Genomic DNA, 70,211 nt, shown 5'->3' with positions numbered 1-70,211 from the left:
GTGAATATGTTTCCAACCAGCAATCATATAGGGAAAAATACAAAAATGGCCAATATATCAATGATGTATAGGAGACGTATCTTTGAAGTATCTAATATGTTTCTGCGATGTACCTATTGTGGGTCAAGATAAAAGCGTAAAAAAATGAAAAGATATTTGTTTTTTACTTTTTTTAAGGTAAAGATGAAATTTTAGGGCTTAATGCATATTTTTGAAAATTAAAGAGTTTACCGGGTAGTTGTGGTTTTCTTAATCATATATCGCACTATTTGTAACCTTAAGAGAATTATGAACATAATGAAAGGATATTTGTGGGTTTTCTATTCTCTTTATTCCAAGGAGTTGCTATTTCGTAAACCAAAGAAAGGAACATGTATTCTATATGGAATAGCTATTTATTCCAACCTATTCCATGAATGAACCAAACATAGCCTAGATGGTATTTAAATGCCAACCTTGGATACACAAAGTGAGACTGATCTGTTCCCTGAAGGTACTCTTTCAGCATCTCTGGATGGTACTCCAAAATCTGTTTTCCTTAAATAAGATAAACCGCGTAAGATACCAATAAAACTACCAGAAAGCAACACTTATGAGACAAATATATCTAACTATCGCCATACCTCTCTGTAAATTAGGTCTCGTACGTCATCTTTTGTCAGTTTCTTCCTTTCAAAGTCAAACTCAAGTTTTGAAATGGGCTGTCTTGATGGTTCATTCTCCAAATTTGCCAGACCTTCAAAATATGGATCTGCCAGTGCCTGTAAGGAGAACGAAAACTAACATCAGGACAAGATCTCTAATTTCATTAACTAAAAACTGTTACCACTTTACTTTTTGCCTCTGGGTTTAAAGTAAAGGTTCCAAATAAGTCATATGAAGTACAATGATAATTTTTTTACTTTACTAAATCTTACCTCTTCAGCAGATGGTCGATCTTTAGGATCAAATGCCAGCAAACGTTCAAGTAACCGCAGAGCCTTTGGATCTGCATTCGGAATTTTTTTGCACAAAGGAACTGGCAGCTTCTTCCTCATGCTATTCACATATTTTCTAGCCTTTTCATTCCCAATCTGCATAATAAAAAATAAACGGAAACTTTTGAGCAAACAATAGCAAATGCATTATTCCATCCTATGAAATTAAGAAAAGTTGAGCATTTAACAAATATGAAGGAAAAAAATTCTTTCAATTGTAGAACAATACAGGAAAAGGAAACATACCCGTGCAATGGCTTCTTCTGAAGGAGTGCCAAGCACATCAGTTATAATGTCCAATTCATGAACCACATTTTTTCCAGGAAACAAGGGTTTCCCAGTTAGCAACTCGGAGAATATACACCCAATGCTCCAGATATCAATAGCAGGCGTATACTGCAGAAATAAAGTCCAGGAAATACATCACGATCAAATCTCAAGTATATTATGGTCAAGTCTAATCAGTGTAATGACGATTAGTCAGTTTAACAATACAGAACACAGCATCAATCTCTTTGCTACACAAACATATTTAAGTGTCAGGTAATGCTGATGGAAACAAAAAAATATAAATCGCTGCAATTGAAGAATTGCAAAATTTGCTCTTCCAAAGTAACATACTAATTACTAATAGACAATTTGACAGAATATTCTGAGCATAATTCCAAGTTTTTCAATCAGATCCAGAAGTATTTTGTACTTATTTCCTGAATTAGGATCCATTCTACTACTCGGGCACACGAATTATGATAGATAAACGGTAACATGTTTTAGACATTTATTCAATTAACACGTTTAGGCAATAGGTGTACGAGATACAGGTGAGAAAACTTCAAGTGAAAAGCCAGTGATAACCTAAGACAACAGAATTAGCAGGCTCAAGGAAGGTAACTACTAGATCTTCGTACCCTTTCTCAGAAAAGCAAAGATCTATAGTTACTGCAGGAATATATGCAGTATGGCATGTCTAACGAAAACCGCCCATTTGCAGGCATATTCTTCTTTGTTTACAGGTAATTGCGCAAAGTGCAGAAAAGCAAATGGCCAGTATTATTCTTTGGCTTTTCTTACAATATGCTCCTTAAAGTTAAGCAATTATGATAAGTCTAAAAGCACACAAATAATATTCTTCAACTAAACAAATATACAATCAACCCTCGACAAGTTAAATTGAAGCACCCAAAGAAAGTAAAGAGGAAAGCAAAACAATCTATAGAGACATACATACCTTAGAGGAAAAAGAACCACAAAGCTCAGGAGCACGGTACCACCGAGTTGCGACATAATCCTTGAGAAATAATGTATGAATCAGTAAGTGCACAAGGGTAATATTGCTTCAAGGAGACACTTACTGTCCAAAAAATCGCAGAAGGAGCATTAGTAAATGAAACACGAGCAAGCCCAAAATCACAAAGCTTTAGCTTGCAGTCTGCATTTGCTAGAATATTTTTTGGCTTCAGATCTCTATGAAATACATGAGCTACAACAACCAAAAAACAAGGATCAAGTTCCAACAAAAAGAAGAATAACCATATTATATAACCATTCAAATTCAAATTCATACCAGAGTGAATATACTTAAGTGCACGAAGAAGCTGATACAAGAAAAACTGATGATGGTCAGGAGTCAAATCATCATTCAACTTAATAACTTGATGAAGATCAGATTCCATCAACTCAAACACAACGTAAATATCCTTAAACTCTCTCGGCGAGGGAGGAAGCATTATATGCTTGATTTCAACGATATCTGGGTGCTTAAGAAGCCGAAGAAGCTTAATTTCTCGAAGAATACGAGTTGCATCAGAAACATGTTCAAAAATATTAGTCATTTTCTTAATAGCAACTTTTTCACCAGTATGTGTATCAATTGCAGATGCTACCACTCCATAACTCCCTTTTCCTATTACCTCCTGTATCTCGTACTGGCTTGCTTCTCCATACTCCGTGAAGAATTCTTTTTCAAGCATTGTCTGTTATTAAATCCAAAACAAAAACAACCCATTAAAAATTAACATGTCAAAGACGCAAACTTCATCAAAAAAAAATTCAAGAAATGTTTAGTTTTTCTTTATATATTCGGAGGAATTGAACCCACGACCTAGCAAATTTCTGACCAACGTTTATACCATTTGAACTATAATCGTTAGTAAATGTTTAGTTATTAACCCAAAAATCACATAAGCTTCAAACTTTATAGGTTAACATAATAAAAGCATAGAACTTTTTTTTCAAGCATTGTCTAATAATTAAACATATCAAACCTTTCAAACTGTTAGATGAGGCTCCAAAAATATTTAATCTAACAAAAACCAAAACAAACAACCCATTAAAATTCTGAAGATTTAAATCTGACCCAAAAAAACTGGAGCAGGTAATAATTCATAAAGCTTAAACTTTACAAAAAGTAAATGAAATTAAAAAAAAAATGGAGAATTTGAAAATGGGGAACTTACCTTATTGTGAGTTGGTTAACAATAAGAGCAAGCTGCTTGAAGAAGGGATTGAAAGTGAAGATTCTGTAGCTGAAGAACATATATATATATATATAGTTTTTAAAGAGATAAAAAGATTTTTTATTTTGGGTATGGAGAAAGACAAAAGAGAAAGATGAGTTTTTTAATTTTTGTATTAATTTTTGTTGAGATTTAGAAGTCGTCAATTAAAGTGGTGGTCAGAAATGAGGGGATGCGGGACCGTCTTTTATTAAAAAATTAAAACAAATTGTGATAATCTTTTGAAATATCGAATTACCAAAACAGCCTTGACTTTTTACATATATTGCAATTGTGGCGAATAGAATAAAATAGTAAGTATCAATTGGGATTACTATATTTTTGGTGTATGAACTTTTTAAAAGATAACAAGTTAGATTTTGAACAAAACTTTATCACAAATTGGTGTGTGAACTTATTGGGTAATTAATCCTGAAGATCACTGAACTTTCAAGTATTTTCATTTCAGTCACTAAACTATTTTTTTTCATTTTAATCACTGAACTTTCATTTTTTTTTCATTTTGGTATTTTCCGGCCAAAAATGCTTAGGTGGCAGCCGGAATTATTATTTTTTAGTCTGAAAAGTTGCTATATATGCATTATTTGATCCAAAAAGTCATTTTTAAAGTGAAATTATGTATGTGTGATAAATTTTCAAAGTAAAACTTGTAAAATCCGGATGTCACATGTCAACTTCCGGCTGCCACCTAAGCATTTTTGGCCTGAAATACCAGAATGAAAAGAAATGAAAGTTCAGTGATCGAAATGAAAAAAATAGTTTAGTGACTGAAATGAAAAAATTCGAAAGTTCAGTGATCTTCAGGATCAATTACCCGAACTTATTAGAAAATTATAAATTGGTGTTTTTAACAGGTCACCAACAAATTACAGGTTACTCTAATATATTGAATTGATATTTTTTTATTTGGAAAAAAGTTCAAATAATCCTTTATTTTTATCATATATACAAATTAGATATTTATGTTATTAATTGTACGAAAGAACCATTTTCATCAAAAAATTAAACAATTAAATATTTTTTTATCTAATTTATATTAATTACTGAAATTAAAATTATTCAACACGACCCAACATCGTTTACCGTTTCACGGATCCACCATTATCTGATTTACGGATACACCGTAAAAATAAATAAAAAATTAATTTTTTTAATTTATAATAAAAATATTAGAAGCCGAATTACGAATGAGTCCAAAATTTAAACCCACTAGATCCAACGGAGAAGGAACTCTCAGTAGAGCTCCTTTTCCGGTGGTGAGAAGGAGAAGCTCATTCTCATGAAGGAGCTGCTTGCTCCTCAGATCTGAGCAGGAGCGGCGCTCTTGCTCCTTCTCCGGCGGGTTTTTGGGATCCGAAACCGTAACTCTGTATTTTAATTTTTTTATTTAAAAAATATTTAAAAATTTAAAAAATAATTAATTAATTTTTTATTTAAGGTTTATTTGAATGTTTTTAAAAGATGAAGGACTAAAACTAAAATAATTAAAAAATTTGAAAACTGGTTAAAGTCAGAAACTGGCAAAGACACTGGTTTAGCCATTTTAATATAATATTTTAATCATTTAACTATTTTATTATCCATCTCTAAAAACAAATTTTATATAATCATTTTGAAATAATACATGTACTTCTAGTGATTTTGATACCGATTATATTGAACCGTTACAAGCGAATATCTAAACCGAATTGTATCAAAAATTATAAATCCCAAACCAAACTAAGTGATTTATGGTTCAGTTTTGAAGATTTAATTTTAAAAATCTATAATATTTGGTATGGTTTTGGAGATTGTTTAATTCTCAGCTTCCTCCAAACTGTGCACACCCTGATATAAACAGTACACACACAAAATATTTATTTAATGTTATAAAAAATTATAAAAATTACCTCCTAATATTACAAATGATTTTTAAATTGATTTCTTTTAAATAAAAAAAATTATTGATATTAAAATTAAAGAATATAATAATTGAAAATAATATAAATAAATTATAATTTAATAAATAATAATAAACTAATTTTTTAAAATTTATTGGCTTATGTGAATTTATAAATTTTTATGAAAATAAATAAATTTATAAATTAAATTATAGATCAAATGTAATTTGATTTTTGATTATTTGATCATTTAACTAAGTTAATTCACATAAAAAATATTTTCAAAATTAATCAAACTTCAAAAACAAAAAAATTGTGGATAGAATAAGAAGGTGGTTGTTAATTGTTATTGTCATTTTAACAAGGAATAAGTTGCTGTGCTGTTATTTTTCTATTGATAAAAATTATTTAATTAATGTTATCTTGTTGTCATTAATATAAAAGGAATTAGTATAATTTACAGTTGACAAAAATGGTGTCTATAAGTGAATCAAAAGGTCACAGTTCATATAAAATTGTTTTAAATGATGGCTAATCATTCGAGGACGGTACGGAGTATTTAATTTTAATCACTAAAAAAATAATAGTATTATGTAGTATTTTAAAGGATAAATATTGCCACGTGTCTATTATTTATTAGATGGGAGTATGCAAATTAAATTTAAAGATAAATTCAATTTTAAGTATCCCTAAAATTATAATTTGGCAATGAGATTTCAAATTTAAATTTTGAAAATTTAATTTTAGATGTTATATAGTCAACGGTGATAATATAAACGTATGAATTAGATACAGAATAATTCATAAGTCCTGTGCGAATATTTTGATGCCAATATTTGCGAAATACTTTAAAAAGATTATCGTGAAAAATTAATAAAATTTGAAAGTATAAATTTTATCAAGCGCGGTCAATATAGGTCTAATAAATCGAAAATAATTTATTAAAAAAAAATATAAATTGGATAAAAATAAAAATTATACTTTTTTCTTTTATATTTTATTAGATATTTAAAAAAAAAATTAATGGAATTCGAAAATCGTTTTCGTTTGAGATACAAACGACAAATTAAAAAATTAGTTTAAAGTATATGATTAAACTAATACTAAATGGCACTTTAATCAAATAGTATATATATGTTGATTGGGCATTAAAATGAGTACAGATCACTCATTCGTTCATTTGCAAAGCAAATGAATGTGCTTCCTCTCAACAAAGGACGCGAGTTAGGCTTTTGTGCGATTCTGATCTGTTTCGTCCGTTTTTTGATTCTAAGTCTGTTTTTCGACGATTATTCAAGTAATTGAGATATTAAACCCACATTAAATGTTTATTTTGATATATTTCGAATATATATTCGTTTATAAATGGTCACAGAATCAAACATTTATTTATACGTCCGAATTGCGTTTAAATTGTGTGTACGCGTAGTGTGACGTCAAAATAGGACGTTTTTGAAGTTTCGGGCTAAACGAGCATGTCAGAACGTCCCAGGAATTGAATTTCTTGGGGCTGCGTGTCACGACCCGATTCTCGGCATCGAGACCGGCGCTAGGGAATGGGAGTGGTTGCTCCGAAACCCGTAGCAAGCCTTAAAATACATTAAAATTCACTTAAAATTTTTCGCGGAATTCAAATCATTTTCGAACATTTTAAAATCGCAGTTTAAAACGTTCTGATGAAAATTACCATTTAAAAACATGCACATAATTTTCTCTTTAATTATTGCATTTTAGTTTCAAAACCATTTCTCTATGGTTTATCATGCATCTCATGTGCATACCATCTTACTATGGTAATTACTGCATTTCGCTATGCAGGCCATTTCTCTATGGACTTAACTGCATTTCACTATGCAGATGCGTTCGCCGCATTTTATTCAAGTGCAGTCGCTCGGACTTTCGCACAGCATTCACACATTACATATTATATCAGAGTTTAAGCGTTATAATAAAATATAAAGCATAGATAAGTCCAACGACTACTAAGGTATCACCGTTCATTATTCTAGCTACTGCAACTCTAGACTCATAAAGGAAAGTCATTCTCACTTTATTCAAGTCAGGGATTTCCGGAACAAGAAATTGGAAATCCACACGTCAAACTACTCGCCTGTAAAAATATTAAATTCAACGGGGTCAGTTATAAAAACTGGTGAATGCGTACAACATGTACTAATAAACATTAATATGAAAGCAATGCATTACAGATTACCGATTCATATAAAACCCTAGACCATGATTCATGTTCCTATATGCTTTCAACACAGGAAACATAAATATTCCACATTTTCCATTCCATTCGGGTTAACCTTTTATTTTCCTTTGGCCATATTTATTTTCTCTTTTTGTACTTTTAGCCAGTCAAATCCGATTACTCTTATTTTGCGTATTTGAAAGTCCCAGACTCTTCTTACAATACAACGGATTTCGGCAGTACATAAATACTGTCGCCAATTTCACTTTTTTTTAATAAAAGGTTCAACCTCTCAGATCTCGGCAGTTTGCTGACTGCCTTTGGTCGTCTATATTTCGTTGCCTCTGAAGATCTGCCATATGTCTAGGCCGTCGCCTGACTTCCAGACCGTCGTCCAAATTTCCACATACCATTTTCACATGCAACACATTCTAAATGCAATACCGGTGATCACACAGCACTATTGCCGCCCAATAGTAAGCATGTTTCAATGAATCTAAATCGGTTTCAAAACTATGTATAATAGTTCATGCGATTTAAATTCAAAATAAAATAAAGCATTTGCAAATCATGTAAAGCAGTTCGCAATATTTTTAATACTAATATTTAGCAGTATAAGTTGTAAACACACTCACTGTACTCGCTTATTCCAAATATAAAAATACCACCCGTCGAATATCAAAACCTTTGCTCGCCGGTTTCCGCGACAAAACTCACTGGATCTAATTTAGAGATTAAACATTAATAAATGTAATAACTCTAAATTCTAGAATATACTCTAGACCGACTCAACCATAAAAACCACATAATCACAAACCAAATTTGATTCCGACTATCTATTTCCGTGTCATCGTATTTCTATACGATACACCACGTAGTTTATTTAATTCATTAAATAAACATAGAATTATAATTCCATATAATTCTATCACACATCAAAACACATAATTTTCTAAAAATACACTTTTAGAAAATATCAACAAACATATCACAATTCAAAAATAACCAAAAATATTTTTCCGTAAAATATTTTTGACCCGGGGCTCGGCCCCCCTTATTTTCTGCCAAAAACATTTCGGCACTAACTGCTGCCAACTGAGTTTAGGACTGAGCCAACATGCTCATTCCCCTCTACTCACATTTCGGTCACCGTATTCCGGTGGTTTTGGCCGGAAAACTCAAAAACGCTAAAAACGCTTAAAAATTCATTTTAAGCCATTTTAACACCGAAATTCACCAAAATCATTTTCAAATACATTTTTAATTTTTATCTTGTAAAAACAGCAGCCCAAAATTTTAAATAATATGTTTCATTATTTTAGCCATTAAAACCGAAATAATGATTAATAATCAAAATCGATTATTAATCCGTCAAAACACTTCACAAAAATCATTTAAACTCCACAAATAATTATCAAACACATTTCATAAATTTTTCATAAATAATTTCTGCCCAGAAATTAAAATGACAGTTTTACCCTTTTAAACAATTTTAACCGAATAAACAATTATCAAAATTTAAACCCGATTACTAAATCACTAAAAATTAACCAACAACCATTTAATTAACATCAACCACAAATATAACTCATCCATAAATAAAATTATTTCCAGAAATTTAAAATCCACTTATTTTCCATTTTTAAGCGATTTTTAAGCTTTAAAACAATTAAAAACCGAAACCCAACTAATTAAATTAACACCCGAGAAGTTTAACATTTTTAATCCACAAAAATCTCACTTTAAAGCATATATAAATCTCAACATATAGATCAGCCCAGAAATTTAAATAAATAATTTAATTTTCACGGAAAAATTATTTAAAACCGAAACCCATCAAACTAGCAACTAAAACCAACTAATCAACCATCAAACATCACATATAAACCATCCTAAGCATGTTTCTAGGACTCATCAACATCAGCAAATAAAAACTAAGATTTGAGTTTGAAATTATACCTCAAACGAACATGCAAATACACCTTAACGATCTACGCAATATTCCCGACAATTTTCGTGAAGAAAGTTTTGAGAGAAAATGAAAGAATAAAGTTTTGTGTTGTGAGCTATGGTGTATTCGGCACCCACAAAATGGAGAAGACAATGAATTGCTTGGGCACCAAGCTTGTCTTAAGAAAATATCTAGATATTATTTGGTTGTTCAATTATTTACAAGTTTGCCATTATGGCATTCTTGTAAATAATTCGAACTCTAGGGGCAAAATAAATTCAATTTTTCTTAAATATCCAAAAACATTAAAACATAACATATGGGATGGATTAAAATATTTTTGAGCCTTTAAAAATATTAAAAATAATTATTTTTACGGTTTTTAGTGAAAAATCACAAAATTCACTTTTAACACGTAAAATTGCCAAAAATCACATTTAAGGCGAACACATAACAAATCACATTTTCACACTTATAAATTCATCACGTGAATTTATTCACTATTTTCGAGGTCCTAATTAATTAAAATTGGACACTAACGAAAATAAACACTAATAATTCTACGGGGTATTACACTGCGCGTGCCGTGCGCCCGCACAACATGCTGTGCGAACGCACAGCTAGCCAACTGGTGCGACCGCACAACTGGTTCTGTGCAGACGCATAGTGGCTCTTGTGAAGAGGCACGTCGGTGGATTTTTGAGGTTTGACGGTGTACTTTCGTGGGGCGATTCCAAGGGCTTTCGTCTAGTAATCCGAGTAGTTATCTGACTGAACGTAAAATATTTTAAATAAATATTTTTTAAATATAATTCTTAGGACTTTTAAAATGAAATTTTAAAAGTAAAGTTAAACGTTTAAAAAAAGACTTTAAAAGAGTTAAAGTCGACGTTTAACCAATTTAAAAGATTTAGCAAACGATGTTGCTAAATAATTAGTATACGACTTTTAATTGTTTTGGCAATCAAATCTATACTATTAAATGATTTTTATTAAGTATTGATATATCTAAAAGGACTTTTAGAGCAAAGTCTAAATGTGTTTTTGAGATGAAAATAGTTTCAAATGGTTTTTTAGAGGTTTAATGCTCACGATATTTTAGAGGTTTAATTAAGCGCCTCACTTAAACACACCCAATACCATACAAGTATTTTATCAAAAGTTAAAAAGTGTATTGTTTTATTATTTAATCAAAAAAATTGAATTAGGAAGGATTAATAAGAAAATAAAATAATAATAATAATAATTCATTGTTTAAATCGACTATAAAAGTTAGATAAGTCCCTAAAAATTGCAAGAACACAAAAAGAGTTCCTAAAAATGCGAACCTTATCTTATCATATAGTCCCCATATTCACGGAGCTTAACACAAAGAGACAAAATCTGATATTGACTGTTCCTTTGGACTCTCAAACACACCCCCCCCCCCCCCCCCCCCCCCCCCCCCCCCACCCCCCCACAAAATTGAATCAAACTAAATTTAAATTGATTTATTTTTTAATTAATTTAATTCAGTTTAATTTTAAAATTTAAATTTAAATAAAAAAAGAATATATTTAATTATATGTGTTACTTAGATGGTGAAATTAATACAATATCTATTCTATTTGCTTTTACATACAGATTAAGTAAAATATTTATTATCTTTATTTTTTATATAGTTTTTTATTTTGTCCTTATTAATGATAGTATAATTTTTCATATTGGTTCTAATCAAAGTAATTTAAAAAAAACGACAAAAATGCATGTTAAAATCTTCTAAATATAAAACTGAAACTTTTAAAATGAGACATCTCATTATAGAATATAATTTTTTTAAAATAGGACAGAGAAACTATATATTTTATTCTTAAATATATTAAAACAAAGAATAACATAGAAAAATTTATTTTTAAAAAGATTAATCTCGTATCATATTGTACGACTTCATTTTATCTTTTTTTTCCAAATACTTCATTTTATCGAAGTTTCAAATTAATTACTTGAAATTCATCATTATAGATGGTCTATTTGCTCGCAGATATATTACTCATGACAATTTTTTAAAATAAATTCAGTTCGCTATATTTATAAAAAGAGTTGATCATATTATAACAAAATTTTAAATGTGTTGACATTTTATATAATTTTTTATTATTATAATGATATATCACATTAAGTATTTTCGTTTACAGTCCAATCACTGACGTGGTGGATAAAGATTATTGTAATATTTTATGGTCAAGTAGAAGAATGCTAATGTATTAAACTTATTTTTACAATAACTTTTTGGCTAAACCTATCTAGAGGCCCTTGTATTATATCATTTTTGTTCAAAAAGCCCTATACTATTTTTTTGTTCTTCAGGTCCCTGTACTTGGCAAAATTTCGATTTTCAGGTCCTTTTGAGGGACTGGAGGAATAAAAAAAATTATAAGTAGAGGGACTAGAAAAAACTAAAAAAGGACCTGAAAATAAAAAATTATGTAAGTAAAGGGACCTGAAGAATTAAAAAAATAGTACAAGGGCTTTTTAAATAAAAATAATATAGTATAAAGGCCTCTAGATGGATTTAGCTTAACTTTTTCAAACTTTTTCTTACACATATCTCTACATATATATATATATATGTTCGCATTTTAATATATTGAATTTTTGTTGAAAATTAATATTTTCAGGTAGAATAGTTAAAAATATACATTTTAAGTATAAAATTATTGCAATTAATCAACCCTTAAACATTCTAAAAATTAATTAACTCTTATTGATCCATCAGCATGTGTTAATCACCTTAAGTTGACTTTCGATTTTTATTATATTAATGTTTCAATATGCAAAATAACTCCATGGAATTAGTATAAAACTTTTATTTGATAAATGATGAATTAGTATAAAACTTAGTCAAACTAAAGTTTGCAATTGTTTCTTATATGCAAATGAAATAAAAAGCGAAAAAAGAAAAGCTGTTATTGTCACAAAAATGTTCAACGAGGACCATGGAGAAAACTAATCATTTTTATGGCTGTAAATAAAGGATTTTTTTTTTGGGTTAAAATAGGACATCAAATCGGCTTTCTTAAATATACATTTTATTAATTAAATTGAAAAATTATAAAAATATTTAAAATCGGAAACATTTTTAAAATATTTTTTGTACCAAATTAAAGATTTATATACTCAAGTATTTTTATTTCATATGTTCTATATTAGAGATGTATATAAGATATATTAGTGATATATTTTTTAGTTATTTAATATATATCCGCATTATATCTTTTATAAGTAAAGTAGTTGCTACAAGGTTAAAGAAAATATTTATTAGGCAAAAATAAAAAAATAGATTAAAATGTATTTCTAAAAATTAAAGAGTTTTTTAAACAGTTTTGTGATTTTTCTTAGTTTAATCTTCTAAAAATGCCATTTTTTTAATTCTAACTAAATTTTAAAAATTTCTCAAAAAAAACTAAATTTTAAAATTTATAGATTTTATTCTAATTGTAATAAATATACTTTAATTATAGCAAATTATTTAATTTATATGTCTATATATTTTATTTTTTTAATTCTAACCCAATCTTTGAATTTTTTTCAATTGAAGTCTAATTTTGATAAATGCATCCTGTTTAAAAAGGTTTAATTTGGTTAAAATTTTAAAAAATACAAAAACAAATTAATATTTTTGGACAAATTACCATAAAATTTGACAATTGGATAAATTAAAAAATATTTATTAAAATTAGACTGCAATATTTTCAAATGAATTGCAGATAGATTAGTAGGCTCATATTAGAAATATAATTTTTGATTAATTGGTAGGAGTAATTAATTATTAATTGATGAAAAATCTGACAATCCACATATTTAAAGGAGGTGCTTCGGTTCAACCATGACCTAATAACCAGAACTAGTTAATAGGTGGTTGAACCTTCATATTTATAAATTCATTTATATTTGTTCTCCTAAGTAATATGTAATTATCTTTAACAATACCCATCAAATGCAGCCGGGACTGGACATCCGGTTGTCACTTAAAATTGAAACTCCCCCTGAAACTGTAAATGTGATTTAATACGCAGCGGCAACACCGGACTGGACCGCTGGGACTGGACATCCAGACGGACAACCGGATAAGTAAGATTTCAGGCCAAACCCGCTCTGATACCATATTAGAAATATAATTTTTAATTAATTGATAGTAGTAATTAATTATAAATTGGTGAGTATCCGACAACCCACATATTTAAAGGAGGTATTGAGACTCAACCATAACCTAATAAGTAGAACTAGTTTATAGCTGGTTGAACCTTCACACTTATAAATTCATTTATATTTATTTTTCTAAGCAATGTGGGATTATTTTTAACAGCTCATCCACTAAATTTTGTTAGACAATCAATAAAATGGTTAGTCAGATTAACCAATCAAGATTAGCTTCAGTTTGCAAGGAACATGATTAAGAATTGTTTGATGTCTTTCTTTTCGAAGCAAAGGCTTTTCTTTTGACTTTACTACAACAATTTTACTTTACTCTTTAAACTTCGATTTGTATTTTTCATATAAAAAATCCTTATATCTCTTATTAAATTAGAATAAATTTGGAAGTGGTTCATTAAATTTTGGTGATCTTCAAGGGACGGAGCCAGGACCGAGTTTTAGGGAGGGTTAAAAATATTAAGTTAATAACTATATTTGAAAGAAAAAAGGTAGAGGAGTAGCTTTGAAGAAATATTTTCTGAGAGATAATTGCATAAAAGTGTGAACTTAACGACTTAACTTTTTTTGTAAAAACAAAGTTAGAGCACTTTAAAAAAAAAGGGGAGGGGGGCACGGCCCCTTTGAGATAACCTGGCTTCGCTCCTGCTTCTACTCTTCAATGCATTTCGGAAATAACAGTCTGATTTTGGAATAAATTTGATCGCATTCTCCTTTTCACTTACTTTTTCTTAAAAAAACTCAAAAAAACAATCATTCATATTTAAGTTTTATTTATTTAATATATATTTTTGCGTCATTGACATATATTCCATATATATGATATGAAATGTAATAATAAAGTTTAAAACTCTAATGTTTTTATAAAATTAAAAGATTTATTTAGAATCGATTTTTTTGGCTTCTTTGAATAAATTAACCATTAAAATTTAAAATTTAGACTTATGATATAAATAAGCAAATATCTTCGGGTGCAGTCAATTATAACTAAATTTTTTTGAAACACCTATTTAAGTCTATTTCGCATTTTAACTTTCGATTATAACTTTTTTGAAAATCAATTAAATTTCTACCCCTTTCTAGGTGAAAAAAAAAACCACATTATTTTTATTCAATATTTAAAAATGGCTGTAACTAAATTTAAAAATACAAAATAAATTAAAATTGATGTTTTTAAAAGATTTGGTTAGAATTAATTATATCAAAAAGTGTCTTTTCCGAGACGTACATTAGGCCTAAAATTTATTCATATTATTTTATAAAATGAATCAAATAAAAGTTTCTATAAATAAATATTGCATTTTCTTGATGTTATTAATATTATAAAAGAATTAAAGAGGCACCATTTTCATATTTATTGTTATCTTATCTAACTATAGGTTAAGAAACATACTGTAAATGAACTCAACCAACTCATTTAAATACCATTCTGTATATATTTATATTATGGTATAATTTTGAATGTCAGTGTAAAATAAAATATTCTGTAATGTTGACAAGTTGTTCCACAAGATAAGGAATGGATATGGAGAGTTGCCAGGTTTACATCAACTCAGCAACCATTCACTTGCACTTTGCTTTACTAAATTGACCAAACCACACAATTTGCTTATTGGTGGCTTAGGTTTTAAAAGCCATTATCACATAATCTATTTGTAGAAGGAAAATGCTATTACTGTATTTATGTGGTCTCCATAAATATAATTTAATAAAATGAATGTATAAAAAAGTATGTTAATTGAGCTCTTTAAAATAATCTAACTATTTAATTTACCAAATTTTGATTTTATCATTCTGAGCAATCGCTTGTTCGGATTCTTAACAAGTACTTACTTCTGTTTTGTGAGGTTTTATTGATTTTTTCAAAATTTATATGTTCATTCCATTTGTTGCAAATTTATGTTGATTTTCATAATTTTTTATGACGTTCCAAGTTTCCAGCTGTAGAATTCTTCGAAGATACAAACCTGTATTCAACTCTAAGACAGTTATTTAATTCATCTTTTTAAAGGTTTGTAATATATATATGTGTTCGCGAGATTTTCACCTTACTCAAACTTTTGAATTTATTAATAGATAACTTTAGGTACTGATGCTTTAAGCGGGGTGATTCTAAATAAGGTAAACAAGGTTTGAATGACGTTGCCGCCGTTCGATAAAACTAATAGTATTAATCTAGGAATCCGGAGATTCAAGCGAGATTAATTTCAATTCTACTCCTAAACTATGATTCAATCCGGAGATTGAGGATAAAAAGCCTGAGCTTTGATTTTGATTAATGATGTGTCGATAAAAATAATAATACAATGATCATACCTATTTATAGAGAATAAACACTAATCAAGAGTTCTAATTCTAGTGAGATTCAATTTTTTATTCAAAAAATAAATAAATAAAAGACTAAAATAAATACAATTTTTATTAGGCTAAGATTCCAGATGAGACCATTCAGCTTTTTTTCCAAAGTCATGGCCACATTACTCTCTTCCGGGCCACACCATTTTGGACCCTTGAATCAGCCTTCTGGGGCGGTGCAAACAATGCCCACGACAAGTTTAAATTTAAATTTTGGGCTTGTTATTTCTGGCCTGGAGCTAAAATGGGCTTCTCTTTTCAACTTATGGCCCACGCGGTAAAAATACTCTTGACTCTTAGTTTTCAGTAACTGTCAATATCCAAGTATAAAATATTCACTCTTTTCCTTTTTTGGATTTACCTGAATCTTTGACTTCCGAAATTCTCTCAAATTTGTTGACTTCTAACCGATTTCCTTAATTCCAATTGCCCGTTCTTCAACATAAATCACCATATTATCATGTCTCAACAAGAACAAGCCGCCCAACAAGCTTCCGAGAAGATCGCCGAAATTTGCTCCATCGTTCCATCAACCGCTTTTGAGGTAATTTCAGAATTAGATGACAGCCGATTCTCCGTAGGACCGATTCTCACCACTCCTTCGGAACTCTGCGAAACCGCAGTCCCTTTTCCGGATCACGCTCCTCCTCGCTTCTCAGAACTCTATTATTCTTCCGTCTGGACTGGAGAAACTTTCAGAAACTGGTCGAGCACTATTGTCGATTACAAAAATCTCCATGGATATTATGGCGATGTTTGGAAGGCCATCGGCTTGTACGATCTCATTGGAATTAGTCAAAATGTCTTCCCAATCGCCAATCATTATTGCTTTGGAGCTTCACTATTCTGGTCAGACACTACCAATACATTTTGCTTCCGTAAAGGGCCGATGTCAATCACCCTTCTAGACCTGGCTTGCATGTTCAACGTTAACATAATTGGTATCCGCATATCGCCTTTAAATTGTCAAACATCGCCTAATTTGCACCTTAGTCCCGAAAAATCAGCAAAAAGTTTCAAACACTTCTTATCTAAAAACATCGGCCAAAACAACCTTCCACCAACCGCCGATGAACATATTGCCTTCTTGGTTTACTTCCTTGCAAAATTTATCGTATTCCCTGCTTCCTTCAGAGTTACACAAAAATGTCTGCGAATCGCCAGATGAGCCCATTCAACTCTTTTTCCCCAAGTCATGGCCATATTACTCTCTTTTGGGCCACACCATTTTGGACCCTTGAATCAGCCTTCTGGGCCGGTGCAAATAATATGCAATCAAATCGCTTATCCAAAATATCCCAAAAAATCAATTAAAAAAATAAAAACATTCAACCTAATCAAACTCAATCTAATTAAATCTAGCCCAAGCATTCCACCGCTAATCGCTGCCATCGGTCTCTGGCCACCATGCCGCCAATCTTCGGCCACCACCGCCTTGACGATGCAAATTTTTTCCGGCCATTTTTTTCTTGGATATGTTCTTCATCAAGAAAAACATACTTGTCTGGATCTGTTCTTCTTGATAAACAACGGATCCAGATGAGTTTGTTCGTCTTGATGAAGAACATATTCAAGAAGATGGACAAAAAAAAATTCCGGCCGTTGAGACGGTGGATGTGTTTATTAATTATCATTTTATTTCTTTGTAAAATTTATTTGTTGTAGCTCATATTTTGATTTCAAAAACATGTAGATTGAATAAGAGATTCATCATTTAACCTTAACAAAATAACCGTCTCACTTTTATTAATTGATCAAAGAATTACAAGAGGAGATGAGCTATTTATACTTGAATCAACTAACATTCCTAACTGATTCAGTAGCAAGCTCATTGACAGCTGTATCCAGCTCACTAACTGCTAACAACAGAAACGAAGTACGTATGCATGCTGACATGCATAGAGCATGTGTTTACAGAAGACCAAATCAGCTATAAGCAGATGTAGAATACTAAACTGAGTTTGATAGTTCTGTTATCCCCCCGCAAGCTGGAGCATAAATGTTGAACATGCTCAGCTTGGAAATGGACATCTGAAAGGAATGAGGAGCTAGAGGTTTTGTAAAGCAATCTGCTACCTGATTAGCAGAAGAAACAGGAAGCAGATGAAGTATTCCAGCTTTGAGTTTATCCCTTATCAAGTGACAATCTATTTCAATGTGCTTAGTACGCTCATGAAATACTGGATTGTGAGTAAGTTGAATTGCTGATTGATTGTCACAAAAGATAGTAGCAGGAGTTGGAAGGGATTGATGAAAATCTTGCAATAGGAAGATTAACCACTGTAACTCACATGTTAAAGTGGCCAATGCACGATATTCAGCCTCAGAGCTTGACCTGGATATGGTTGTTTGCTTTTTGGATTTCCAGGAGATTAAGGAATCCCCCAGAAAAACACAATATCCAGATACTGATCTTCTAGTGTCTACACAGGATGCCCAATCAGAATCACAGAAACTTCTGAGTGTAATGGCTGAGGTGGATGAAAAGAAAATACCAGATCCTGGAGAACCCTTAATGTATCTCAATACTCTATGAGCAGCAACCAAATGATCAGCAGTAGGTGAATCCAGATACTGAGAAAGCTGTTGAACAGCAAAAGTAATGTCTGGCCTGGTTGTGCAGAGGTAGAGAAGCTTGCCAATCAATTGTCTATATGAGGTATTATCAGATAATGGTGAACTACCTGTAGAACTCAGCTTGGTAGAGACAATGATAGGGGTTGGAACAGGTTTGGCTGAAAGAAAACCAGTGTCTGTCAATAAGTCCAATGCATACTTTCTTTGACTGAGGTTAATTCCTTTAGAGGAACGAGCAATTTCAAGCCCAAGGAAGTACTTCAATAAACCTAAGTCCTTAATCTTGAAAGCATCATTGAGATAGGCCTTGATTTTGAGTATTTCAGAAACTGAATTACTTGCCAAAATCATGTCATCAACATAAATTAAGAGAGCAATGAATGTGTTACCAGAATTCTTGATGAATAAGGAAGGGTCAGAAGGAGCAGCAATGAACCCTTGTGCAAGTAATGCAGTGGTGAGTTTAGCATTCCATTGGCGACTGGCTTGTTTGAGGCCATAAAGAGACTTCTGCAGTCTGCAGACTGTCTGTTTATCAGAAGCATGAAAACCAGGAGGCAATGTCATGTAAACCTCTTCATCAAGTTCTCCATGGAGAAAGGCATTGTTAATGTCTAGTTGGTGTAGATGCCAACCATTAATTGCTGCCAATGCTAACATAGCTCTTATGGTTGTCATTTTTGCTACAGGACTGAAAGTGTCCATATAGTCAATGCCAAGTTGTTGTGTAAACCCCTTTGCCACTAATCTGGCTTTACATCTTTCAACAGTCCCATCAGATTTATATTTCACTTTATAAACCCATTTACAACCTATTGGTTGCTTGCCAGATGGTAGAGTTGTTAGAGTCCATGTCTTATTATCCTGTAAAGCAGTAATCTCAGCTTCCATAGCTTGTTGCCAACAACTGTGCTTAATTGCTTCATTATAACTTTTAGGTTCAGTGACAGTGTCAAGGTTTGTGGTAAAAGCATAATGGTTAGGAGATAGATGTTTGTAAGACATGACAGTTTGAAGACTATGTGGTGAGGTTTGAAGAGAAGAAGGTAAAGAGCATTGATAGTCTTTGAGGTGTACTGGCATATGGTGAGTTCTGGTGGATTTTCTGAGCTGAGGAAAGTCAGACTCTGGAAAAAGAGGTTCTGAAATAGGAGTGATTGGTAAGTGAAGAGGAGGTGAATTCCATGTGCCAGGACTAGTATTAGATTGTGGAGGTAAAGAAGGAGTGGGAATGAACAAATCACAATCTAATTCATGAGAGTCTGGTATAGAAGGTGAAGATGTGGTTAAACTTGGTTGATGAAGAGGGAATATATGTTCATAAAATTGAACATGTCTGGAGGTGAATAGAGCATGTGTTTGTATATCATACAAAATGAATCCTTTTGTGCCTAAAGGATATCAAAGGAACATACTCTTTATGGCTCGAGCATCAAATTTGCTTCTGTGAATAGGTGGAGTTGAAGCATAGCACAGACAACCAAAGACTTTGAGAAAAGAAAAATCTGGTTGTTTTTTATTTAGAACAAAATAGGGAGTTTTCTGATTCAACAGAGGAGTAGGGATTCTATTGATCAGAAAGGCTGCATGAAGAACACAGTATTCCCAGAGTTCAAGAGGCAAATTTCCTTGAAACTTTAATGATCTAGCCACATTCATTATATGTTGATGTTTCCTCTCAACAACACTGTTCTGCTCAGGGGTATAAACACAACTCTTCTGGTGTAAAATACCATGTGATTGATAGAATTTAACATAATCAAACTCAACACCATTGTCAGATCTAATCACTTTTATTGCTTTAGAAAAATGAGTTTTAACAAAAGCAACAAATGACTCTATATAGTTTCTGACTTCAGACTTCTGCTTTAACAAGTAAATCCAAGTAAATCTGGAATGATCATCTACTACAGTAAGGAAATACCTATATCCATTGATTGAAGTTTGTTGAGTTGGTCCCCAAATATCCATATGAACCAGATCAAAGATCTCTTTGCTGCTTGATTTACTAATTGGAAAGGGCAGTTTCTTCTGTTTTGATAGATGACAAATCTCACAGTGATCAGCAGGACTTGAGACAATGGATTCATCAATATCTTTCAAAGTTTGCAACCTTTTGTGGGACAGATGTCCTAATCTGTAATGCCATATATCAAACTTTGGCTTATTGCTATCAGAACTAACAATGGCACTGTGACATATTGAATCACTTTTTGTTGGAACTAGCTGAAAAAGGCCATCTTTTTTACTAGCTAAACCAATCGTCTTCCATGTGCATAGATCCTGAATGAAACATGATGAATCATGTAATATTAAGCATATTGATATGTTTTTGGTTAACTTTCCAGCTGATATTAGGTTGAAGCTAAAAGCTGGAACACATAGGACATTTTGTAAAACTAAGGCTGCAGATAATTTAATAGTTCCCATATGACTGACTGGTATCTGTTCTCCATTTGGCAATTTGACATTTACTTTATGAACAGTATGATAGTCATCAAATAAACTCAGATCACAAGCAATATGATCAGTTGCCCCAGTGTCAAGAATCCAGCTGTATTTAGTTGCTTTAACAGTAAAACAACAAGAATGGGAAATCATACCTGAATCAGTAACTTCAGATTTGAAGTTTGAGCTCAAAGAATTAACTTTTGCTACATCAGAAGATGGAGCTCCAGCATGCTGAGGTTGAATTAGTGCCATGATTTTAGAGTACTGGTCAGGAGTAAAAGGAAACATGGATCCTGGATTGTTGTTATTAGCAGAAACAAATCCAGAATTCTTGTATTTATCATTCATCACTGACTGAGCATCTTCTTGAAAGTAATTTGAACTTTCAACTTGATTGGCATGACTTGACTGGTTTGATTCAGGTGGTTTAAATCTGGACTGATAAGCAGATTGATATCCAGGTGGATATCCATGTTTTTTGTAACAAATTTCAATGGTATGACCCTCAAAGCCACAGTATGTACAAACAGGTTTCTTGTTGCCAGGTTGAGCATAATAGTTGTTCCTTCTAAAGCCTCCTCTGAAATTTCTATTATCTCTTCCTTTAGCATAAAAGACATTTGAGTCATATCCTTGTTCATCTGAGTCATCATAAAACTCTTGATTGTGTTCCATGCCTTTTGCCATAAAGACACTTGATTCATTTCCTGTATTGCTTCTGCTATTGGAATTTTGTCTCTCATGTTGGATAACAAGAGCAAAGACCTTATTAATTGGGGGTAATGGCTCAATCATCATGATCTGAGATCTCACTGCACTGAAATTCTCATGAAGACCTTTCAAAAACTTAATAGTTTGATCATTCTGCCAGTAAATCTTAACAGAGTTCACCATTCCACAAGCACATTTTGGTTCACATGAGCATAAAGGCAAAGGCCTAAGACTTAATAGTTCATCCCATAAGGTCTTAAGATGAGTATAGTAATCAGTAACTGTCAAGTTATTCTGATGAAACATAGAAATTTCTTCCTGTAAATCTCCTAATCTATAAGCATCTCCTTGTGAAAATCTATCTTGTAGATCATTCCACACATCAATGGCATTATCAAGACTTGATATGCTATAAGCAATAGAAGAAGAAACAGCACGTGTAAGCCAATAAATTACCATATTGTTGCACCTTTCCCAAGCCTCATAAATCTGATCATCCTTGTGTGGAACAGGAATTGCTCCATTAACAAATTTGAATTTGTTCTTTGATAGTAATGCTTTTCTCATAGCACGACACCATTGATGATAATTTCCTCCAGTAAGAGGATTAGCAACTAAGATTAAAGAAGGATTTTCTCCAGGGTGAAGAAAATAAGGACTGAGGAGGTTTTCTTCTACTCTCAAAACGCGATCTGCCATTGTTGAACTGATTTCAAGCTAAAAGGAATAATAGATTGAAATAACAGGAAATGAAATGAATCAAGGAAAGATTACTGAACTCAAAGAAGTATAAAAGATCTTAAAAGGATGAAGAACAGATTGAAGAAAATAGTGTTTGGATGCTAAGAAAATGAAAGAAAATTTGAAGAAGAGAAGAGAAATGAGACAGAGCAAAAACTAAGCTCTGATATCATAACAAAATAACTGTCTCACTTTTATTAATTGATAAAAGAATTACAAGAGGAGATGAGCTATTTATACTTGAATCAACTAACATTCCTAACTGATTCAGTAGCAAGCTCATTGACAGCTGTATCCAGCTCACTAACTGCTAACAACAGAAACGAAGTACGTATGCATGCTGACATGCATAGAGCATGTGTTTACAGAAGACCAAATCAGCTATAAGCAGATGTAGAATACTAAACTGAGTTTGATAGTTCTGTTAAACCTCGTTATGATTGCAATCACTTTTTACGGAAACAATAAATGTATAAACATTGTATATGGATGAAATTTTTTGGAAAGAAACATAAAATAAAAATGTATAGTGATAACCCTAACATTTATTTTTTATTTAAAAACAACTAGTACAATTTTTTAAAACAATGGAATCATATCCCGTAAAATAAAGGCAGCAGAAATTATTAACACTGTTTTAGAGAGAGAATAATTGATCTGTCTTAAAAAAATTAAGTGTATATTTGAATTAGAAAAATTTCAAGTGAATTAGTTATTCTCAGAGTAAAAGATTAAGGGTATAATTGCACTTTTTAAAAGATATAAAAGAGAAGAAAAAAGGAAATGCAATGAATTTACTGTTACCAATACAAATTTTATTTGTTACCGATATAATGTTATATACTATAATATAGTTATCTTAGAATGGACGTCTAAATTCGTGAGAATTGTATGCAGTGGCGGAGCCACAGTGCACAAGAGGGGCAATTGCCCCTCTTAATTTAAGAAAAAAGTTAAATTACCAGCTCTAGTTTTTTTTAGATTTTAGATTATATGTAGAAAAATAGCACACTTTGCCCCCCATAATTTTAATAAATTGTAATTTTGTGTATTATATAAAAAAATACTACATTTTGCCCTCTTAATTTAACATTTTGGCTACGCCACTGATTGTATGTACATAATTTATTATTACATTAAGGAAAAAGAAAAGGAAAGGACGGAGAAGCAAAGTATTTGGAGTATGGAGATGAGTCTGACAAATTAGGCAACCGACAAAACTACAAATTACTACTCAATTGTCCTAGTGCAGTGCAAGTAACACTTGGGTGAGGTCTCAACTAGTACAATACTACAACTGATTTTACATAGTATTATAGATTTTAACTTTTATAGAGATTTAATGCCAAAATTTAAAATATTAATAAACAAATTCCATTAATAAAAAAACAAAAACAAATTCCAATCTTTTTTATTTTTATAATTTGTAATACCGACCGTTTTCCAGCAACTTTGTACATACGTGTCAGTCATATTAGAAACATATATTAATATTCAATTCTAACGTTTCAAAAAATTTAAATAAAATTCTAACCTTTCGTGTTTTTACACTTTGTAGCCTAAACAAAGATAAAACTGCAGAGAAACTGATTTGGGCTACAAATTGCAAAAATAAAAAAAATTGGATTTGTTTCATAACGTTTTAAACGTTTGGATAAAATCGCTACGAGAGCGAACTGTTGGGATGGCTAATACCCCTAGATTTTAAGGTTAATGTCACTCAATAGCACAATTTTTTGCGTTTTTTTTATTTAAGTACAAACTGAAAAGTGTCTCATATATTAGCACAACCTTTTCAAATTTTTTATTTTATAGTCCGATATGCATTTTATGCTTTATTTTTTTGTTAAAATGACCTCATTTTTGGTTGTATGGACGACCAAAATAACGTTGTTTAAGTCATTAATGCTATATATACATAATTAAAAGTTCCATAGTTTGTGCTTAAATCGAAGAAAAAAAATGCGAAAGGTTATGCTATATGGTGACATTAACCCTAAAATTTATAATATTTATTATAGATTTAATTAAGATAAAAGTCGAAGCACATCGTAACTCCATTAAAACAAAAAATTGAAAAAATAACTAAACTGAATAATTAATTTGCCTAAAAGAACAACAACAACAACAACAAAATTTTAACCTAAAATATTGGCAAAATAAATTTCAACGTTTTACTTTTATAGCGATATCCTAAAATTTAAAACGTTACAAAACAAATTCTTTTTTTTTTTGTAACTTATAGCTTCAATAAATTTTCTATCAGTTTTATCTCTTTTTAGGGTTACAAAGTGAAAAAACATAAAAAGCTAGGATTTTGTTTTATTTTTTTTTAAAAAAATATTGGGATTTAATATGCCAATACATGTATTTAACATGCTTACCACGTATGCGCAAAGTTGCCGGAAAATTGCTTGGGCTACATCGTTACAGAAATGAAACGTTGAGATTTATTTTACAAATGCCCCTTTTTATTTATTATAGATTTTATTATATTTATTATAGAATTAATTAAAATAAAAGCCGGAGTACAGTGTAGCTTCAGTAAAACAAGAAATTGAAAAAAATAACTAAACCGAATAATTAATTAGTGTAAAAAAACAAAACAACAACATACTTTTAAAGCTGAAAGTTTGATGGATAAAACTGGACGAATTTTGATTATTAAGAAAATTCTATGACATCATTTACACCTTTATTTTTTTTATTTTCAATTTGTTACGCTGCAATATAAGTAAACGATACATAATAATAGCGTGTCTAAATGATACTATCTTCATGGAATTAAAATTTTAATCATACTATCAAATTTTAAATTTATTTTTAACAGTTAAGGAGTTTTTTTTTTAACTTTATGGGTACTTCGATGATTGAAAGATGACTAAAAACAATATTTGATACACTTTTAAAAAGTTGGAATATTAATTACTTTCAAAAAAAAAGTTGGAATATTAACTTAAAATACATAAAAACTCAAATAAAATTCGTAAAAATTTGAACACCATTCACACAATGCTTTTATTACTTTTTGAGCTATTTTCTTATTTCTTCTTCTTTCTTGTCATATTTTAAAGAAGAATTTTTCTATATTAAATCATAATATGAGATTTATTTTGCTAACAAAAAGAAATAGAAGAAGCTCTTAAAAAACAATCATGCAGGAAATAAACCATACAAACATGAAGATTACGAATGTGTAATGTAGCTTAGTGGTTACACCTTTCGCCTAGACTTCTTAAATAATGTTTCAAATCTAACACTGACGCTAACCACCAACTATATCTCCAGTAAAGAAAACATATGAAAAAAAGGATGCTTGACTTAGTTTTAAAATTTTAATTAAAATTACTAATGGTTGGTCAACTCATAAAAGATTTGATGAAATTTCCACTCCACTAAATTGCAATTTGCCTATAGGATTTTATGCTAAAAAATAACCCAAAATATTTTTCTGATTTTATCCTTCTATCATATCATACGATACAGTCTCTCTTTAGCTTTATTCCTGGGCATCTGCAGTGGAATACATCAGCCACAAATCAATGAAATTGATTCTTATTCCAGTTTCATGCTTGAACTAGATAAGCATTACAGTCCAAAATTTGTATCTTTCAGGCTGCAAGCCATAGTCACCAATGGCATGACTCAGGTGTTTCCGACTCGGAAAAAACCTAACAGAATAACAGGCTAACACATTTCAGGTACTGCATGGGCGTGGCAAACCTCGTCTCACGAAGCGTTACTAAGGCAGGGTTCTAATATGCACATTCTACAAGCTACTCCTGAATCTTAAAACTACTAGTTTACCTTTCTACAAGCAGGGTTCGGCATTCCTAGTTGACAGAGTCCTATGCGACTGTCCAAAAAGTTGTAGCCATTTCAGGTCCTTATTTTAGGCCTCCCCAGTTTCGAACTTGCAGCTGCTGCTGCTCGTTTGTGATTCTGATCTTTTGAGCATATTGGTAACACTGGAGTTGTATCTATTACTGAAGTCCGTCTTGAACGCCTTACATTGCCTTCACATTCAAGTTGCAGTTGTTGCTCTTTCCTACCATGACCATTTGATGGCCCTTTGCTATCTGTAATCATGTCTTCATAACGTTTTCGTTTAAGGGGTCTTCCTCGCTTCGAAAATGCAGTTGCTACTGCTCGTTTATGATTCTGATCATTCGAGCATAATGATAAAGCTGGAGTTGTATATATTACAGAAGTCCGTCTTGAACGCCTTACATTGCCTTGACATTCAAGCATCAATCGTTGCTCGTTCCCACCACGACCATTTGATAGCAATTCGCTCTCTGTAATCATTCCTTCGTCACGTTTTCGTTTAAGGGATCTCCCTTGGCGTTTATGCTTAGGTAGTTGTTTCTCAAGCTGATGCAGCGAATATTCTTGAGTTGATACAGCTGTACTTTTGTTCACATCTAGACTAGAAAGCTGAAGATCCCGCCCTGTATCTACACATAATTTTGGAGAAGTTGATATTTGAACTCGATCTGATTTGGCTGCCAATTTCTTACCAGAGATCCTAGGTTGATAGTGCTGTTGTGCTGACAAAGCACACACAAGTCCTCTTTGCTCATGCTGCCGCTCTTGAGACCAAGGCTGTCATTCATTGATTATACAATCTATTAGAGAAACTGCCATAATATTTATGATATGCACAAACACAGAATAACTATTATCAGATTTTTTATGCACTAATGTAAATCGTGTTCCTCATATATGACTAGTCAATGTAATATTTGACAGTACCAATACAGTAATTTATTAATTTTGTGTTTACCATAGAATGCAAGCCTATAGCCATGCATATTTTTGTTAAATAAAGAATTCAAGTATACAGTGCCATTCCCTGCTATAGAAACACAGAACTTACATTTGAACATAGCAATCAAAACCAAAATTAGGAAGAAAAAAAATATTGAGCCTGCCTGTGAGAATAATATGCATCTGACCAGATAAATGTTCCCCTTATGCCTTAATAAACAGGTAAATCAAATTTTGAAAGCAAGAGAAAGAATTTATACCACAATTTGCTGTTTAGTCATTTCAGCCATTTGCCTTTCTGCCTCATGTTTTTTATCCAATAAATTCAATTGTTCCTCTGTTCCACCGGGAATCTCATCAGCCATTTGCTCTTCTACTTGACCGTCTTCTCCTCCAATTTGTCTGTGCCATTGCTTCTTTATACCTCGTCTCTTCGGATCCTTGAAATCACATTTTCTATCTGGAAGCCTGTATTGCCCGTCATTGCCAAACACTAAATTCCGGTTCTTACAAAGCTTCTTCAAGCAAAGATGCAAAAAACTCTCATGTCCAAATGGCAAACCCTTGAACTCTTTTTTAATAAAGGATGATATTGCCTCCTCATTTAGCCACCCTTCTTGATTCATCTCCAGAATTGCCTTTTGGATCATCTTTAAAACGAAACAAACAAAAGAAAAAGATAGGACAAAAAGGTAAGAAAGTGTAATAATAACCAGAAAGACTGTAGCTTTGGTCATCTTTACTAGCCAATTAGAAATAAAATATGCTTTTAAATCCGGAAAAGGACATGTTACTCCATATATTCAAGCAGCTATATCCAATTAAAAAACATGAGACAGATAACTTACAAAGGCATATGGTGGATGAGTGGGCGTATCGAAATTATTGAAGAGCTTCTTGCACCGTTGTTCAATGAGGGTCCTGAGTTCAGGCTCGATGGTATTTGAAAGGCTTTTTGCAGCAAGATGTTCAACCACCGAGTCTTTAAGACTCTCCATGACATGGTTGTACCTTTTGTCACTGGAGTTGACAAATTTTATAGTTAGTTTCGGTTTCTTTTGTTTCTCAGACGCGTTAGTCTTAATTTCAGCCATTTCAGTTAGCGACGTCTCTAATTCCCTTATTCTATCAATATTTCCAACTTGTTGCATTTCCGGTTTATTTTCTGTCTCCGCCTTCTTCGCTCTACCTTGACCCCTTCGCCGCTTACCTCTACGACCACGCTTTTTCTTAGTTGACTCAGGAATCTCCTTTAAGTCGGAATATTTCACAAGCTGCACATACCGCCCACCATTTATACACTTTATAGCCCTTTCAACACAAAGCTTCCTTAAATGATGACTCAAATAACTCTCGTGTCCCCTTGGTAAATTCATGTACTCTCTTTTGATAAATGAAGATATTTCATCCGTGCTTGACCCCTCCTCATCATTCAGCTCCGTAATCGCTCCATGGATCATCTTCAAATACAAATTTTAACATAGAACAAAAATGAGAACAGTCCATAGCTACTAAGACTCTTTATCTTTTTCATTTGAATTCAATGTGTTCATTACTTATCACCTTGGTAGCACGGACACTTCGTTCAATCAACGTATCCCGTTTCAGAAACGTTTAGGACACTTGACGTTTCGGACATGAAGCTTCATTTTTTACAAAGGATACCTTAAAATAACACGGTATCGCCGTGACCGTGTCCAAATGTACCGTTTCCCGTGTCCGTGCTACATAGCTTATCAGTTATCACTCAAAGAGTAGAGCTAAATTCATAAAATTATGCTTTCAAATGCACGAACTGTAGAGAGTAGGGGCGAGCAAAAAAACGGCAGGCCGAATTAACCAACGGAACAAATGACTTTCGATCGGTTTGATTAAAACTTTAGGTTCAGTTGGTTCGGTTTTAATATAATTTTTTTTTGGTTTTACGGTTATTGGTTTGATTTGAATTTTAAATTATCCAAATTAACCGAACTGACCTAATTAATCAAAATTTTGAATTTTTCTCATATTTTTATCGGTTTTAACCTAACCAACCAAATTAATCGACCAAGGTCGGTTCAGTTTTGAAACTTTTTCATTTCTAATTTGGTCCTGGTCGGTTCAGTTTTTGGTTAAAATTTCTTATTTGGTCGGTTCAGCTTTCGCTACTCAGTCGAACTGTTAATTCGGCTAAGGGGTTGCCGGTTTGGTTTGAACCAAATGCTCACCCCCAGTAGAGAGTAGTTACCACTGTACATTCAATTCGTACATTGTTTCAAGACAAATTAAAAAATAACTTTATATATACAAAAAATCAATTGTTTTAATACTTTTTCCAACTTAAAAGAAATTAAAATTTAAACCTAAAGAATGTGAAATCAACAGAATTGATGCAATAACTTATAATTACTTACAGAGGCATAAGGAAGATGAGAGGGAGTACTAAAACTCGGAAACAATTGGTTCAGCTGCTGTTCGATATAGCTCTTCAATTGATTTGAATTGGGTTTTAAATTATTAGGGTTTAGTTTCGCTAATAGAGCAGCTTTGAGCTCACCCATTATAAGCTGGTGCTTGTTATCTACTAGGGTTTTAAAGATTTTAGGGTTTTGCTGTAAGGGAAATTCAATACCATTGGCTTCAACTATTTCCATTCTTTGACTGCGCGGCGTTTATTTCACCGGTGATAGCATGCATACGTCGCCGGTTAGATTCCGATGAAAACTCGCGTAATTACCGGTTGTCGCAAGATACGGTTATAGGCGGTGGTGGAGAATCTAATTAGTTTCGTTTTGTGGCGAAACCAGTGGTGGCATGCATGAGTATCAAAGATTTATGGGCCAATGGTTCAAACTAACAAAATAAGGTCCAACCCAGGACTACAACTGCTGATTTTTTTACTTAAATTTGTTTGCTTTTTCATTCCTGCTGTAACTATAGGTGATATTTTTTGGGTTTAATTTGAAAGATGACATAAAAATTAAAGAATTTGAGTTTTTTGCAATTTAAATGTATTATTTAAAATTATCACCCTACATCTCAACTTTTTTAAACTTTTCACCCGCATAGTGCTTTTTAGGCGTTTTCTGCAAAATAAAATGTTTTTTTTGGAAAGGCAAAATAAAATGTTGTTTTGGTCATTTTGAATGACTAAAACGACATGAGATTAAAACATATGAACTATAAAATGTCAAAAAATAAAAAAAAATGGATATTAAATACCGCGTTTTGAATAATATGCTGAAATCGGAAAAAAAAAATGTGAAAGGTGAGAACAATATGAAAACCCAAAAATAAATGATGTGTAATATTTATATAAAATTTTGAGCTCGGTTAACTAAAATTTACAATTATTTCAATTTGTTTCAATTTGGTTCAATTTGACTTAAGTAATATAGATTTCACATATACTAACTAAATTAATGTATGTTAATTTATAAATACTACATATAAATTAAATAATATATAATACTATATTAGTTATTATATATATTAATTCTTGTTTATAAGGACTATAAACTATGAGAATTGATTTCACATAGTTTTATTACAATTAAGAAACCTTCTAACTTTTGAAAATTTCCAACAGCCACATCCATTTACAGAAACTGACCCCAAATTCTTACTATAAGAAACACGAAGAAACCTAGTAAAAAAATGAATAAATGAAAAAAGCACATCCACACCATTCACCACTTTGAAGATTTACATTTAGCTGCAATTCCAGGTTCATTTAAGTACGGCCTGAAAGTTTTTACAACTGCTTCGTAGGTTGGCCTCTTGTAGTCCACAGCCTGCAATCAATTGGTTGTTATTTCTTACAGTTAAAACCCATTTTTGGAAATAGTATAATATTAAACCAATCTTAACAAAAGCCGAAAGCAACCAATTTACCTGCTCAATAACTTCTTCAGGGCTCGTCCATTTCCACTCTGCAAATTCTGGGTCTGCTGCACCATTTGCCAAGTTAATCTCGCTCTCATCTTTCGTAAACCTCATCAGAAACCTGTCAATCCATTTTCACCCCTTAAATTATATACGTAATTATAGATATACTAGCTAGTTGCAATTTTATGCTGGCGCTGCGTAAAAATGCTGCATAAATCATTTAGACGAGACTAAATAAATTGATGTACAACCATCAACATCCATGTGAGTAATTGCCACTCATTAATCATTCAAACTTCAAACATATCGCACTTTCTTGAAAATTCTTCTTGGGACTAATACACATATTAGTTTACCTTTACCCTTACCCACCCAAACCAACTGCTAGCTCAATTTGCTCGGTAGCAATGTATCTCAGTTAGCACAAAATATGTTTCCTAGTTTCTTAACTTGGCTAATAGAGTTCATTTAGACTTCAAACTTTACATATCTATCCCAAGAGACTGTTCTTTGATTCTTCAACTATTAACTAAAACAACCACTAGTCCTATGACCCATGGCTCTAAAGTAGGAAACTTAACAGAATACTACAAATGGAATCACTAGTTTAAACAAAACCATAGAGTTTGATGGTATCAATTTGTAACAGTGGTGAGATAGAACGGGAGAGAGAACCTCACCATTTCTGTGCTTGCCCATGCCATTCACCTCCCCAAAGACGATTTACTTTGGCCTTGACAGCCGGAGGAAAATCATATGTTAACCAATTTGGTACCTGTCGTGACACAAGCAATAAAGTAAAGAATAAATAATTTGCATTTAAGATCAACTAATTAACCTGTTTAAAAAGTACTCAAGCAACTGTGCTTTCTATTTATACTATTAATCACTGAACAACTAACATGATATATCAACATTTACTCAAAAAATCGTGAACAAACCTCAGCAATAATTTCAGCAGACACAATTCCAGTTTCCTCTTGTAATTCCCTCATGGCTGCAGATCTAGGTTCTTCATCCTCTTCAATACCTCCCTACAAGGCAATCACATGAAGGACAAGCTTAGCTAAAAGGGTAATATTGTTTTTAAGGATGTACTTATAATTAATGAATCAAACTTCGATTCTAAAAGTTAATAATTCAATGCAAAAACAATATCCAATACCTGAGGCATTTGCCATGCTCCTGGAACATTCAATCTAGAACCTACAAAAATCTGTCAAGTAAACCACTAGCAATCATTATATTCTTTCTAACAAAATGTGCATATAAACGCTTTATAAAAAAATCAGGATTTAGAAGCAACAACAGTCAATATTATGATACTTCTATCCCTACCTTCTTCCTTATCCATCAAAATCAACAAAAAATTTCAAAATTAGACTGCTGAAAGTATGCAAATTGACCTCATACTCGCCAAATTAAGAATTGTGACTAACATAACGATAGCATACTTTTACTTGAAAAGAAGCTACATGCATAGTGTGGTTGACAAATTTATATACATCAATTCAAAGCTAAAATGAATACTTAGGGGTTCAAATCCCTACTATATATACTTCAGCTAAGTTACAAAGTACAGATAATTAATCATCAAGCAGACATGTCCCAAAAGATTATCTTAAATTTCTAACGGCAGGGATTTATAATTCTTCAGATACGATCTAGGTACCACGGACATGGACACAGAGAAACGGGACAGTTGGACACGGACACAGTGAAACGGTTATTTTAAGGTTTCCTATGTTTAAAAAAGAAGCTGTGTGTCCGAAACGTAAAGTGTCTAAAACGTTTCTGAAACGAGATATATTTTGATTGATTAATACCAGATTCAAATCTCTTCTTCCGGCTGTAAATAAAATAGCAAGCAAATTTGACCATATTCATCTCTAGATTAGTCCACAAACACAAATCTGATTTAAATTAGCAGCATTAATGCATCATTTCTAGATCTTAATACTCCGTTAAATTACCAAATTACCTTCACAAAAAATAAAACAATTCCTGCATTTTAACTTTCTATCTACATAAATATCTATCTATCAACATCACCATCAATTACTAACTACACTTATAATCTCAAACTTAATTAAAATAACTCCATTACCAGTCTCTTTCACTAACCAAACTTCCAAACATATAATTATAAACAAACACACACCGACACACGTAACCTCAATCAAATTTAACTGTTCATCCGTAACCGCAGTAAAAAAAACTAACACCTCATGAAAATCCTATAACAAAAATCTTGATATTAAAATTTCTTTCACTAGAAGAATAAATAAGCGACGGTTACCTGGTTATCAAGATTGATGAGACAAACGCCGACGTTGGGGCGATAACCAGCAGGTAAACCATCCATAATTAATTATCTAATTAAATGTTCTGATGCATATATTTATGTCAATCAGTGGCGACTCTGAACTATAAGAATTTATAAGAAATTTTTTGCAGTGGAGATGAGAAGGGGAAGGGGAATGAAGAGAAAAAAAGTGGTTTTATGGGAATGAGTGAGCTGACTATGACAAATGGCTGACTCTCACTCTTTTTTATTTACTAAGGAAATTGAATAGTTGAAAGGGGGGAAAATGTTAAAAAAATAAGGTGGTGGGGTTTTCTTTAATTTTGTTGTGTGTTATCCTGCGCACCTCTTTTTGGCTTTGCCCAGGTTCTTTTTAGTGGCAGATTTGCCCAGGTTCTATTAAATTAGAATCTCTCCTTATTTTTGGTGATTTTGTGGTGGAACTGTGCTTATTCGCCTATGGTACGCTCAAGGGATCATCACAGAGTATTAACCGAACCGACAACCCTTTAACTGAATTAATTGTTTACCGAATAGTTGGTTAGTTCGGTCGGTTTGATTATTTTAGATAATTTAAAATTTAAACTGAACCGATAATTGAAAAATTGAAATTTTTTTATATTAAAATCGAACTGAACAAAGTTAAATCTTTAATCGAACCCACCAAAAGACATCGGTTAGGTTGATTAATTGGCCGGACGTTTTTTTTTCTCACTCCAATTTGAAACTTTTCCATAACCAAGGCTAATAATCACCCATAATTTGACTTTTGGCCAACCTTATAATAAATTTCTAAATTTCAAAAACGATTAGTAAACCCCTAAATTATGTGATAGCGCTCACTAAATACCCCTAGTGCCCCGTCAACAAAAATTCAAAAAAAAATCAAAACATCCAAAATACCACTAAAATTATTAAAATTTAATTTAAAAAATTAAAAACCAAACGCAAACAAACTCACTCAAATTCAACCACTCAACCTCTACTCACGTCCACCGATTTCCGGCTATCAACTTCTACTAACCACTAAACTTTTTTCCAGTTGTCTTCACCGAGCTATTCTTTCATGGAAGAACATATCGCGTCTGTTTTCCTATCTGTTCTTCCATGAAAGAACGGTCCGAAAAGGACTGCTGAAAAAAAATTCGGCGATCGGTAGGAGGCGGTAGCCAGAAACGGTGCTTGGGGGTTAGGTATTGAATGGTCGGACTGGATTTAATTTTTAATTAAATATTAATAGTTTAAGATTTTTGGATGTTTTAATTTTTTTTGAATTTTTGGTGACGTTGCGATGTCAATTTTTTTATTCTTTAGAATGGCAACTGACCCGGAAAAATGTTGTTGGGGGTATTTTGGACATTTTTTAGGCATAGGGCCGTGGTGAATGTCACCAGATAATTTAAGAGGTTTACTCATCATTTTTAAAATTCAGAGTTATTGTAAGATTGGCCAAAAGCCAGGGTGCATAGGTGATAATTAGCCCATAATTAACAAAGAAATCCACCTGATTTTGCAAATGAAACGGTGAACGATGGAAAACACGGGGCTCATGGCAATTTCAGTGAGGGCGACCCGTTGCCAAAAATAACCAAAGCAATGTGGGGCTAGGCGCACGATAGCAAGAACCTGAAGAAGGGAGAGCGATGAGTCAATGAGTGAAGTGAGCACACGCGTAGAAGAAATTTTAGCATAAAAAGCACTTAGTGCCAAAATGCTAAACAAAAAGTAGTGGGCGAGAGAGGGCGTTGACTTTCAGTATAAAAATAAAAATAAAAGAGATAAATTAGCCAAAATTGAAGTGGAAAAAGCATCTTTTTTATTTTTATTTTATTTTTCTTTAATGATGCAAAATTAATCATTATCTAAAGAAACAAATTGGCTAATGCATTAAATTAAATAAAGGATTAGTAATGATGGATCTAAAGTCTAATCTAAACAAATCTAGGTTTAATTGCTTGGGTGCCAAGAATTGTAGATAAAATATTTATCTCGTAAAAAGTCAAAAGATTAAAAGTTGTAAGTGTGGGATGTGAACAGATCAAACTTGTGATATATTCTGTTCAATATAAAAAAAAGTATTGGCAAATTAAATTTCAAAATATGAGCTCGTAGCAATCCAATTTAATACAAAATTAAATAGTTATATACCAAAATTTAACTTTTTGTGTTTCTGTATTTATTAAATTTTATTTTCGGCAATTTTTTAATATGTTATATACAACCATTTGATCATACAGTTGTCTCTAATATATCATTTATAAAAAAATTATCAAAAAGGACATTTAGGTTAAAAAAACGCAAAAAATTAAAATTTGATGTATAACACTTTAAATCTTAAGATTATATTATACATTTAAATTTAAGGTTAATTTCATATAAAATCACCACATTTACACGTTTTTTCATTTTAATCACGTCCTCTAAAGAGTAAATAAAATCATCACTTTTCATTTTTTTGCAAATCTATCATCGATGAGTAAAATTTGATGTCTTTGGATGGTTCAATTAGTAGCCGTTAAATTCATTTTTATTTATTTTTTTACTTATGAAGAGTTTATCATTTTCATGAGATGATTTTTCTTCTTATATATTTATATATTATTATTTTTAAGAAAAGAAACAGTTGACCCACAACAATATTATAATTTATATGCCAGTGTCCAATGAGGTACAAGATAAATTAGATAATTGAGAAAATCTTTTCATTACCTAATATCATTATATCTCTTTTTCTATTAGCTTATTGGCTTTCTTAATTGATGGAAAATCGCATTAATCTTTTAATTGATAAATTAATCTGCAATAACGAACTATTATTACACTGATGATTTAAATTTCCTTTGAACATCTGCATTTGCCCAAGTTGTAAGTCGTACGCGTGCAATAAGATATTTAGTCATAAGATTATCAAATCAATCCCACGTGCATATGCTTCAATTCTTAATATTTCACTATTTTTTTAATACTCCTGTGATAACATAATGAAAAATTATTGCACACAACCGTTGCGCCATGTCATTCGTAACATAATTTATGCATTTTGTTTTTCTTAAAGGCAATTTTTTACATTAATGATGATAATAATCATGACAGTGGTGATTTTCTTTCTTCATACTACAAGTCAAGACTTCAATTACTCCTATGATAAATGAATCACTAAACTATGCATAAGCAAACATTTAGTGTAATTATCTCCCTTTTTTACTTCAAGAAATAATGAACTTCCTGAAAATGACAGTTTCATAAGGCATTTAACTCCCTCAACTGCGAGTTTATATCAGTATTGTCAATTCAATCCGGTCCGTTACCGATAAGGATATGGGGTGAATGGTTAGAAATTTAATCGAAATTGAACAAATTTTTAAAAAATAATATATTCAATAATTATATATACAATTTTATAAGAAATGCTTTATATAATGAATTTTTTTTTTGATGAATTTTATATATAATGAATTTAGTTCAAAACTCTAAGAAATCTAAAAAAAAAAAACATATACATCCTATTAATTGAGTGAGTTGATTAGAAGAAGATGAATTTTTTGCCTTATAAATTGCGTTACTCAGTTGTAAAGTTCAAAAGGAATAAATAATTGGATTTAGAATGAAAAATTAGATCAAACCAAATAAAGGAACAAAAACTCAGTTTATCCGAATCAAGTTGTACAGGTCGGGAGGTACCCAGACAAATCAACCACTTTTATTAAAAAGAGGGTTTAATGGACATCCCGCCTGACTGAGACACCCGTTCTCAGGTTTTCCGGTTGAACTTGATGGGTAGTGTTTGTCAAAGATGGTTAATGCTTTTTGAGTTAACGCGCCCTCTAACACGAGATCATTAGATTCATTTTATAATTTTTTGAGTAACTAACCTCAAATTTTTTCATTTTTGATCAAATTACCCCATAACTGTACTTTTAAAACGCGTAAAATATAAATCGGAGGTGAGGGATGTGAAAAAGAAATTAGAACATTCCCTAATTGTTGCGATAAAATTATCCTAAATCTACCTTTTGCAATAAAAATATAAATTATCGGATAATTTAATTCAAAAATAAAAAATTTTGGATTAGTTGCTTAAAAAAATATAAATTTAATTAAATGATCTCATGTCATAAGTTCAGAGGCGCGTTGAACCTTTGTTCTTTACTCATTTAGCATGCTACAGAATATATCACAAAATCTATTGGGCTTAATCTGTACAGAGGCCAAGCAAAGATGGCCTAGAATACAAAAGTCCATCGGGTTTAATCTGTACGTGGGCCAAGCAAAGATGGTCCAGACAAGATGGATATAGGCTTGGTTTGCGTTGAACTATCTAACAAAGTTCACCTACTAGACTAAGCAATTTGACCATTTGCTAAGTACATACATCTATCATGGAATGACAAAATCAGAATCAAATATAAACTATATAATATATATTTATTCTTTAAATTTACTTCTACTTTAATTACATTTTTAGATTTTTTTAGTAATTGAGAAAAGAGAACGTTTGTGGGAGAATTTAAACCGACGATCTAACAATCTGCTACACGTTATTTACACCATTTCAACTATAACTCATTGATTTTTTAGAATTTTAAAAGTTATGCAAAATATTTTCTTTATATTTCCTTTCATCATTTTGTAATTTATAAATATAATAATATGATTTTCTCAGTTTGTGGATCTATAAAACGAAACTAAATAATTTTTGTAAGGACCTTAATAAAATTTATTATAAAAAAGAATAATTTCTAATTTATGTGTATGTATTGAAATAATCTGTTTCATATTTTCATTCTAATTTAAAAATTTAATAATTTTTTAAAATGTTCACTATCATTTTCGCATTTTATATTGTAATTCTCTCAAAATTTTAATGGAATTCAAACAAAATGGAAGATAAGTCAAAATAGTTAAATACACGTTAAATATTAGGAATATATTACAGTTTTTTTTAAAAAATATTATGGTATTTTTGTAATAATCCTAGCAAATAAATAAAAACCGAATAACGTGGGTAAAAATAGAAACGAAGGAAAAAAAGAATAGAGAGAGCAGGCAGCAAAGTGTTAGAAAGAAGAAGAAAAGCAAAGTAACTAACACATACCTGCAAGCAAAGTGTTTCAAAAGCACTAATTCCTTTCGAACAAACTAAAAAAAATTAAAAACTGATCATCTCACTCTTTAATTTTCATTTGTCAACAATAATCAGATTATAATTCTCTGTAAAATTCCCCCAAAAAATTGATTGTTAGAGAAGTAAAAGATGGAGGATGATGTGGTACAGCGAGTGTTAGAAGAAGGCGGACGCGATTATTATCATCATCATCACCATCATTTTCAACAACCGCCTCCGCCTTCAACTTCTTCCGCTTCGTCTTCCTCTTCAATTCTTCAATCGCTCCCTCTTCACGTGGTACTCACTCTCTTTATCAATTTTTGATTTGAATTATAATGTGAAATCTGTGATAGGTTTTACTAGAATTAATTGCGAGAGGCGAAATCGCGGCTTGTTTATTTAGCTATTTATTTGGTACAGTCTTTTGATCATGGATATTTCGTGTTGGTTAAATCTATTCAAGAGCTTAGAGAGAAAAAGAAGGGTTTTGTTACTGTCGGGATTGGTGGTCCCAGTGGCTCTGGTAAAACTAGGTAATTTGTGGTTTATGAATTTTTGTGTTTAATTTGCATTTTCTTGAGGATATTTATTTTGAATTTTGTTTGTTTGATGTTTGATTTAAAGCTTAGCAGAGAAGGTGGCGTCTGTGATCGGTTGCACTGTCATTTCGATGGAGAATTATCGCGTTGGAGTTGACGATGGGAATGATTTGGATTCCATTGATTTTGATGGATTGGTCCAAAATCTTGAGGTTGGTTTGTGTTTTTTTTCTTAATGTCATAGCATTGTTCAATTAAGCGATCATCACTACATGAAAAGTTTCAATAGAGTTGAGTGTAACCGCCAACCGGACTAGACGTTGTTCTTATAGTTTCTAGGAAAGAATTCTTCTAGCACTGAGTGAATGACTGACTGTATGCTGTATCTGATAACTTCCAGAAATGTTGCGTCTTTTGTTTTTTGTAATAGCTCGTATTTTGACAAAGTAGGTTTTTATGTTGAAAACAGGAGTTGATAGATGGTAAAGATATAGTAATACCTGTGTTTGATTACCAACAAAAGAAACGAGTCGGTTCAGAAGCAATAAAGAGTGCTGCATCTGGGGTGGTAAGTTGGTCTAACTAATGTTTAATTTGAGTGCTTAGTGCTTCCATGGTGTTCATGTCTCTTTAGTTTCTTTTTAGGTAATAGTTGATGGTACATATGCTTTGCATGCAAAATTGCGCTCTTTGTTGGATATTCGGGTGGCTGTGGTAAGTTTTCTGATGCTTAGTGGCCATGGTTTTTGATACTACTAGCTGTTAATTTTAACTATGACTATGATTTTTTTTCAAATATGGTTGCTGGATTAGGTTGGTGGAGTTCATTTTAGTCTTCTTTCCAAAGTTCAATATGACATTGGTGATTCATGTTCATTGGATTATCTCATCGATAGCATTTTCCCATTGTTCAGAAAACACATTGAGCCTGATCTTCATCATGCACAGGTTGGTCTTGGAGTATTTAGAATGTTTTGAATTTTTTTGTTATTTTATGATATCATGGGCTTATTCTGCAGATTCGGATAAACAACAGTTTTGTCTCTTCATTTAGAGATTTAATTTACAAGCTGAAATGCAGGAGTGAGGTATGTACTTATTATGTATCCCAATGATAAGATGTACAAGGTTTATGCATGAAATAGCTGGAAATGTGGGTACCTGCTAATGAATAGGTTGCAAAGTTAGCCACTGTATCATAATGTACAACTCATATTTGACTACCGCTTCAACCTAAACAAAGATTTTCTTTTGGTTGAGGAAAGCTGGATTCTCAAGCTATAATGTCTTCCTTTTCTTCCCCCTAACCTTACCTAACGAAATATACAAAGAGAAGGTATTCCATAGTCAAAGGACATGTATGAAATATGAATTTGGTAGAGGTCAATTGAAGCAATGTATTCAAGTCATAATGTTATATAGGACCAATATTTTGCGGAATTCCTATTTTGATTTTTAGATAGAAGCTAATAAAAACAGCTGATCGAGTCAAGGGACAATTCCTTAAAGTTTGATGTACATTTGATTTCATACAACAACTTTTGTCGAATGAAGCTTGTTTAACTTATGGAAGTTCGAGCTACTGGTTTTTTCTGCACTGGCACAGTATTGTTTCATCATGTTGTTAACTTGCATTGATCTATAATGTGATAAAAGCTGCTTGTATATTGAGGGTTTGTAATGCAGTACCTTAACAAAGTGCACGGAGGGGATCATATGAAATTAGTTGTTTAATGACATAGGCCATTGTCTCAACTTCTACAAAACAGAATGCACAATATCTTCTTTTCCCTAATTTCAACATTTTGGTGACAGTTTCCAGATGTGTCTGTTTATGCCTTTCAAGGAGCAAAACCACAGAAAGATATGTGAGTTATTGTTCCAAGTTTGGCCTTATCTTGACCATAATAATGGCACGAAGAAAAATCAAGGTCTTCATGTTTTAGTCGTTTGACTATGAGCAACTGAACTTCTTTCTTTTCATTGATTTTCAGTTTTATTGAGATGTACCTTAGGGCTCCTTCAGCCAGTGAAGTAGCCCGGATCAATGAATGGATTAAGGTGAGGCAATCTGGTATCAGATACTATTTGTCACTTGGGGACCAGCGAATTGTTGACAAAAATTTCATTATCAGGCCAAAAGCTGAGTTTGAGGTAAAGACTCCCTGATTATTATAGCTTAAATCTTGGTAAAGTATGTTATTAATATTCAACTTGATTGTCATCTTTTCTGCATCTTGTAATTGTGCACATAGGGTTTTCCGCATCTTGTAATTGCTGTGTACATAAATAGGAAAGTAGGTTTATATAATTATATTGTTACTCTCAAGATAGATATAAGCAATTGAGATTCTGAATGTACACTATGCCCAATTGTTTGATTTGTAAATTAATTCTTCTTTAAAATTTTGTATGAATCTTCATTTTCTTTGGGGAATATTATAATTGTGGTTTAATGCATTAATAAATTGGAGTTGGGTTTTTTACAAGACTACTATCGACAGTCTTCAATATTTGAAGGTTCTCATGGGACTCTTATTGATTTCAGATTTTTGTATTTTGCAGCTTTACCTGGTAATGCTTATAGCTGTATAACCTAGTGTGCTTCAAACATCATAATCTGTCAAGTAATCCAATAAATACAAGCTCAAGTTGAAAATGATAATGAGAATAATTTCTAAGGATTTTAAGGAAGTTTACTTGTCATAGAACATGGAATTTGTTTCATATCGTCAAATTCGTAATGGAACATAGACCCTGAATTGCGGGTTTAGTCTGTTTTTCCTTGATTTAATGCTGTTATTTTTATTATCACGAGTAAAGTGGTATCAGGAAGCTGTTTTTTGTACCATTGCATGGTAATATTTTGGATCTGTTGATTGAATGTTATTTTTCTTCATTTCACATGATGTATATTTTTTGTGGGAGTGCATGATTTTTTGACTGGAAAATACTTTTAGAACTCATGTTTTCTTGTTTTCAAGATTTGTGTTTTCAATTTTGATTTTCCAGCTAATCATTCTCTCTTTCTCCATTGAGACAGGTCGGGAGAATGACTCTTGGTGGTTTGTTGGATTTGGGTTACACTGTTGTAGTTAGTTACAAACGAGAATCTACTTTTGTTAGTCGTGGCGATCTTTCTTTGTCAATGGAAACTATTGATGCTCTTGGTGAGACATTTACAGTGCTGAGGGGGAGAGATAGGAAAGTATGTATCCATCTTACTTGCTAAGATAATATTTGGGAAGATTTAGAATTATTTATTTATTTCGTGGTCTATTATCTTGCCAATAAGATAATAAAGCTTGCCTAGAATGTGATAGAACAAAGAACTTTTGGGGAATTAGCTTTCCAAAAGAAGTCTTATATGCAGCGAGTCAGTGACAAACCTTATTGTTCAAGAATATTTTCCACTATGTGCATATCCCTATATTTGTTTCTTTAAGATATTCTACAATTTTGCTATAAATTGCAGGAGTGTCCATATTTATTAGAAATAGTAGAATTTTCGCTTAATTTTTTTTGGTTTCAGAAGAGATTTGTTCAGTTATTATTTGTAGAAGAAGGATTCTTGATCCTTACAATTGAATTTGTTTGTTTCATAGATTGTTGGAGCAGAAGCATTGAAGTTGGGTATTGATGGACCATGGATCACCAAATCATATCTGGAAATGTTTCTTGACAAAATGAATAATGAGAAAAAAGGTTTGAAACTAGCATTATTAGTATTAGGGGTATTGGCAAAATAAATCCTCACGTTTCACTATTTTTTTAGCGATTTAAGCCTAACGTTTAAAACGTTACGAAACAAATCCTAACTTTTCCAATGTTTGCATTTTGTAGCCCAAACTGTTTTCCTGCAATTATTTGCATATGTGGCAGCTTATTGGCATATTAAATCCATATGTTTTAAAATTTTGCAAATAAAATCCCAACCTGTCGCATTTTTGCACTATGTAGCCTAAAAAAGATGACAAATTGACCGTCATTCGAAACGAGGCTACAAAATGCAAAAATTGGAAAGCTTAGGATTTGTTTCGTAACATTTTAAACGTTACTCTTAAATCGTTAAAAAAGTTAAACTTTAGGATTTGTTTTGCCAATACCCCTGATTATTATCATTATATATCCTGTATGACTTTAAAGTTACCATGTAATGTCACGTTTGCAAGAATTTTATTACTCTTTATGCATTTGTAACATCAACTTTTGGAAACCCACACCCCTAAAGCTATTGAGGTGGGGATCCCAAATCCATGTAAACCCCCAAACTGATATCCCATACCTCTAAAACGGGATTCAAGTCCGATATTTTGCATTTTAAGATATTTATTTTTTTGTTGCTATAGCCGATAAGTTAACTCTATTTGCAGATTTACCACGTCTGAGTACACCACCGCCATTATTTAGTACTTCCACCAGTAATCAGGAAAGACAGATTGCTGCTCCAAAGCCTATTCGTACTACTTCAAATCTTGTTATCGGGCTTGAGGATTTATCTCAGCCATGGACTCGCTCCCCAACAAAATCTCAAATGGAACCTGTTGTAGCATCTTGGAGTTTCATATCATTGGATCAAACACGCACTAGCTCAGCTGTAGGTAAGTCTCTTGAACTAGATGATTTATCACTTTTCTTTTTGTCGTGGTGATCAGCTACTTTGGAAGTGTTATCATTAGAATTTCTTGCTTAGACTTCCCTCATGAAGCAACCACAGATCCTTCCTCTTTCAGGGATAATATGAAGCTTGTTCCAATGCCTGATTCATTCGATTTGGATAGGGGACTTCTTCTTGCTGTTCAAGCTATACAGGTAAGAATTAATATAAATTGATTGTGGTTTACTGTTGAAGATAAGTTTAATTTTAAAATTTCACCACTGAAATGCTGACTATGTGTGGATTCTGATGTTCAAAAATTCATTTCTTAAACTATTTCAGGCGTTATTGGAGCACAAAGGTTCTCCTGTCATAGTTGGAATTGGTATACATCCATTAAAAGGATGAACCCTCCTCTCTCTCTCTGTCTGGCCACCTTCCTTTCAAGTTCATCTTTTATCTGGCACATATACTCTTTTTTAATCAAAATATGACAATATGTCTTATAATGCCTCTTTTTGCAGGAGGTCCAAGTGGATCTGGAAAAACTAGCCTGGCCCACAAAATGGCAAATATTGTTGGATGTGAAGTAGTTTCCCTCGAAAGTTACTTTATATCTGAACAGGTGAAGGATTTTAAGCACGATGATTTTCGCTCTCTTGATCTGTCCTTGCTTGCAAAGGTAAGGTGGCATGACTTGAGTAATTTTAATTTTTTTTTGAACAAAGGGTCAACCCGGCCCTTGAACTTGTGTCTCGGGATCAAATAAGTCATTTTTAACTTTTTTAGTTAATTAGATCCCTAACTTGTGTTTCGGGGTCAAATAGATCATTTTAGTCGATTGGATCCCCAAACTTGTCTCGAGGTCAAATAAGTCATGCATTTGAAGTATGCTAATTGGGGATTACTTGACTTAAATTAAGAGAGTTTGAGATCTGATTGACTAAAAAAGTTAACAGATAATTTATTTGACCCCAAAACTGAAATTTGAGGATGTAATTGATTAAAAAAGTTAAAAATGACTTATTTGACTATGAGATACAAGTTTGAGGGCTGGATTGACCCTTTGCTAATTTTATTTTTGAAATATGCTTTGCAAATGTTTACTCTTTACTTGTATCTTTAGAGTATCTCCAATGAACTCTTTATAATAGAGAGTATCTTTTGCAAAATAGAAAACATCTAAAATATAAAGAGTATAATTTTAGTTTTAATCCGATAGACTCTCCCATTCATAAATTTTTAATTTATTTTGTTTTTATAATCTATTAATTTATTTATTTGTAATTTTAATGTTGAAAATAAGATAAAATTATATTTTCAAGAGCAAAATTCATCTAAATCACTTTGAAATTTTTTGTTGATAAGATTTGAAATAGAGAATGAATTTGGCTCTCTACATGTGGAGAGTCAAATTCACTCTCTACTTTGTATTTAAAATATAAAGAGTCTTTGCATCAAACCCTTCAAATTGAAGAGTTTTACATTTTAAAGAGTGCATTGGATATGCTATTACTTGTTAAATGACTGATTGGACAAACTTAGTTGAAACATTGGAATATGCCATATTACGGAACTTAGAAAATGATACTCCCTCATTTTTCTAATTGTCCATCTAGAGAAATATATTTGCCTCTAAATACTTGACCTTTTAGGATTTCTAAGTAATCTTAACACTCGTCTTCCAAATTTACACTTCCTATTAAATCAACCTATTAAATTTGTGGTTCAATTTACAAAGCAAAATTTGTGCTTTTTTAATCATAAACTCCATGTAAGAATCAAAATAGTAATACTAATGAGTTATATTCGCCTTTATACTTAAAATTTAAGACAAAAAAAGACATTTTCTTAATATTAGCAATTTTGACTTGTTGGAATTAAAAAAAACGGAGGGAGTTAGCCAAGTTTGTCTCTTATGCTTTTATTTATGTTTCTACAATTGCATTTATGTGTATTATTTAAACACGGTTTTGAGTAGTTTTTGAAGAAAAAAACATGATTTTGAATACTTGGGTCCTGGATTCTTATGAAACATATTCTTGATCTTTGTTAATTATTGATATTTTCTGTACTACCAAATTGTGTGCGTTAATGTTTATTGCAATGAGTTTATTGGGGTTAAGAGAAGTTCTATCAGCTCATGCTGCAACTTACTTTTTAAGCGAATAGTTTTAGTCAAGGAAAAGTTGGGGATGGTTTAGAAAAGCATATACTTGCCTAGTGACTATCTGCAATCAGGATAGGAAGATTCATACATTTAAGCACGATTCCTGGTTCCTTGGGTGTTTATAAGAGTAACACAACTATACGTTCTATTGTGTAAGCCAGCTTTTAGGCAATCCTTTGGAATTCAAAGGTTCTTGTTTAGGCGATTCTCTTGCTTTTCCTCCATTATAAGCGAGGGTAGAGAGAGGCGGTAGTTTGAACCCAATGCTTACATGTTCTAGGCATTTCACTTTCTCTCCTCTCATTCACAGTACATGCAAGCAGTCAAATGATGGAGGAATGCCCAAGATTGAACTGTTAACCTCCTGCATTATATTTCTGGGCACATCTTCTCCTATGGACAAGGTTTCCTAGATGTTGCAATTATGAGGCCTTTTTTTTCTCAAATCTTTTCCCTATTCTTCTGCGGTCTTGTTACCCTAAAATATCTGTCCTTGAGTGAAAGAAACTATAGACCTAAAATTTTGTAAACTTCTTGCAAAATTCTCTTTGGAGATCAGATGATTAAGTTACTTGGCACTTTTGTTGTTATTTTTTTCCTAACATTACCTTTGCTTAAGAATAATGATGGTCACAATGGAGATGTGGATTTTTATAAGAAGTTCTGCAATTGTATGATATGTATATTCTTTTTGCTGATAAAAATTGCCAACAATTGGATATCTCTGTAGCATCATTCTTATATTTGCTGTTGGTTTACAGAATATTAACGACATAAGGCACGGTAAGGTAACTAAAGTACCCATATTTGATTTGGAGACTGGTGCTCGTAGCGGCTTCAAGGAACTTGTAGTTTCAGAAGACTCTGGAGTGGTATATATAAAATGTGCATTATTCTTCTTTGCTGTTTAAATTTTCTTATTATCTTTTTAGTATTAATTCACACTGATGGGTCGTATTCATGAATAATTGTACAGTCCAAACCTCCCAGGAAAAATGTATTTTGCAATATGAAGGAATTGGGTTTAAATATTCTTGATTCTAAAGTTAAAAAGTTCAAATTTTTATATTTGAAACTGCCGTATCTGCTTTCTCTTACAATTAGTTCCGCATTTCTCTCATGCTCTTTCGGTGATTGGAAAATGTAGATTAGTTAGCTCATGGCAGGTAAGGATAGAGATGTAAAAAAGTCTTACATTCAACAGATAAACTGTCGGATAGGCTCACTACTTCAGAGTTATAATTTAAGTGTAAAATACTCAAAATATGGAAGAACTTGAAGCTTCTTTCAATTATTTATCGAGATTTAAGCAAGGTTTCTGATTGTTCTAAGTTTATCTATAATATTGATTGTGTATAATTCGTTGTTAGAAGTGAAATCTTTTATTAATGCAGTTATTTTTGAATTGAATTGGGCCTAGGTGATGCATATTAATGCTTGTTTAAATGATTGTATCACTAATATGGTTTTTTTTGTTTGACCAGATTGTTTTTGAAGGGGTTTATGCCTTGCACCCAGAAATTCGAAAATCCCTTGACTTTTGGATTGCTGTTGTAAGACTTTATACTGTTAATTTATAAGGCTTAATCTCTATATGTATGTGGGCATACTTTTCTGTATAGAATGTTTTTGTTGTTTATGAAGAAGTGGTAACTTAATTTTTATTTTTTTGCAAAACCAGGTTGGGGGTGTTCATTCACATCTGATTTCTCGAGTTCAAAGAGACAAAAGTAAAGTGGGGTGTCTCATGTCTCAAAATGAGATCATGATGACAGTATTTCCAATGTTCCAGCAGTATATTGAACCACATCTTGTTCATGCTCATGTCAGTTATCTATAAGCTTCTCATCCTTTTTTTTTCTTTTGATAGTATAAACAGCCACTGCAAGGGTTTATATTAATCATGCCAACAAAGTAATGTTACGTGCACACCCAAATACATGCTGCTTTTTTCCCAAAATTATCTCTTGACTATAACTGCGTATTGACATTCCATATAAGTTTTTATAATTTCTCTGGTGAGATGAAGACAGTGTTTCACATTGGTCATGTCCTTGTCATCTTTTAACCCACTTGCCCAAGACGCTAATCAAGTTTCATTATCTATTTAGAATCTTCTAAAGGCCTTTGTAAGCCTGTAGCAAATGATAGAAAATATCAAAACTTTCTTTTTGAGAAAAGAAATGGTCTCATTTTGTGCATGCCTGAATGCTTATCAAGAAGAAAACTCAAAAGTCTCATCATGGATAAAGCCATACATAAGTCCATCATAATGGGTTGGCTTGAATATCTGGAGTTCCTTTATCTTTCACAATAGTGACTGCTATTTCTGTCATGTCCGCCACCTTGGTATTCTTTAGTTCTATATTCTTCATTCTATCTGATTTGCCTATATATATGTGTGCATTTGTGGATGTGGCCTGTTCTAATTTTAACTGTGCATGCACAAGTTAAATGCCAATTTTTTTTTTGCACTTCCGTTGTGGTTTTTAAACATTCAGCCATTTACTATTCATTCACTATTGACAATGGTCTTGCTATCTTTTCCTGTTATTGCAGCTCAAAATTCGGAACGACTTTGACCCTGTGCTTTCCCCTGAGAGTTCTTTATTTGTGTTGAAGAGCAATAAGCAAGTAAGTCACCACTAGCTGCATCCATAGGGTATTGTAGTATTGGTTTCATCTGACAGACTTTTATTTCAAATCAATGCAGGTTTCTGATCAAGATATATTAAAGATACTTGATTCGGTAAAATTTTGCAGTTCCGTACAGAATTTTATTGACATATACTTGAAGCTCCCTGGAATTCCCGTTAATGGGAAGTTGGCAGAAAATGACTGTATTCGTGTTAGAATTTGTGAGGGGAGATTTGCTTTGCTTATAAGAGAGGTTTGTACTTGCTGCAGTTTCTCTTGAGATATTCACTGTTCTTAATGCATAGTTTCTTTGATGTTGTGGTAAATGCTTGACTTTGATATTCCGATGAATTTGTTTTAGCCTATAAGAGAAGGAAATTTCATTATTCAACCTAAAGTGGATTTCGATATTAGCATCAGTACCGTTGCTGGTCTTCTTAATCTTGGGTAAGTTGCTAATGTCGAGTATAATTAAATGCTAAGTAGTTTTGCTTTCACTGCTGGGAACTGGGCAGATTTATTGTTGTCCCTGGATGATGAAACAAGTGCTATTTCTTTCAACTTATTTGTCATTGTTAGGGAGCAGAAGTGATTCTGCATTTAAATGAAATGTCCTTGTTTTGTTTATCCCATCCCTCTTCTCTTTCTTATATCTGTGTGCTTCTTAATCCTGTTGTCAAATTTACATTATAACATCACCAGATTACCTATTTGAACAATTTCATAATCGCATATAGCACGGCTTTAATCAGAGACTTCTTTTTCCAATGAGATAATATGTAGTGAGATTAAGTTGGGGGCACAGTTGTACTTGCAAAGGAAAAATCATAAGAGATGATAAAATATTCTTATTTGCTTTTGATATCTCACTTAAGAGAGCTAATATGGTCCTCGTTTCTTCACTATAATAACACTGGACAGCCATTTCGCTGTTTCTAGTCATAGCATCTTCTGAGGAAAACCTTTTATGCTCTGGGATGGAAATGGAGATATTAGATAACTAATAGTGTTTTTAAGTTTTAAAATAAGTGGAATAATAGCTACCCATTTTCTCTGTTATAATAACCGTTGTTACAGTTTTGGAGACTTTAAAGAGAGTTGGTCTTATCATGTTGCTGTGTTTCGTTTAGTATTTTCTGCTTATTTCTTTTATAGTGCTTTTTTCTACTGATCTATCAATATATTCTTTTGTAGGCGATTAATTTTTTCTTTTTTAATGATGCAGCTATCAGGCTGTAGCTTACATTGAAGCTTCTGCATTTATCTACCAAGATGGAAAGGTCATATATGCTGATCTGTATATTTTATCCTTGTTTTCCCTTTGTGTTGTTCTACTTCTGTTTTGTAGTCATTCTCATGAGGATGAAAAAGTTTTTAGACATCACATGTTTTGTTTTATTTAGTTGAGATTTTTGGGGCACCTGTGCTGTTATTTTTTTGATTATGTTTCATTTTGTCCAATAAATATTACTATTAGCCATGTTTTGCATTGCTGGGATGTAGAAAATAGCTGATTATTTGTGAGATTCATGGTAGCGTTTTGTGAACTTACTTTACATGCTTGATGATATTATCTTGTTCTTGAACCTTGGGATTATGTCTTGGTTTCTTCATCCCATGTCTACCCGTGCTAGGTTTTTCTTTGTGCAACTTGATTTTTAACCTCATGAAGCTGTAAACTTTTTTCTTGAAACTATGTTTTAGATTCTCGTCGAGGTTGACCATATACAAGATGCCCCCAGTCCTTATTTACAGATAAAAGGTGTTAGTAAAGAAGCTGTGGCTGCTGCTGGTTCAACCCTTGAACTAGATGGCTCTTATACAACTAAGGTCCTGGCTCTTGTAGTCTACTTCTACTGTTAGCAGTCATGAGATAACTTGTGTTACCTTCATTTACTGGACTGACTTTTTGTTAATTCTTTTAGAGTTACCTGCAAATCATTTTGGAGAGCTCACCCGCAGTTGAAAGAAATTCCAGTGGAATTCCTATCCAACAAAGTGCAAGGTTGCAGGACCTTGTGGAATTTATTCAGTCTCAGGTATCTTACCAGAGTCTCCGATTTAGTGTTTATAGGAGGGGTTTGGAAACATTTGTCCTAGCTGATCTTTCCGTAGTTTTAAGTTTTTTTATTTTATTTATTTTCTTAGTCTCTTGTGATAAATTTATCTATCCAACAACCTGAAAAACACAATTTTGACAGGGTAATAGCTCTGCTTCAGAATCCTCACAAACAAGGGAGACGTCTCCTATAGATAGCATAATTGAAGACATGCAGTCTAGAATCAAGAGGCTGGAAAGATGGCAGACCATCAACACGGTAACTCTTCGAATAACATGATTTTCTGCTAATTGCTTAATTCTCTTTTAATTACTTTTCTTCTGGTTATTCCGCTCACTGTAATTTTAACAGGCCTCTGATGCATTTGGCAGGTGCTATGGACATTTTTGATGTCTGCCTTGGTCGGTTATTCACTTTATCAAAGGAAACGCCAATGAACAATTTCTTGAATCAAGATGTACCAAATGGTAGATAGATCCCTTTCGAAACAGGCATCGTCATCTTTGGTTAATCCTGCCAATGGCCGAGTCTAACAGAATTTTCTGACAAGGATTTCGTCGATTTCTGATTCAAGCATAACTTATACCCAACAAGGCAAGAACCACAACATTTGTTTTGGTATTTTTTCCTTTATATTTAGTTTCTTATAAAATTCATGTAACAGAGAACAGAATTTAGTGCTCCCTTTTGTAAATACTTCCATGGGAGGAGTTTAGAATAGGAATAGGAGCAACATGGTTTTCTTTTTCCATCCTCATTGTAATTTCTCTAACATAAGTTCATCAAATCCTTTACAATTTTTTTGGATGGGTTTTCGCCATTGTGCTTCAGCAATATAGATCATCACCGAAAGTATCTTGCTTGATAGTTTTTTTGGTACGACGGAAAAACAATCTTGATTGACACTTTTGCTTGACATTTAAATATGAAACAATAAAACAAAGGTAATTCTATACCAAGTTAACTGATTTGGAGACTCGGGCTCGTAGCAACTTCAAGGAACTTGTAGTCGCCGAGACCTGAAATTCTGTGAGAGCTATAATACTGGAATCTACAATATCCATATAGAAAGTCGCCGAAGACTTGAAACCACCCCACGGAAGTACGATGAAGTACGATGATGAGACAGTCCAAATGTTCTAAAGCAGATCATAGAAAATTGTAATCGAAGCTCCTGAAGAATCCAATGATTTCAAGGATCAACAAGATATAAAACAAATGTAGTTGAAACCGGAATGAATGAAAGGCAAAGCTGATGCAACCAGATTTAACGAGTGCACCGCCAAATAAACACTTTGATCTTATTAGCATTTGACAGACCCCACAAAATTTCCAGTCAGCCTTAGAAAATGAAGGAATCAGAGAATGATAAGCACTACAATTCTGATGAAGGGCAAGGTAATTACCATATTTAACCTAATATGCACCATTTTTATTGTAATGCCATATAAATTTATAGAAAGATATTCATGAATGGATAAAATACTCTTAGACATTGTTTGGTTCAATTATAGTATGAAAATCATTAAGAAATGAATGCTTTTTTTTTTCATCAAAAGAAATGAATGCTTAGAAATATCTAATAAAATATTACTGATATTTTTGTACACCATTACTCATAACTAGTAATAACCTGAATATACAAAATGATGAGTAATATTAACTAAGCCTTTCAATTTTAATCGTTAACATCAACTAAGGTTATGAAGCTCCATCTTCTTCCTCAACCAAGCAAGTTTGATATCATCATCGCAGGCAAAAAATCTTTCAACCAAATGCTCATTATCCTTCAAAAAATCAAGACATTCCATTACTTTCCATTTGCCCAATCTTAATTTTTTCAACTCTGTTGTGATCTCATTTGCGGTGTAAATCCTTCGACTAGTAATTGTTATGGCACGAGCAATTTCCTTCATTGAAGATGCAACCTCCCTAAGCTCATTAGCAATGATATCCGATGCGATTCTTCTTTGTTTAACCCCTTTAGAAGGTTGTTCTGATGGTTGATTCGCCGATGAATTGCTATCACGAGTTGGTGATTTTGGGACAGATCGATTCAAAGAGTCTTGTTGAATTAAAAGTATGTCATCATTTATTTGCATCTCATCAATATCCTCAACATTTGATTTTGGTTCAGCTTGCCACTTGCACACTTTTTCCTTCGCAGTTGCAGCACTTTTTCTATTTGCTCGATCCTTTTCAAAAAGCTCACGGGCAGCATCCAAGAAATAGAGTTCTTTATCTCGTACCAAACAATATTCACTTTTAACCTGCAATAAATATTTATAGAATAAAAGATAAAGCAAGCAGCATTGAAGCATTAAATTGTTTATAAAATGAGATCAAAAAGAGAAGATTCAGCATATCAACAAGTCATTTTAATAAAAGAAAGCATGAGCAAAAGACTCTACGATGAAATGTAAAAAAAATCGATGTTTTAGGAACTACTTGATCCACTATCATGGCATGAGAAAGAAAATACCAACATACAACATTGTATTTGAAAATCAACTCACTTTGCAAAAGCTAAAGAAATTAGTTAATCCACGTCGATTTCATACACTAATCATGGAAAAAAGCAACATATCTAGATCGGCCATTAAACTTGGCGAACGGCAACAAAGACATAATTAGAAAGGAACTACCTTGAACAGAAGTGAGCAGATAACTAAAGAGGGCTTTCCATGTGTTTGAAAATATAGAAAGAATTTAAAACTAACATAAGCAAACCAATCAATTTACTACAAATTCATTCACAGAAACTATCCTCACCGGTTTGGATTTCCGAGAAACACGACCAGTCATAGAAAAATCAGAAGGGGGAAATCAAACAAAACTGATTTTAGTATTATCATCAATCAGACAGCTTTTCCTATTGGAAACAAGTAAAAGTAAACCAGAAAATGAAAAGTATTTGTTGGCACCACTTAGCAAGAACATTAAGCATATGTTGCTGTCATAGTTTTAAACTCAAAGCGATTTCAGCAAGTTTATATTCAATCATAAAACACAAAGTATCACCAAATAACTTAACCTCATAATTCAAAGCAAAATCTTGATATGAGTAATTACCTTTATTACACTATCCCAAACATTTGGTACGGCTTCAATTTTTTTGGTGATATCATTCCAACAAAATCCACTTTGCTTGTCCAAAAGTTCAATTGCATAATTCATTAGTCTTGTTATAGTCTTCAATCTATTGACAACTTTTGCTTTATCAATTTTCTTTCCGATCTTTTGAAACTCCGCATTAAGTGCAACAACAACATTTCCCCAAGCTACTTTGTTGAATTGTTTTTCATCCTTGTTTCCTTTTACTTTTTCTTCTTTCAAAAGTTCAAGAAGAAGTTCATCCATTGCTTTTGGCCATCGAAGATATCTTTCAGTTGTAGTAACTTCTACTTCATCATCCACTGACGTAGCCATCTATTTACAACTACATAGAAACCGAAGATATAAACATGAATAACTCATAAAATAATAAAGAAAATATCTTCTTTACGGGTTCTTCCATTTTGAGTTAAAAACAAAATAAAGCCTAAAAACTATTCTCTCCAATGATATAAAAGGATTCAAGTTGTGAAGGAAATTAATAAATTTTCATTTGTGATTTTCGTGCATGACCGGTAAAACAAATTATTCATTCTGCAAACATATCTATAAAGTGTTTTATTTTACGGCATTTCAACGCCCAATTTTGATGAATATAAATTGTTACGTAAATTTTGTTCACTACGTCATATATAAATATAGATGACAACAAAATTTTAAAAAAATCGAAAGGTAGCTAAAGCAAAAGCCTGATATTTTACATCATAGTAGAAAACTAAGATTACCAGCATAGTAGATTAAAGTGGTCTATGGCATTCAATTATAAGACATACTGCTTAGCACATTGACACACTCTCTTAATTACTAGGTAGCACGGAATACAGGGACACGGGACACTGGGCACGGGCACGGCGAAACGTTGTTATTTTAAGGTTTCCTATGTAAAAAATGAAGTTTCGTATTAAAACGTAATGTGTCCAAAACGTTTTTCCGAAATAGGACACGTTGATTGAATGAAGTGTCCGTACTACCAGTTAATAATATCAACTAATTAAAAAAAAATGGTAATCAGGCATAACAGCTCCCTATGGATGTATGCGCATGTAGCATAACATCAACTCAGAGTTAACTGAAAATTTCTTTGGGACATAACATCAAACACATAGTGTTCAAATCAATACCCATAATTTGAAACGAATTAAATCTAATAATCATTAAACTGATGATTCAAATTTTCATAATTAACGAAATAAAAGATAGTTTTAAACAAATAAATTTTGCTAACATATTTGAATTAAAATTCCTTGTAAACCCATATAAAAGGAAAATTAAAGATGAAATTCGTACCTTTGACTAAGGTATGTCGTAAATTAGAGTCAATAAGATCAGCTACTGAATTTGGAACCTCCGAATTATCAATCTCAGGTCTAAGAGATGAACAAAAAAAAAAGAGACTTAAATGCCAATTTGCCCCTCAACTTACAAAAAATGATCAGTTAACACGTATTTTAATTTTATGGTCAATTTATTTATAATTTTTTTATTTTTATCAATATTTTCCCTCATTTTAACATTATAATTATTATTAAAGGTGAGCAACACGCGCAAAATGAGATGTAAAAATGGGATAAATTGATTAAACAAGCCATGTTTAAAATGAAATTGACCATAAAAATAAAATATATGCTAATTGACATTTGTTTATAAGTTGTGGAGGCAAATTGCCACATAAAATTAAAATCTGTGTAAATTGACATTAATTTTGAATATTAAAACTGTTTAAAATATATGATTGATGATGAATTGTACTTTTCTATAGCTATAACATAATATTATTTTGATATCACAGTTTAATTCCGGTTTGACTAAATTTTTAAGCCTTAATTCTCCGTTGTCGCCAGTTGTATGACCGGATCAGATTTGACAACCATGCTTCTACCTCGGTTTTAAATTTTAATAACTGTATACAATATGTACGTGTAAATACCTTGATTTACATATATCAACTGTTAACACTTATAATTATTAGTTTGCATTTTTAAAATATTTGTTACTTCATTTATGTCCAATCGATTCCTAATCTGAGTCATACTTTCAAACCTTCTTTTATAATAGAATGACTTGCTGAGTTCATTTGGACCAGTTATTATAACAAATGAATATGAATAAGAATAGGGAACATCATTTTCTGACTCAACATAATTCTTTTTTAAAGTAAAAAAAAGTTAAAACAATTAAGAAAAAAAGGCATAAGCACGCCTATAATTTCCGAGTAAGACCTCTAGAGTCCATACATGAATGCATCAAACCACATACAAAGAAACTATTCTGCTATTTCTTGTAATTGTAGATTGACCTTCATAGGTTGTGCCTCATCTCCATCAGGCACAACACTACATTCAAAAATGAATCATGATTGCACATTTACAAGCTCTTACTTATAATTTACATATCTCTACTTCCATGACATGACAAAAGGTTAAAATAATAGTTCTAGCATGAGTGGTTCAGTTCCGCCATTGAATTTTAGCCAAACGTAGGAAGAAGTCCTTCATTCATCATGAAAAATGCAGCGATTGCAAGTAAAATTACAAGAATTATCAACCACAAGCTTGATCCTCCTGCACGGAAAGAGAAAAGCAAATGAGGCATTAGACAAGTGAAGCAGAACTAAAGGTAAAATAGTTACCCAAATCTATATTAGCTTCCCCGACCGATCTCCCTAATAACAGCCAAAGATCAACTCAATATTTACGTGTTAAGTGACAAAAATCTTCCATATTGAAATGAAACTAAAGTTTCATGACCAAAATGAAATAATTTGAAAGTTTATGGTTTCTTGAGAACTCGAAGAGAACAACACATTTTGAACTGTAATGGTGTTTTCTACCTTCCCCCTATTATAAAACACATGTTCAGCTAAGCATTTGGCTGTTACCATTAGTTGCACTGAATCACATTTTAACAGGTTTCAATGAGGGCCCGATATTTGATCGAGTCCGTTTCATATGTTAGTAGCCATCTAGTTCCAGCCAAGCCAACCATAGTTGGAGGCAGGATTCCGCAGTCAGGTAAGACTAAGCATCGAGGTTCATACCAGTTTTCTTGTCCTCAACTAGAGTCACCCTTGCACTTGAGTCCATGGATGCAGACACCAAAGCCCTGCATTCAATTGTTAAATGTCTCACCATTAAATATTACTCTAACAGGAAATGGGCATAGGTTAAACTATGAAGCAGGAATCTAGCAAACAAGTTAGTCTTTCGACCTTGAATCATGGGAGAATGCCACCGATGTTACAATGCCAATATGCGCTTTCTTAACCACCGTTTGAATCTGCATATTGCTTGATTTTATGAGGAGCACATTTCCTTCACTTAATCCCCTGTATGTCAAGCAATCACAAAGGAAAAGCTTCAATACTCAAGTTAACATGCTTGCTAAATGAACTCTGAGCACTTGAAAGGAAGAGAAGGTAGATCAATACACTGCAAGGAACTTTCCATCAGGTGAGACATCAAAAGAAGCAATGCCATCACGAGTTACATGCTTTGAGCGAGTTCTCTTCCATGAACTTGCATCCCAAGTTATAATACTTCCACCCTTTTCTATGTAAAAAAAAGTGTGCACGATGGTTAGCTTGTAAAATAGTGACGTTAAACGGTGGACCCCTTTCTTGGCCATCAAAAGAACAAAAAAAAAGAATGAGAAACAAAGCAATTAGTTTTTACCCGTCATAGCAGCAATGTAAAGAACCTGAGTCTGACTGCTACTTTGAGAAAATCTGCAAGAGGCAAATCGCTCTCCCTGGAGGCAACACAGAGAGCTAGCTCATGACCCTTTTATAATGAAAATATATACTTATTTATTATAACAGGCTAAACATTCTTGCAGTAATAAACCAGTAAATAGTAATTTCTAAAACAGAATGAATCCATGTCCATACGGTGTCTAGGAATAATTTTATGATAAACTTAATAACTGAACTGCTAGAAATGCAACTATTTTCTTGGTTTCTAAGTCAGGTTTAAATTGAAAATCACAATGACCAATATAACTGCACAGTAATAAGAGGAAACCAATTTCAAAGCAGTCCACCGGAGACATGAACAGTTTAAGCTCAAGAAATTATAGTTCAGAGCTTACATTTTCCTTTGATAAGGAAGATACTGCAGTTGAAGAAGTCACATCCCAAATCCTACCAGGACCACCACCTCCCAAGGTCGCAAGAAATTTCCCGTCAAGGCTGAAACACATTTACGTTATATCAGCATAAGTACTTTACAAACTGTTCACACATGCTGGCTCAAGAACCCAAGGCCCAGAGACTCCCCACTAATGCAATACCTGAAACATAAGTCCTTTACAGAAGTATGAGCTTCAGCCTCGTTAAGAATAATTTCCATGCTTGGCCACTTGAAAACCCTTAATTTGCCATCCTGTACTGCAACAAATCAGAGAATCATATAGGTGAAAAAGCAACAATTATGCTTACAAAAGCCATATATAACACAGCTGAATTCAAAATAAGGCAGAAAATGAAGTAGATAGTCTCTGATGCATTCAGCTAATCTAACAATTCATTTGGGAAGTGAATTCCCAATATGCAATCTGCCATAGAAAGTGGAAAGGACTTGCATTTTGCAAGCCATAAGCTTGTTTATATGAATGATAGATGAATTGCTTGTTTGTTCATCATCATACTGAAGATAAACAAAGTGTTAATTTGACATTGCGTTTTCATCTATCTTTTCAGCTGAGAATTTAACAATAAAGGGCACAATGCACACTCTAGGCTACTTGTTTTCCAGCTGAGGGTTCACAGTATTGATTCAGGTTTGGCCCTTCCTTTTTCAACTAATTTACTTCACAAGGAAACATCGATATATTCATGCATGAAGTGCATCTCGCATGTGAATTTGATATTAAAACGATTGGATTTTATACCAGAAAGCATCAGAGAGGGGATTCCTTTAAACCATAGCCAACCCCTCTTTAATCACCCACCTTTCTTTTTATAGACAGATGACAGTAAAGCTCCAGAAAACAAGTAAAATTACATATCAATAGTTGTTTTAAATTTTACTCATAGCAGAAAGCTCAATGATTACAATTAGCATTTTTATCAAGGGCCACAGCTCTTGTAGAAACTAGGTGGTTTGGCACTCGTTTTATATCAATTTGGATGAAATGCTACAGACAAGGGCCATTTATTTGTATTGCATAACAACAATCTTAGATTATATCCCTTGTGTTAATTATGTTTCCAGAAAAACACTTAAACGAACACGTTCTTCTACAGCTAAACAAAGTTAAGAAATTATAAACAATATCTTCTTCCTCATGTTACAGCTCTAAAAATGGAGTGTATGCGAGTTGCATGTTTTTTACCATCCATGAACATTAATAATTGTTACCTTAAATGTAATTCAAACATAAATAAATGTTCACAGCAATAGTTCTAGTTCATAAAGTAATTTCACTCAAAATTTAAGAAAAATACGTGCAAAACCGTCTCTACCTCTCCACCAACAGCAAGCAAAGAACTGTCACTGTTAAAGGCCAATGCTAATTGCTGTCCAACGTCCTCTAACTGAGTCAGCACCTTATCTGACTCTTTTATTCCCAATTTGTGCACTTCATCTTCCTCGACTTCGTCCCACTCATAAAACCTAGACAAAAACAACAAAAGGCTGAGTACCAAATTAATAATTCATCAATAAACAGCTCATAATTCACATATTGATACAACTCCAGCTTAATCCATCAAACAGAAAAACAAAAGAGTTACGGTTATAGAGTAGGACTGCACGAGATGATTTTCTTTCGAAAAAAGTTTTTAGCTTTAGTATATAGTAATTGATAATTCAGTCTAAACTTCTTTATTTAAACAAAATGAAATAAATAAGCTACAAATTTCTCATCACAAGTTGAAAAGACAAAGAAAACAAGAAACGAAGTAACATACCGGCAGCTGTTCGGCAAAGCACAAATAACTCCGTCGCCGCCGGGATGAACAGCCATTCTATAAGGCAAATCAGAACCAATTCCAAACTTAGCTTCCTGAGATAAATTTTACAAAAAACACACATAAATGCATCTCAATATCAGCTCAGTTATAACAGTTTAAACAATCAGCCCTTAATTATCTATCAAAATCCAGCTGAAACAATAAACATTTTAAAAAAAATTAACTAATTCATTATTTTACATTACTTCATGAAAAACCCAAAAATTAAGCAAAGGCGCAATTAAAAGTAACATTAATTGTAACTGTAATTGAATTAAATACAAATTCAATAATCAAAAGAGAGAAACAATTACCGGCTGAGAAGACAATGAATTGGAGGCGAAATCAAATCGAGAAAGAACGACAGCGTTTGGGATACCGCTACGGCCTTCGCCGCCACCTCCGGCCAGAACGACGTAGTATTCATCGGGATGATCGTCGTCGGACTGAGATTTGAGTTTAGATCTGACTTGCTTGTACGGAAACCAAGCAGCAGAGTAGAACGGGACTCCGTATTTTTGCAAGGATTCAGACATTTCTGATTTATTATTGCTGCGTCAACGTTGTTCTCAGATACCACTCTTCAATTCAAACCAAGTTTTAAAAATTGTATTTTTTTTTGTTCAGCGTTCTTTTCACGTATCAAAGTTTCAAGTTTTCCTCGAAACTGTACCAGAAAATTTAAAGGAAAAGCGTTCACCTTGGCCCCAAATGTTTATGCCGGGTACTGATAAGCCCTTCATGATAAATTTGTTTTAATAATATACCTCAAAGTTTTGAAAACGACTCGCTAAGGGTGAGCATTCGATCGGTCCGGTCGAAACTGAACCAACAACCCTTTAACTGAATTAATTGTTCAACGGAATAGCCGAAACCGAGCTGACTGAATAAAAAAGTTTAACCAAAACCAAATTGATAACAAGATAGATTGAACAATCTCAAAAAAAAACCCAAGGCTCAAGGCAGAATCGAGATGACCAAAAGCAAATAGACCAAAATAATCACATCTTAAGATAAACGAAATAACCTTATCACAAAGAATCCGAGCAAAGCACATAACAAAAAATTTGAGCAAAGCACATAATTTAAGAGACCAGATTAAGTCTAGTAAATGATCCGAGCAGAATCTCACCGAGACAAAACCTAAATACGCCAAAAGATACGATCTGATAAGAAATTTTAATAGTATATAAACCAGCCACAGACAAAACTTGCAGGAGACAGAGACAAAAGGAACGTATGACAGAGTCGGTGAACCCGATCTCCTACCAACCGAAAACCACAAACAAACCTTCAATTATAAAAGACCCAAACATAAAAGGGCTTTTTATATAAAATACAGGAATTCAGCCACTATTTTTTTTTATACGGCCCAACCCAATTCTTTACTTTACCTACCTCATTTTCTTACTTTGATAACTTGTACTTCAAATTCTTTTCTTTTATACGATTTTTCTTATTTCTCTCAATCATTCTTCTTCTCCACGATTTTTTTTGAGCTGTAAAAGAAAATTTTCACGATTTTTGCTCCTTCGCTTCCGTCGTTCCGCCTCCTCCGTTCCGCCGTTCTGCCTTCGTCGTTCCGCCTTCGCCGTTTTGCCTTCGCCGTTTCGCCTCCATCGTTCCGCCTTTGTCTCGTCACGCCATCTTTCTTTTATCTTTTTAGTTTTAGATCTGAATTTTTTTGTTCTTTTTTTTATTTTCAGATCTGTAATTTGTTTATCTTTTACTGTTGATTAACCATTAAACATGTATAAAGAGAGTCGTTAAAGAATCCAATACTTATTTCATGTTCTATAGAATAATTTTGTGATTTTATATAATAAAATTATGTTATTTCTGCATTTTTTTGTGTTTTGTTGTATTTCTGCGTTTTTTTTATTCTGCAAAACGATTTGTTGATGATGATTGATTGCTGAATTATTGTAATGTTACAGTGTTGTTGATTTTATGTTGACTTTATGTTGATATTATGTTGATATCTACTGATTCTTTTTATTTTAATATTGACAAATAAGATAATATTGTTTGTGAAATAAACTTTCGTTTGATGAAATGAAACTGTATCATAACCGTCTTTGTCGAAATTTAGTTAGGTATGAGAGGTGGAACGCAAAACAATTATACAAGTGATTTTGAAGAAACTGTGCAGCTGCAAAGAGAATTGAGGAAAAAATATATTTTAAAATAGATTTTTTTAATTTGTGAACTGTTGTGTTGGTGTATATTTAATATATTTTTATTTTTATATATAAGAATAATTTTATTTTTTCATTTGAATTATTGTTGTTGTTTTTTCATATTGTTTTGATTACTTACTCTGCTAATATCTTTATCTGATTCATTTATTTTAAACATTTTGTACCTTTTTTGTTTTTTAGTAGAATTACTACTATCATATTAACAAGTTATCAACATAATGTCAACATGATATCAACAATTAATGCTAATTTAGTCAAGATGTTTGTAAAATAAGAACATCGATTGATTTAAGCCAAAAACAATCAATATATTATCAAAAACATGTCTATAGCTCATCAATACAGCAATTTAAGACTAACTTTATTTTTTTAATGAGTGAAAAATCAACATGTTATCAACAGTATATCAACAACATGTCAACATAAAATTGAAAATCAAAAAAAGTTGAAATACTTATCAACATAATGTCAACAATAAATCAACAATGAATCAACAATTAATGCTAATTTAGTCAAGATGTTTGTAAAATGATAACACTGATTGATTTAAGTCAAAAACAATCAACATATTATCAAAAACATATCAATAGCTCATTAATACATCAATTTAAGACTAAGTTTATTTTTCTTTCAATGATTGAAAAGTCAACATGTTATCAACAGTATATCAACAACATGTCAACATAAAATTGAAAATAAACAAAAGTTGAAATACATATGAACATAATGTCAACAATAAATCAACAACGAATCAACATATGGAATAAAATAAAACATAATTTTTTGAAAAATTGTGACAATCGATAAAATATCAACAAGAAATCAACAACATGTCAACATGATAATGCTAACATATCCTTATCTAATCTCATTTAAATTTTGTTTTTTTTAGTTAGTTCACGCACAAAATTATCTAATTTGCTAATTTATTTTTTTAGAATAAATTTTTTGAATGTTAAAATTAAGGAAATACCAACTGATTATCAACACAAAATCAACATAAAATCAACAATACTGTAATATTATAATATTTCAGCAATCAACTATCATCAATAAATCGAACTGCGGAATAAAAAACACAGAAATACAACCAAACACAAAAAAATGCAGAAATAACAAAAATTTATTCCATATAACCATAAATTTATATTACATAACATGAAATTAGCATTATATTCTTAAAATATAATCTCTATACATGTTTAATGGTGAAAAAACAGTAAAAAAATTGTAGATCTGAAAATAAAAAAGAAGAAGAAGAAGAACAATTAATAAATTATAGATCTGAAATCAAATAGATGACGACGATGAGCCGAGGAGATGATGGCGTTGACGAAGATGATGACGAGAACGATGACGGAGGAGCGGAGGAACAGAGGACGGCTCAGCGGAAGACGGCGAACGGTAAAAAAAGAGAGGAATAACTGAGAGGAAGAGAGAATTGAATGATGAGGAGAGAGAAAATAAATGAAATTATGATTTGTATGCTGTTAGGGTTTAATATATAGAGTCCGTATAAACGTTATAATTCAGTCCGCACATGGTAGTTTAGAAAATCCAAACATGCACCCGTATAAAAGTTATAAAGTGGGCAAAGTAGGTTGTTTGTGTAAAAAGCCCAACATAAAATAGGTAAAAATTAATACTCTTTTTCTCTCAACTCGTACTCTTCTTTCACTTCTTTTTTCTTTCTATCGCTCATACTAACTTGACCGGAGTGATTTGTCAGAATCACCTTCCCGCATCCTTTGAACGGTGTTCTTTGTGATTATTCAGGACCCGGTGCAGCAGACTCGCCCGACCTGGATACCGTTTATCACGAATAAAAAAGGAAAGAAAGTTTAAAACCAAACCGATTAAATAGGTCAGGTAATTCAGTCAGTTTGGTTCGGTAAAAACCGACAACAATATGAGAAAAATATTAAAAAATATTAAAAAAATAAAACTTTTGGTTCATTCATTTGGTTCAATTAATCAAAATAATTTTAATTTTAAAAATTGACCCGATAACTGAAATCCAAAACTTTTTCTATTAAAACAGAACTAACTGAACCTAATTTATAATCAAACCGATCAAAAGTCATCAGTTCCATCGGTTAACTTGGCCGGCCAGGTTTTTCCCTCACCCTAGTTATGCCCTTCTTCCAAACAATATTAACCCTGCACTTTACAAGAAGGGGATAATTGAATTATGTTAAAAACTGTAAAGATATATTGGAGATAAATATGTCATGAGGAGTGTATTTATCCAATAAATAAACATTAGGGGCATATTTACATTAAAAGTATTAAATTTTTATGTGAAAATTATATAATAATATAATATCAGCCAACATAATGTAAGTTAGCAACTGAACAAGAGATAAATAGAAATTCTAAAGATGTAATTGGTGTCAGAAAATTCTCAAACACTTGAATTATTCCTGAATATTTAACACCTGCAAAATTTATGTTTTTAGATTTCTATTGTTGTTTCATTTCATTTTGTTGATCAATTATAGCATTTCAGTTTGTTTTTTTTATTTTTTATAATCTGATCTACGATGTACTTTAACGATTTAGGTTGTAATCGGTTTATTGCCTTAATATATTATCCTTTGATAAAAAAAGTGAAATATTCAATTTTTTAATTCAAACAATTATAGAAAATATAATCTAAAAATCTTTAATAAAGTTTTTAATGCAAATAATAGCCAATGGCTTAGTATTATTTTATAGATTTGATATATTTTGAAAATATAGGAATATTATTTTTTGATTGTGTTTGATATAAACAAGGTATAAGGTATAAAAAACCCATTGAGTTTTTTCACTTGATATAAATAACCCATCGTACTAAAAAATGTACATATAAACACCTATACTCGATTTTTTTGGACGAATCACCACCTCTCTAACGGATACGTGTAACTCTGTTAATTGATTGCCATGTGAGCAGCGCCATGTCATTCCCACATACCACGTGGATAATAAAATAAAAAAATTATTCTGTAAACCCTAAAAAATCAAAAACCTAAAACTAACAACCTACCCTCCCCAGCCGCCGCCTCTATGCCTGCCACTACCACCCTAACCGGCACTCTTCATTCTTGTTGATAACCACCTCCAGTTCGCTTTGCCTTTCTCCACCAGTCACTTCGCTTCACCTCCCTCCACGAGCTGCTGATGAAGACGAAGACAAACGATCTGCTGGAGTTGGGAAGGAACGGCGAAAACTAACGTGGCCGCCACTAATGACGAATGAGCTACTGTTGCGGCATGACCAGCATCCTCTTTTATAATCGATTGTTCTTCTTTTTCTTCTTTGTATAGAAAATTGAAAAAAAGAAATTAAGATCACTCATCATAAAAGAATTCTAAAACCGTCACTCTCCGATCACCGGCTCTTTCTCTCCTCCATAAACGCCGCCATTACAACTAATCAATAGTTCCGTACTTTCTCACGATAAGGTTAATCTGTTCTCTATTTTTAATGTTAGCTAAAGAAACATTGTATTAATCATGTTTTATTGATACAAATTGAATAATAATAGGTGAGCTTGCTTAGAAATACAACAATTCAATACTCATTTGATTGGTTTATTTTGGATGGCTCTACTTGGACTTGAGCTGATAATAATGAAGTATTTTGTACGTTGTTTCTGAGAGCAGTAAGAATGTTTTTAATTCATTTGACCAGATTATCGTTGATGAAATTAGTGCTCGAAACCAAGATTCAAATTGCAAGTTTCCGATAGGATGGTGGAGGATATTGCAGGAAAGTAAAATTGTTTGCTTAGATTGTAGAAACTAGAAAGAAGGTTGGTAAGTGGTGGTGTAACTGGATGGGTATCCATGTGGCAATAATGTTTATTTGTTTATCTTTTTATCCACCTGGCAATGATGTGGCATTGCTCACATAGCAATAAATTAACAGAGTTACACACTTCCGTTGGTGATTCGTTCAAAAAAATTGAGTATAGATGTTTATTCGTACTTTTTTTAGTACGATGGGTTATTTGTACCAAGTAAAAAAACTCGATGGCTTTTTTGTACCTTTTGCCTATAAACAAATTGTAAAAAAGTTATTTAAAGTTTCAAAATATTTATATGTTGATTTATTTAATTTTTCTTGATCACAAGAGTGATTAAATTCTTTTAAATTTTGTAGGTAATCTGGTCAACGTTAAGGTAACTAATATAATCAATATTTCAGAATTACTAATCAGAATTTTGCAGTAAATAAATTATATATCTGAGTTAATAAGTGATTGAGGGAAAGACATATGAAGTTAACTACACATAAATTTAGTTACACAATTAATTTGTTTTCTGCTATTGAATTTTATACATAGCTTGATGATTGACCCTTCACTGTGGAAGATAGCGAAGCCACAGCTTCAGCTACTGTCAAGAAAAGAGCATCAGGCTTCAACATCTCGCGTGCATCGTCGGCACGCTGCAGCTTTTCGATCACCTCTCCCAACGGATTTACCAGCACAAGCTGCGGTAATATCATACGTTAGCACAGCAAAAAAACTATTAGCACTACTACGAAACACGACGATAACAACATCAATTTAATAGTAGTTTTCAAGATGACTATAAAAGTGATCGTGAATATAAACGAAAGATATCAAATGTTCAAATCAAATCAAATTGAACTAGTTAATTTTTCAATTTGGTTCGATTTACAATAAAATTTAACTGAACATTTACTAAATAAAAAAATCAAATTTTTTGCAGTGTCAGACCAATCTAGTTTAATTTTTGTATACTTCTACTAGTGATAGGAGTCTAAAACACTTAAGAGCTTCCAATTTTATAAAATTAAAAAAAACCTTCGCCATTAACAGTTAAAAATCTATTGCAACATAAGCACATATAGTAAATTCGGAATCATCGCCATAAAACTAAGGTAACGGGGCTAGGGGCTGAGGCGCCCTGGCCCTCAACTTTCAAAAAGTACCTCATATATAGTGCATATTATAATTCGGCCCCTCTAATTTTTAAATTTTTACTCGGTCACTGAAGATAATATATTAGAACATTCAGCAACGGTTTATGCTATAAATAGTTTAATTAGCAATGTAGCTATATACCATAAAATAGAAAAAAAATTATTGAAATACTTGCCTCAATCCCTCTATTTTCCATTACTTTCTTTAAATCCTTGAAGAGTGAGATTCCTGTTGTATCAATGGCACTTACAGCTGAAAATCCGACATATAAATTTCAGTTAATTTCCGCTAATAATTTGATGCTGAAATCGAACAACGAACTTAATTACCTGATAAGTCAATAATCACAAAACGGATACTTGACTGTTTCTTTGAATCTTTTTGCTCTTCGTATTCTTCTATCCATCTCAAAATCCTAGTGCATAAACGCCAATTTAATACAAAAATATTCACATTTATTTAATTAATTATCAAATTGATGCAGTAATTAACAGCAAACCAACCTTTCTTTGAGGTAGGTTGTATTTGCAAAATTGATAGGGGCTTCTATGCTTAAAATAACAAATTCAGGAACCATAATAGCTTCTTTGTAATGATGAAGATTTCGGTATATATCTGTCCCGGCTATGTTTCCTAATATCACCGTCTTTGGCCTGGTAACTTGCATCAGAATTTTGAATATGGATATTCCGACCTGATCATGAATTATGTTTAGCTTCGGTTAAGATTTCCTCGCGATAGCTAAGGGTGAGCGAAAACCGACTAAAATATCAAATAATAAAATTGAATTGATTAGTTTAATTTAATTCATTTTGATACTATACTATTTCCTTACAATAAAAATGGATAAGTTTATTTTAAACAAGAATTACAAAATGACAGTTAAATTGATTCATTTTAGTAACTTTTCATTTTACTTTTAATTACTTTAAATTTATTCAGCATTATTAATTAAATATTTTAAAAACACCAACTCTTTTGTAAAAAAAATTCAAACAGTAGTTTGAAAAGTCGTAATATATAAAATAAAAAAAATAAAAATATATTGAAAAAGTAAACAAATAATAATTGCTTGACATTAAGAATAAATTGGTTATTGATGATGATTAAAAAAATTTATAAAAATAGTTTAAATTGATAAAAGAATAAAATTAATATCTCAACTTAAGAGATGAAAAGACTCAAATAAGATTAAGTCCAATTTTGGTTTAAACCGCGTGAAAAATGAACTAGACTGAAAAAATTATTTTAAAAGAAATTAATTCGACTTTTTTGAATTATACTTATATCTCTAATAAAGGCCGATAACTGATAGCTGATAGTCGAGAACTTACAGCGATGGCAAGACCATGTTGAACAGAAATGAAGATGACACCAAAGAAAGCAAATAAGAGAACCATGAAATCATATTTATCAATCTTCCAGATAATATATGCAGCTGGTACGTCTATTAGCCCAATTACGGCGGTTACTATGATAGCGCCCAATACAACATTTGGTGTGTATTGGAACAATGGCATCAGAAACAGCAGAGTCACCATCACCGTTACTGACATTATTATGTTCGAAACCGCTGTTTTAGCTCCGGCATTGTGGTTCACAGCCGATCGCGAGAAAGCACCTGAACAATAATGAGACGATTAAAAGAATCGAACCGAAAATAACCGATAATTGACGGTTAGGGTCGATTGCGCATTATAACTCCTTATTTTGTCCACTTATTTTATTGGAGTTATATGTGTGCAAAAATCATCTTGAATCGAAAAATTTTGTTTGGTTGGATTTGATGTTATAACAAAATTAGTTTTTTTTTACTTCGGTTCGATTTTAGTCATAAAAAAGTACTATTAACTAGATTTTAGTGTAAATCAAGTTAAAATAGTTGAGTCATACACAAAAAGCAATAGAAACGACTAGTTTGATATGGTTTGACTTGAATTTTTTCATAACCCGCTAATATTTTAAAGGATTTTGAAAAACTTCGAAAGCGAATCAAATCGAATAAAGCAGTTTATTTTGGTTTGGTTTTTCGGTCAAGAACCAAATCAAAATCAACTTTTTCATAAGATTAAACCAAATTGAATTTATTTATTTAATGTTCGCTTCGCTCACTCATTACGAGTTTGAACCTAACCGATAAACCACGCAAACGATATGCACCTGTAGTAACATAGCAAGAAGTAGAGGAACCAATAATGTTCATTAGCCCAATTGCCATCATTTCCTTGTTACCATCCACTTGATAATGTTTTAAAGCAGCAAAAGTTCTTCCTACTGCTATGCCTTCCTGTTACAAACAAAACTTCAATAATTATAATCAAATACTAAAATTAAAAATTAATTTTGTAGAAAATATAAAAAAAAAACTTACAGTGAGGGAGATAATGCCGGTAACAAGACCAGTTTTGATGACTAATCCAAGGTAACTTCCATGAAATTGCAGCATATTCCATGATGGAGGATTTAATCCCTCTTGTAATTTTCCAATCTGTTATTCCATTGGTGCACTCACATCAAAATCAATTATTATAGCAAATGAATGTAAAATGATGGATAATTTTCACTTATGGACCCTGATATTTCACATATTTTCCGTCAAAGTCCTTCTATTTTATTTTATAACTAGAAAATTTCTGACATTTGAATGAGTGTAATAAAAGATCTTTAATGTTAATTTTTATATACTATGTTTTAAAATGTTGACCTGAACATTTTATTACTTGCTAAAATAGAAGAGATATTAACATAACAAATGGTCAAACCGGCCTTTCAACAAAAGGTCAAATGGGTGACTCAAACTTGTGTTTTAAGATTAAATAAGTTATTTTTTTGATTTTTTAGTCAATTAGATCCGATGTTCTCTTCATTTAGGTCAAGTAACTTCCAATATGTATACCTAAAACGAGTGACTTATTTAGTCTCGAAATATAAGTTTGAGGACCTAATTGATTAAAATGATCTATTCGACCACGAATCATAGATTTATAAATCTAATTGAATAAAAAAAATTAAAAATAGTTTATTAATTTATTTTCGAGACACAAGATCAAAGGGCCGGTTGATCCTTTGTTCGATGCTAATAATAAAGTTGTCCAACATATTAATATATCATGATATTGAACATCGACACTAATATTTTTGAAAGAAAAATATATAGAAATAAAATAAATATACTTTGACAAATAATAGGGGAAATATCCGAGCTGTGGTCAATAATAGGGGAGAGAAAATATCCGACCGACCGATTTAATTGATAGATTTTGGTCAACTCGGTTCGGTGAAATAATATATATTTGGCCGGTTCTTTTTTATTATTGGTTTAATTTGAAATTTGAATTATTCAAATTAACTGAACCAACTAAATAAATCAAAATTGATTTTTTTCCCACATTTCCTTCCATTTTTAATCT

The 70,211-nt window shown here is 32.1% G+C and overlaps 7 protein-coding genes and 1 long non-coding RNA gene across 13 annotated transcripts in view; 1 reads left to right on the top strand and 7 right to left on the bottom strand.

Annotated features, from left to right (window-relative positions):
• Positions 1-3,581, bottom strand: part of LOC126681268 (mitogen-activated protein kinase 17) — a 4,289-nt gene extending 708 nt beyond the window's left edge. Inside the window, exons 1-9 of one of the 2 annotated variants that reach the window (XM_050376775.2) lie at positions 3,434-3,571; positions 3,242-3,279; positions 2,542-2,950; positions 2,330-2,457; positions 2,206-2,265; positions 1,224-1,373; positions 918-1,073; positions 624-761; positions 456-529 (exon numbers count right to left, since the gene is read on the bottom strand). In XM_050376775.2, the coding sequence (XP_050232732.1) occupies positions 456-529; positions 624-761; positions 918-1,073; positions 1,224-1,373; positions 2,206-2,265; positions 2,330-2,457; positions 2,542-2,947 (1,112 nt within the window). In that variant the 5' untranslated portion in view covers positions 2,948-2,950; positions 3,242-3,279; positions 3,434-3,571. Of the gene's footprint in view, positions 1-455; positions 530-623; positions 762-917; positions 1,074-1,223; positions 1,374-2,205; positions 2,266-2,329; positions 2,458-2,541; positions 2,951-3,241; positions 3,280-3,433 lie in introns of both variants that reach the window. The other variant, XM_050376774.2, reaches the window with a different exon arrangement.
• Positions 3,582-7,147: 3,566 nt separating this feature from the next.
• Positions 7,148-9,675, bottom strand: LOC126680429 (uncharacterized). The gene is made up of 3 exons (XR_007641153.2): positions 9,527-9,675; positions 8,203-8,289; positions 7,148-7,483 (listed from the first exon to the last, which is right to left on the bottom strand). It is a non-coding gene; the product is annotated as an uncharacterized LOC126680429 (long non-coding RNA).
• A 16,303-nt stretch (positions 9,676-25,978) lies between these two features.
• Positions 25,979-30,136, bottom strand: LOC126682805 (uncharacterized). The gene is made up of 4 exons (XM_050378570.2): positions 29,708-30,136; positions 28,163-28,774; positions 27,575-27,964; positions 25,979-27,149 (listed from the first exon to the last, which is right to left on the bottom strand). Exons 1-4 carry the CDS (start codon positions 29,945-29,947, stop codon positions 26,424-26,426), a joined length of 1,968 nt encoding a protein of 655 aa, XP_050234527.1. The 5' UTR covers positions 29,948-30,136; the 3' UTR covers positions 25,979-26,423.
• A 611-nt stretch (positions 30,137-30,747) lies between these two features.
• Positions 30,748-33,720, bottom strand: LOC126679835 (nudix hydrolase 25). Its single transcript, XM_050374842.2, has 6 exons — positions 33,481-33,720; positions 32,347-32,397; positions 32,123-32,215; positions 31,862-31,956; positions 31,188-31,299; positions 30,748-31,087 (listed from the first exon to the last, which is right to left on the bottom strand). Exons 1-6 carry the CDS (start codon positions 33,544-33,546, stop codon positions 30,983-30,985), a joined length of 522 nt encoding a protein of 173 aa, XP_050230799.1. The 5' UTR covers positions 33,547-33,720; the 3' UTR covers positions 30,748-30,982.
• A 4,787-nt stretch (positions 33,721-38,507) lies between these two features.
• LOC126680990 (uncharacterized) lies at positions 38,508-51,403 on the top strand. 3 transcript variants are annotated; one of them, XM_050376329.2, is made up of 26 exons: positions 38,508-38,890; positions 39,014-39,126; positions 39,218-39,344; positions 39,602-39,700; positions 39,778-39,846; positions 39,946-40,080; positions 40,152-40,220; positions 40,948-41,000; positions 41,127-41,286; positions 42,176-42,340; positions 42,738-42,837; positions 43,506-43,733; positions 43,850-43,944; positions 44,072-44,114; positions 44,254-44,411; positions 46,661-46,771; positions 47,384-47,452; positions 47,581-47,724; positions 48,459-48,533; positions 48,613-48,789; positions 48,898-48,983; positions 49,762-49,816; positions 50,241-50,366; positions 50,462-50,575; positions 50,738-50,854; positions 50,968-51,403. In XM_050376329.2, exons 1-26 carry the CDS (start codon positions 38,741-38,743, stop codon positions 51,031-51,033), a joined length of 2,904 nt encoding a protein of 967 aa, XP_050232286.1. In that variant the 5' UTR covers positions 38,508-38,740; the 3' UTR covers positions 51,034-51,403. The 3 variants fall into 3 exon arrangements, with proteins under 3 accessions (XP_050232286.1, XP_050232287.1, XP_050232288.1); XM_050376330.2 differs by lacking the exons at positions 38,508-38,890; positions 39,014-39,126; positions 39,218-39,344 and having other exon boundaries at positions 39,612-39,700; positions 40,169-40,220; XM_050376331.2 differs by lacking the exons at positions 38,508-38,890; positions 39,014-39,126; positions 39,218-39,344 and having other exon boundaries at positions 39,612-39,700; positions 39,767-39,846; positions 40,169-40,220.
• A 755-nt stretch (positions 51,404-52,158) lies between these two features.
• Positions 52,159-55,133, bottom strand: LOC126680005 (uncharacterized). Of its 2 annotated transcripts, none has more exons than XM_050375031.2 (3): positions 54,998-55,133; positions 53,669-54,025; positions 52,159-52,866 (listed from the first exon to the last, which is right to left on the bottom strand). In XM_050375031.2, the coding sequence occupies exons 2-3, from the start codon at positions 54,023-54,025 to the stop codon at positions 52,288-52,290; spliced, it is 936 nt and encodes a 311-aa protein (XP_050230988.1). In that variant the 5' UTR covers positions 54,998-55,133; the 3' UTR covers positions 52,159-52,287. The 2 variants fall into 2 exon arrangements, with proteins under 2 accessions (XP_050230988.1, XP_050230987.1); XM_050375030.2 differs by having other exon boundaries at positions 53,669-54,035; positions 54,998-55,132.
• A 751-nt stretch (positions 55,134-55,884) lies between these two features.
• LOC126683143 (SEC12-like protein 2) lies at positions 55,885-60,323 on the bottom strand. The gene is made up of 10 exons (XM_050378978.2): positions 59,975-60,323; positions 59,619-59,713; positions 59,172-59,322; positions 57,998-58,089; positions 57,797-57,896; positions 57,382-57,457; positions 57,138-57,258; positions 56,919-57,035; positions 56,748-56,812; positions 55,885-56,271 (listed from the first exon to the last, which is right to left on the bottom strand). The coding sequence occupies exons 1-10, from the start codon at positions 60,194-60,196 to the stop codon at positions 56,177-56,179; spliced, it is 1,134 nt and encodes a 377-aa protein (XP_050234935.1). The 5' UTR covers positions 60,197-60,323; the 3' UTR covers positions 55,885-56,176.
• A 5,735-nt stretch (positions 60,324-66,058) lies between these two features.
• The window catches only part of LOC126682158 (probable sulfate transporter 3.3), an 8,364-nt gene continuing 4,211 nt past the window's right edge, over positions 66,059-70,211 (bottom strand). For both annotated transcript variants that reach the window (XM_050377742.2, XM_050377743.2), the window contains 7 exons: positions 69,173-69,289; positions 68,962-69,088; positions 68,136-68,422; positions 67,305-67,495; positions 67,131-67,216; positions 66,977-67,053; positions 66,059-66,344 (listed from right to left, as the gene is read on the bottom strand). In XM_050377742.2, coding sequence (XP_050233699.1) covers positions 66,186-66,344; positions 66,977-67,053; positions 67,131-67,216; positions 67,305-67,495; positions 68,136-68,422; positions 68,962-69,088; positions 69,173-69,289 — 1,044 coding nt within the window. In that variant the 3' untranslated portion in view covers positions 66,059-66,185. The remainder of the gene's footprint in view (positions 66,345-66,976; positions 67,054-67,130; positions 67,217-67,304; positions 67,496-68,135; positions 68,423-68,961; positions 69,089-69,172; positions 69,290-70,211) is intronic.

This window comes from Mercurialis annua, linkage group LG5, assembly GCF_937616625.2.
Source record: "Mercurialis annua linkage group LG5, ddMerAnnu1.2, whole genome shotgun sequence".
Taxonomy (NCBI): Eukaryota; Viridiplantae; Streptophyta; class Magnoliopsida; order Malpighiales; family Euphorbiaceae; genus Mercurialis; species Mercurialis annua.
This window is presented reverse-complemented; position numbering and strand designations above follow the sequence as displayed.

Coding starts and splice junctions, on each gene's coding strand:
- LOC126682805 (XM_050378570.2), bottom strand. CDS start 29,947: ATGGAAATAGTTGAAGCCAATGGTATTGAATTTCCCTTACAGCAAAAC. Junction 28,775..29,707: donor CTCATCTTCCTTATGCCTCT/GTAAGTAATTAT, acceptor TTGTATTTGAAG/ATGATCCATGGAGCGATTAC. Junction 27,150..27,574: donor TGACTAAACAGCAAATTGTG/GTATAAATTCTT, acceptor AATGAATGACAG/CCTTGGTCTCAAGAGCGGCA.
- LOC126680005 (XM_050375031.2), bottom strand. CDS start 54,025: ATGGCTACGTCAGTGGATGATGAAGTAGAAGTTACTACAACTGAAAGA. Junction 52,867..53,668: donor TTTGGGATAGTGTAATAAAG/GTAATTACTCAT, acceptor TATTTATTGCAG/GTTAAAAGTGAATATTGTTT.
- LOC126679835 (XM_050374842.2), bottom strand. CDS start 33,546: ATGGATGGTTTACCTGCTGGTTATCGCCCCAACGTCGGCGTTTGTCTC. Junction 32,398..33,480: donor TCATCAATCTTGATAACCAG/GTAACCGTCGCT, acceptor TTTACTTGACAG/ATTTTTGTAGGTTCTAGATT. Junction 31,088..31,187: donor CTGAAGAAGTTATTGAGCAG/GTAAATTGGTTG, acceptor AATTGATTGCAG/GCTGTGGACTACAAGAGGCC.
- LOC126680990 (XM_050376329.2), top strand. CDS start 38,741: ATGGAGGATGATGTGGTACAGCGAGTGTTAGAAGAAGGCGGACGCGAT. Junction 38,891..39,013: donor AATCGCTCCCTCTTCACGTG/GTACTCACTCTC, acceptor TATTTGGTACAG/TCTTTTGATCATGGATATTT. Junction 41,287..42,175: donor GGCCAAAAGCTGAGTTTGAG/GTAAAGACTCCC, acceptor CCATTGAGACAG/GTCGGGAGAATGACTCTTGG.
- LOC126683143 (XM_050378978.2), bottom strand. CDS start 60,196: ATGTCTGAATCCTTGCAAAAATACGGAGTCCCGTTCTACTCTGCTGCT. Junction 57,458..57,796: donor CTTCCTTATCAAAGGAAAAT/GTAAGCTCTGAA, acceptor TGTTGCCTCCAG/GGAGAGCGATTTGCCTCTTG. Junction 57,259..57,381: donor TTACATTGCTGCTATGACGG/GTAAAAACTAAT, acceptor TTTTTTACATAG/AAAAGGGTGGAAGTATTATA.